The following is a 72,089-nucleotide window of genomic DNA, read 5'->3' on the forward strand; positions in this document are numbered from 1 at the left end:
CTTTTTCATCTGATGGCTCGCCAAGGTTGTTTTCAAGAAGGAGAAGTAGAAGAAGAAGGGAAAAATTGAAAAAAAAACCAACCCAACAAAACAAACCCACAACCAAAAAATCCTTTTGCATGCCAGTCATTCATTGCCTGCCAATTCCCATGGTTCTCCTATGGATTGTAGCCACGTTACCATTCAAAGTACAGTAAACACTGAGGAAAGTGAAAAGAAACTCATGAAGCAGAGAGCGGCAAAGGAAAAGAGTTCAATATGGAATACATGGTAGTAGGAGTCATTTAGTCATTTTAGGATGTCCCATGAATGGTTACCTCATTCCCAGCAGCAGCTGGAACCGCAAGCTCTATGGAGGACCTAATTTCTGCTGGATGGGGAAACCAGCTGATGATACAGAAACATTCATTAGAGGGTAGCAGGGAGGCAGTAACACTGTTCTGGGGTATCAAATATGGAAAAGGGCATCTACAACTGTAAAAGAGCCACACTTGGGAACAGCATGTATAGTCCTGGGACTGGTAGTCCCAGGGGACTTGAGCTGTCACACTGCTATCTTCTTTTCTGCTCTTTCAGCCTCTGGAAGGGAGTAAGTGGTTTGGGTTTGTTTTTTGGTTTTGGTGGTTGATTGGCTGGGTTTTCATTTTTATCATTAATTTTTGTTTGTTTATTTCATAAGTCAGGGAAGAAACAGAAAAGAAGACAGAGAAGTGTTATAGTTTTTCTCCCACATACCTGGTGCACTGACCAGAAATCATTTCTATTTCCTCCAAAGTAATGGAGCTGTAGGTAGAGATGCTCTTTTATGAGACCACTTGGTACAGGGGAGATAGGGATTGCCTTCACTGAATGTAACATATTTAGCTTCTGTGGGAGAAGGGAGATGGTATCTCAGAGGGAACATATTTATCTCATTCAGAACAAACTTTTCATATAGAGAGAGGGATTATCACTATGGATTTCTCTGGGATAGTTAAGTACGGGAAAATTGTTCAGATGGGTCAAAAAACTTCCTACCCTGCAAGTGGTACAGTGTGTTTTCCATAATGGTTCCCCTTTAATGCTTTATTTGAAGAAAAACAAAATAAACCCAAACTATTTTCTTTGACAGGTTGATTGAAATTTTTCTTTTACATTATGAATTTCACAAAACCATACTGGACTGGATCTGAGGATAGCTTTTCACTGACTCTGAAAGAGCATATCCTGATTAAAAGATAATGTGAACTCCCACTGCCTAGGGACAGTTCTGGGATGGTTCATTCCTCTCTTGAGCTACCTGGGCCTCAGCTTGGTACTTAAGAAAGACACCTGGCTCCTTCCTATCTTCCTGATGCCATGCGAGAGTCTCCTCTGCATTCTTCTGCATGACAGGTTGTATCCCCTGTTTGCACTCTTTTGTAAACCAAACATTAAAAAAAAAAAAATTTATGGCAGTAAATTATGTCCTTTGGTGTTCATTTAGAAAAAAAAAACACAACCAACCAACTCCCCCCCCCCCCCCAAAAAAAAAAAATCCAATCAAATCAAATCAAACCAGACATTCCCTGAAGGAAGAGAAACATGCACTCAGAGAAGAGGACTGTGAAGATGAGCAATAGGAGCCTTTAGGTGGCTAGAAATACTGACTTTCATGAAAATTAGAGGAACTGAAAGCCATAGCATAATGTTATACTTCCCTAAAGCCACAGAAAATCTTCATACTTGAACAGAGCATCTTATAAAAGACAGTGATAAACATCTGCAGGTATCTGAGGACTGTTAGAATGCGATGACTGTGGCATTCCCCAGGAAGATGAGACCCTTGTTGCTGAGCAATACTAGTCTGTGGATGCTGGGATGGCCAGGGTCCACTTGGGCTTGCTCAGTGCATGCTCTGTATTGTGTAAATAGAAAAGGGTTCTGGGGAGATAGCAATTGTTGCACCACTTTCCTCACCAACTTCCAGACCCCTCTCTTTGCACAGCTGCAGCCATGATTCATCTCTGTTCCCATGCTCTCCTCAACAGTGAGAGTGCAGCAGGCACCTGGTGTGCTAAATAATCTTCAAGCAGTAAGCTCAGAGATCATTAACTCTTCAGTCACCACATTGGGTGTTTTGCAAAGCAAATGCCTAGCAGGAAAGTGGTGGAAGCCCTGTTTCTTATTGCAGTGGCATAATCAAGGAGCACAAAGTTTCAGATCTAATGTACAGGGCAGCCTATTTCAGAGAATTGGAAGATTAAAATAAAGGCAACCTTAAGTGTGTATAAGTCTCAAAACACCTCAAAACATCTGCAAGTAATATCCCAGAGGACAGATGTGAGATGGAGATATGAAAGGCTGAAAGTTTCTTGGTCCCCATCTCAGCTGTAGGAAGGTAGGGAGCATTGCAGTGTAAGGGGAGTGTCTGAGGGAGGTCAGGCTGAATGCTGATAAGAAGGAGGCTGAGGGGTCCCTTTGAATCACTAAAAGCAGAGATTAGTGTCAGTCTGGTTGCTTCTCGGGTTGCTTCCAGTGCTGCACATCAAAAGGCTGGGATGGGGAGTAGCCAGCTGAGGAGACAAGGAGCCCTGTCCACTGTGTGCATCTTAGCATCTCTGCAACCTTTCCTTCCATCATAAGATTTACAAGGGTTTTAAGACCCTTGCTCTTTCAGCACTCATTTCAGGAACTATATGGCCTTGTACCACTAAAAAAAGGTACACAAGGGGAAGGATAGTTGGCAATGGCTTTCTTTTGGACCTTTCTCTGACTCTTCATGCTCCAGGAGTGGGAGAAATTCACTCGATATGAGTGTGTTCCCCTGTGACTCCATGTTTGTGCAGCAGCTTGTGCATCAGCCCTGCAACATGGAGCTTCCTTCTCTCTCCTGGTCATTCACAGGCGAATTTGTGGCAGGGGTTGCAGCTGAAGAAAATTTCCTATCCTTCAAAAGGAAATGCTGTGTGTGTCTAAGCAGACAGCTCTAGTGTCTACAATTGACATTAAAAAAGAAAGGTAATAAATGCTGAGAAAAGAGACCTCTGGTCATCCAGGACCAAATTCTGATGTTTTTCCTGAGCTGATGAATAATCCAGAGGGCCAAACTGATATCCAGACAGCAGAGTATTGGTGTAGACCTCTTGCTTTGCAATGCACCTACTGCAGATAAGTCATTGCACTGGATGACTGGTGCAATTCCAGGGATACAAAGTGCTGGAGGAAAGACAGGAAATCTGTTTAAATACACACAAAAAAATGATGAGTTAGAGTAAGGTTATTTAAGGCTTAAAACAATTTGGCAGAGTGTCTGTTGCTGTCAGCCACTTCTCCTTCCTTCCCTGGTCCCAGTTTTCTGCCATGTTAACATGCGCAGAACTCATGGCCTTGTCAGGCTTTCAAAGGCAGCATACTGAAAAAGTCAGAGTAGTATAGTATGACAGAGCATGTAAGTCATTATAATTCTAATATTGCCTTTGTAATGAGAATGAGAGCAGAGCAAATTATTGTGAAAAACAGTAAAACTTGGGAAAACATTATAGTTAGATTGCTGCCTAAGTTCTTATCACTAGCTTTAATGATGAGTGGATTCTATGTGTGTCTTTATAAACATGCTCTGTAGCTTGAAGGAGGCTGAAATAAAAAGATTTGTGGCAATTTCCATGGTAACTATTCATTTTCCCCCCCAACCTCATAAGGAAAACACACATAACAGAAAGGTTGGGAGAAACTGAAGCTAACTAAAGAGCTTAGGGATTTTGTTTGATTTTTTCTGTTTGTTTTGTTTGCCTGCTTGTTTGTTTTAATTTAAGGTCTGTCAAAACTTTGGCACTAATTCCTGCCATCTGAGTAACATGAAACTGAGGGTAAGGTATTTTTATTATATCTAAATCCATTTAACTCATAAAAGTCCCATACAGTATAATTTTATTGCTAGCAATGCCAAGTTATTTACCTAGACTATTTCCTAGAGATGCTCTTTTTTGCAAAAATCTGGATGACTGATAACTCAAAAACCCTCATAGATCTCTGAGGATAAAACAGTCAAAAAATTGCATTGTTCCCAGTTTGGAACCCTAGCTGGTAGAAGAGCATGTAGCAAAATAATGACCAGATTAGAGTAACACGAGTACTGTGGAGGTAAATCCCATTTAATTATTTTTGTTTGCGAGTGTTTGCAAGTGATCACCTTGCTAAAATAAAATTCAGACCCACTATCTACCCCTAGAGTGGTCAGCTAGTCCAAGATAGTTCACTATGACTGACGGCAACTGGTAGAGACACGAGTTTGTTTATATCCTGCTCCTGTGTACTGTTTTATGTTGCTTCATTTTACTTTCCTATATTCTCATTAATAAATGAGAATTGCGACCAAGGCAGCCAATAGCATCCTAACTGGTATCACAAACACTATGGTCAGTGGGATGAGGGCAGTGGTTGTCTCCCTGTACTCAGCACTGGTGAGGCTGCACCTTTAGTACTGTGTTGTTTTGGGCCCCTCACTATCAGAAAGACATTAAGGTGCTGGAGCATGTCCAGAGAAGAGCAAGGAAGCTGGTGAAGGGTCTACATAGTGCCCAAGTCCTGTGAGAAGCAGCTGAGGGAACTGGGATTGCTTTTCCTGGAGAAAAGGAGGCTCAGAGGAGACCCTATCACTCTCTACGACTACATGAAAGAAGGTTGTAGTGAGGTGGGTGTAGGTCTCTTTTCCCAAGTAACAAGTGATAGGACAAGAGGAAATGGCCTCAAGCTGTGCCAGGGGAGGTTTAGATGGAATATTAGGAAACAATTCTTCACTGAAAGGGTTGTCAAGTATTGGAGCAGGCTGCCTGGAGATCTGGTGGTGTCCCCATCCTGAGAAGAATTTAAAAGATGTGTAGATGTGCGAAATGGTTTAGTGGTGGACTTGGCAGTGCTGGGTTAACATTTGGACTGGACAATCTTAAAGTTCTTTTCCAACCTAAACGATTCCATGATTCTATGAGACTATCTTGCTTTGACATGTAGGGAGTGCAGGTGATAAGATTTGCATGAAAAAGAGCTTGGGAATGAGTTCTGAGGCCTTGGTGCTTGACAAGCCCTGAGGCAATGAGTTGGAATGTTGAAGGACAGGGAAGGTAAACAAGCAGCCTTGAGAGGATGGGCCAGGATGTAGTTGTGGCGGGAATCTCAGTTGGAGGCCAGAGGATGTGGGTGCTGCGAGAGGTTCTGCAACATTGTGATTTGACTATTTACCTGGAGAGTTTCACAGTGGCCAGTGAGATTGAGTGTTGTATATATGTGCAGGTTGGGAAAGTACCAAACAAGGGGATAAAAAAGGCTTGATGACAATAAATGAGGATTTGAGTCTCTGCGTCAACTTGAGTCTGTGTAGTGAAACGCCACATTGACAAACTGCAACCTTTTATACACTTAGAGATTTAAATAAAGTCTATTATGAGTTGATTTATGTAAACCATTGAAAACTCCACTTCAATGGGTTTACAAGCTGGCTTTTGTCAGCTTGGCTTTCTTTGGTATCCGAGACTGCAAATTAAAATACAAAATAGAATTAAAGTTATACCAAATGTGCAATATGTCATTTATACCAAGGAAGCTGGCATTTCAGAGAAGTGAACTGTATGCAGTTTAGGGCTTTGATCTTCAGGTGGAAGAAGCTGCAGGCAGAAATTGCACATGGTTTTTCAAAAAGACATTGTGATCATAGGAAAAAACCTGTGGTATGTTCTGGCTCAGGTAACTTGGAGAGAGAGGGAAACATGCTTCTTGCCAGGTCATAAGCATGATCCAGGTCAGATAATAATGCTACCATGGCAGTATTAGTTATGGAACATTGTGTCTTTGGGATGGTTTATATGAGTTTTAGACTCTTTAGTGGATTCTGTGGAGCACATGAATCCTTCACATGTGTGTAGATATATGAGCTGGACCAAAGGTCCATGGTGAGTTGGACTGAGGGTCCCTCAATGCCACTGCAGCTTCTGGCAGTGTCCATTAAATCAGGACAAGGGCCATCTCCTTGGATTTCTTTTGAAACACATTTCTGGAAAATAATGTTTCAAGCCGACTTTTGAACTCTAGGTTAGGAACATCTGTGGTTTTGTCTCAGGTTCAGCTCTAGTGAATGTGAGAAAAAGTTAATTTTTATCTTATGAGACAACTTTTAATGGGGATGTTAAAATGTTTAAGAGATTGCACATACATCAGAACTTGTGGCTTCTCTGGTGAATGAACTGCTCTGCCCGCATCATACGCTTGCTTTACATGAAAGGACTGGAGACCTGCAGGGCATCAGAAACCCCTTGATCTCAAGGTTTCGGTCCATTTGGTTTCGACAGTGTTTGCACAGGAATAGAGACCGTGTGAAACTCTGTGGGCTCATTGGTTTTTGGAGGGGAGGCTGAGGGGTCTGAGAAACCCACCCTCACCCTCTGTCTCACCTTGGCAGGTAGCCGAACTCCTCCAGAAAGTCTTTATTCAAAGAACATGAAGCAGTGAACTTGTCTGCTAAGGAGGCTGTGGTCTGTAGAGTAAAATTTTGAACTAAAGAGTCTGCCATACTAGGTAACTATTTCCCCTCATATGAATTTGACTAAGTTCTCAGTACTTCAAAACGTTGGGCTAGAGGTGCATCAAATGTCTAATGAGAAGTGTGTGGCAGTGAAAGAGTTAACTCTAGCATCAAAGAAAGAAAAACTAGCTTTCTGAGAAAGCAGTGGGGGGATGAAATCTGGACCCAAATTCCAAATTCTGGTTCCAGCTAAGCTTCACAGGGTTAGCTTGAATCTTCACTTTAAAAGGCAAAACCAATATGGTTCCCAATTATTCTTTTATTTTGCAAAATGTCAAACTGCATGCGATCCATTTAATTTCTACAAGTGTTCCAAATGGGAGAGCTGTCTAGATGTTCCTTTAATTGAGCAATACCCTGCATAGCAACTGTAGATTCAAACATCCCTAAAAAAGCTGCCATAGAACTAATATACACATGCAGAGCTTCAGTTCAAAACCTGCTCTAGATTCATGTTTGGAGTTAAAACTCTATTTAACCTGTAGTTGTAACACCTTATTGAACTCTCCTAGTCTATTTTTCCTTCAATCTGGCTTGTGAAAATGATGGCTTTTTTTAAAAAAAAAAAGTTGTCTATAAGATCTTCATGTCATGATGGATCTGTGCGACACTTTCACCTCCCAGAGCTGAGAAAAGGTCACTGGCAGTTCACTCTCTCCTTAAAATTTGAGAGAGTGAGTTCTTCTTTAGTGCTAAAGTTACATATAGAAGCTGTGAGACATAAAAACAATATTATGCCAGCTTGTCAGAAATTTGCTAAGCAGCTGTCCCTCAGGTTTCTCCTAGTTGTGTTTATGTATGTATGTGGCATTCCAAACTATAATAGGTCTGAAATGCAGCTAAACTGATGACAAGTTACACACTGAACAGAGAACATGGCTAAAAGTATGAAAATCTGAAAACCTTGCTGGTCTCCCCTCACTCCCTTACCTCCCCCGCTTCTTTTCTTTTTTTTTTTTTTAATTCTCATTGACAAGAATGTGGACTTTGTTTGTCATCTTATGGGCCTACCTATAACAGTCAAAAGGTGAAATGCCTGAATATTAAGCCATAATCCATCATTGTACACACACTAATTACTTTCTGTCCTCCCCTTCTCTTGTCACCGTGGTCCAAAGCAGGTTTTCTGAGACTGAGTACATTCATCTGAGATGTTAGTTGCTACGCTCCACCGCATCCTTGTATGATCTCCCTATTCTAAGTCCCCCAGAGGAAATTTGTGCATGCATACTGTACGTGAACTTTAGATAAATAAATAAACAGGAGAAACAGCTTCCAGATAATTGAAAGCGAGTGAAGGAGGGAGCAAAAAGAAAACAATTTCTCAGGGGAGAAGCAGGCTGAGGTGGCAGGTATGATTAAAATCCATATGATTTATGAGTAGGTGCATTACTAACGTGACAACCCCTTAGTGTTTGTTTGTTTGTTTTGGTGCATTTGACAATAAAGTTTCTTTTTTCACCCTCTTCTCTTCCCCCCTCCCTTTCTTTCCCATCTCCTTGCTGCAGGTTTTGCTCAGGAGTTAGCCACTCAGGAATTCCTAGTGCCTGACTGAGCAGTAATTTAGCAAGCTCTCTTGTGCTCTTTTCCTGTCAGCATTAACATGTCAATTCATTTTAATAGTCTGGGCATGCGCAAAGGGGATGCATTTTCTCAGTAGGTATCCCATGAGCCCACCCCGTGGTGCAGAAATGTGTTATAGCTTGTCTCAGACCACAGAGACTTCAGCAGGTTTATTTTCATTATGGCCAAGTGTATTTGTTAAGACAAAGCATGAACAAGGAAAAAGAATATATGAAACAAGACTTTAAAATATTAAATGGTATCTACATGTCTGATTGGTAATTTATGACCTATACACAGAATAGGTTAGAAAGGCTTTCTTTGCATGATATTATTACATGGCACCGTTTAAAAAAAATGTATGCTGTTACTTCCCCTGTTTTTTTGTTTTGTTTTGTTTTTTTTAAATTAAATGATATCATGCCGCATCAAGAATTATTTGTAATCATGATTAATAGTTGAATTGGTTTTTATATTAAACCAGAATTTACTTACCATCTTTCTTATTAAAGACTGTTCAGATAGATTTGTATCTCATATTTTGCCTCAAGTATATAAAACCAAGGACTACACAGTCCAAGAGCAAGTCCTTTGATTGCAATATTATCTTTCTATGGAAAAAAAAATAACTAATTTTTAGATGCTTTAAAACTTTTGACTAGAAATTGTAGATTTATGAGAAGAGATAAGGTAAAAATAAGAAAGCTACTTCTTGGCATCTTAAATGACATCATTTCAGATGCAAGCCAAATCAAGTCAAGGTATTTTGGTTGTACAACACCTTAGTGTAGCTAAATATTTAAATACACAGAGCTGTGATATCAACATCCGTATGGTACAAACACTTTTTCAGCCCAGCTGGCCTCAGCTACATTATCTAAGTGACCTGAAAACGGTAAGATCATACTTTATTTTTAAAGTATTCCCTTCAACTAGGTAAAACACACTTTTGTGGTAGGTTTTGTCTTTCCCGTTCTCCAGGGTGTGCCGCTCTCTGTAGGCACATGGAAGCTGCAAAGTCCGCAAACTGTGTGGGAACGTGCATGTACTGGGAAAAAACTGCAGTTGAGTAGGTGGAAAATTATGTCAGGAATCTGAAGTTTGGCCTGGGGATTCCCTCTCCTTCCACCGAAAAAGGAACAAACTTATTTCCTCAAAAAAGAAATCCACAAAGTACTTTTTAAAGGAACAGGCTCTGCTCAGTTCTTGTCAGCAGCAAATTTCCCGAGAGTAGCTGGCATGAGACCCCGTGCGACAAAACGTTATGGCACAGCACTATAGAAAAGCAAAACAAAACCATGCTTTGAAACTGAGTTATGTATGACCACTGGTCAGACAGTTTCTCTTTATGGCCTGAATAAGACAGCACAGCTACAAAGGAAATACTGAGTCTAAAGGAGCGCTGCAGCTACTGAGAGCAACAGCACATCTGTTAAAAGTACGAGTTGTGACGTGGTTCATACTCAATGTCTGGAGGATAATACAGGAAACCTAAAATTGGTTTCTGGTGAGCCATTATTATAGCAGCAAGAAGGTAGTTCAGATAAAGTAAACTCTGAGACTGTGCTGACCACCGTGAGAAAAAATTACATTGGTAAAGGGATGTCAAAAGCTATCTGCTTGGTGAAAGTCTAGAACTTTGTCAGTATCACAATAATAGTTGTGGATAGCTGTGTATGTGTGTCATCAAACCACCCATGGCCACAGCCCATAAACCTTGTCCCTCTTATTATTATCATAGCGGGTTATTTTGTTCAGCACAACATTTGTGGTTGGTAGGTCTCAAAAAGGTCCATCTCCTGCTGCTTTTAGAAATTTGGATACCCATAGTGCACAACTGAGTGTTGTCACTGATGCTTAAGGGTAAACTTACTGAAAGTTTCAAGCCCATCCATGCTACCTTTCTGAGTCCCTGTCCTTAAAAGCCTTGTTACTGCTGAAAAATTAGTGATCTGGACAGCTTTGGAGAAAGTATTTTAGTTTTCAGGGTACATTATATATATATAGGCCAAGAGGAGATCGACCTAAGGTGTTGGTTGGCATATATTGGTGGCATTTATTAGTTTTCTAGAAGGTGATGTGCATGAAGTGAGGTTATCCATGCATTTGTGCAGTTTATGGTCCAGTAATTGAATTAATTGTCCCAGTTTTGTTTGACCAATGGCCAGCAAAAACAACCAGTTTCAGTAAATAATAAGGTAATTCAGTAAGATTCAGCAAAAAAAAAAAAAAAAATAGAAAAAGGTAGAAAAAGAGATTTAAATTAACATCCTCATTCACCAGCATTCTGGAATCAGGAGGAAACAGAATGGTTTAGAAACTGACCAACAGTAATGAAATCCTTAATTCAAGCATCTGTGTGGCTTCTCCCAAGTCTAATAAGTTATAGGTCCAAACTTTGCTTCATGTGGGACTTTTCTCCTAGTCACAGTCTAGGGAAGGGTGCATAGTCAGATCTAGATAAATGTGATAAGAAGAGGATTAGGGTTCAGAGCAAATTCACATGTAACTGTCTTTTCCCATAGGGGCTAAGGGTTCATGCAAGGAGGTGCATCCATCTGTGCCAGACTTTACGAACACAGGCTCTCATCCTGCAAGTTTTACTGCCAAGTTGCTCTACCTTAAATCACTTACAAGCCAGATTTGAACCGTAATTTATGTTGGATTCTGGCAAAACCAGGAACAAAGATGTAAGAAGTGTAATGACTTCATTCCTGACAGAAAAAGCAGGGAAATGGAGAAGTGGGGAGGGAGGGCACTTTACAGCCACATAGCAGTTTCACCATGTGGGAAAAATGTCTTCCTAAGTCTAACTAGCAAAATTGAGAAATCCCTGGGCATTTCAGGAAGATCACTCAGCAAAAAGCAACACAGGAGGTAAAGAAGTAAAGGCTGAGGCTGAGACTTCAGGAGCAATACAGGCAAGGGAGCTGCTCAATGGAAAGGCTGCTCAAGGGAAAGGGCAGACGTGAATCCCCAAATTTCCTGATCAGCAGTGAGAGGCTAAAAGCTGCAAGGGAATCTCTCAGCCCAAGCACACAGGAGGACCGCACCATCATTTCCCACCAACCACACAGCCAAGTAATTGCTCTGGATAGGAGGCACAATAAGACATGAAATACAAGCGTGTCTTTCATAGAATTTGTAAGCCATAAAAAAGTATTTTAATAACATCTGGTGTAAGGGCGTGTTGAAGCTTAATTAATTAATCCTTGCAAAGGAGTCAGAAATTCTGGGATCAAAGGTGTTGCAGAAGTGCAAAATGCCATTATTATGCCTATAAATGTACGCTTGTTAACTTAAATGCTGTTTATTTATTGCCGCTATATACTTGTATAGCAGTATATATCAAGTATATTACGAACATTTTAAAAGTACACTTTTTTATCACATAAAGCTGTCCCTGTCTCAGTCCCCTGCACAAGCAGGCAGTTGCACTGCACTGGTGGTTAGCAGGTGCTGCTGATAACGAATCTCAGAAACACATAATTGACTCTGATAACACCTCTGTTTTTTTTTCTTTTGTGATTTTGGTTTTTTTTTTGTGTCTGCAGTGTTTTCCACTCTGTAATATTTCCATGGATGCTGCTACACAAGAAGCAGATAATAGGCACAACATCCCATAGCCATGACTGAAGCCTAAAAATTCAACTTCAGGGTTTGTTTCAGCTTGGTATGTGGTTGCAGTTTTCTGTTTTCTCTTTTTTCTTTTCTATACTAACATACGTCCTTCACCATAAAAATGTATTAAGTTTAAGTGGGTCTATTCTGTGCATATTTTGATGAGATTCATTGAATTGAGATCTCCTGTCTGCCTGGATTTTTTGATTGTTTGTTTGTTCTTTGCTTTGTAGCCATTTATAAATAATAGAAATCATAAACAATGCTCTGTTCCCACTAATTCAAAATTTAGCGTTGGAGGTTGTTTACAAATCAGAGGCATAAAGCACATGCATCTTTAGCAGTCAGTTAGAATGCAGGCTCTTCTTTTCTTCCTGAATTGCAGTATATAGTAAAATTATTCTTTATTTAAAATTTATTTCTGCTTTTGTTATATGTTTGGCTTAATGTTTCCCATAGTTATATGGAATCTTCTTCTGACTTACACTGGAAAAAAAGTTTAGAGATGCACTTGTGATTCATAGCAGCATTATTTAGGCTGAATTTGTAATTTCTGTACAGATGACAATAACATCTTTGTAGATCTTTTTAAATATAAATGAAATATGAGTTTTCTTTCAAGGTACAAAATGTCATTAAGGGCTCAGGTGGTTAAAATCAGCATGAAAAATACATGCTGCATTTTCCCTCCTTAAATGCAATAATGTAATCAGATTTCAAGTCATCTTACCTACCTCACTTACAGCTTTATGGAGATTAATTAGTTTTTAGCCCCCAGTCACATGATCTTTTCTGACTGCCATTTAGCTACATTTGCTATCTGACTTGAACCTGTAAGCTGTCTTCAGCCCCAGAGGACAGATTAAATTTTAGTATTGGTTGCCTTCTTCCTTTGATTTAAAGGTAGATAGTTATTGCCATAGTTCAATTATTCTTTGCTGTTAATTAGCTACGTGTTGTCATCATTTCTTTGGGAAAGGCATGTGTTTGAAGAAGGAGAAAAAGAGTGGCTCAGAAGTAGGAGACAACTTCTTTCCTGTGGCCCAGATAAGAAGATTTTTCCTGTTCAGGTGCAGAGCCATAAAAATGCTTTTAACTCACATCTATATCACCTCTTGCTGCTTTGTGTATGCCTGGCTTTTATGCACTGCTAATCAATACGATTACCTTCTTGCTTCAGTAAAACAAGCTGATCAGAAAGGAGGAGAGGAAATATTTCAGCTTTTCTTTCTCAAGCAGGAGAGATGCAAGTTTGTGTATGGCTGTGACTTGGCTTTTATTTTTAACTGTTCTCCTTAAATTAACTTGAACGGTTACTCTATAATGTGATTTTATGTAAAAGGAATTTTTTATTTCTTGTTGAGAATGATTTCTAAGGCCATTTAATATCTAAATAAATCCCTTTCTCCTCTCCTAAGTGTATTAGAAATGATAAAGTGCACTGGATAAAATAGTGTGTAGACAAAATCCTGTCCTTAATTCTGGGTATCCTGTTTACTTCAGTGAAAACCTCCTTTCTCAAGAAAGGAGAGTACATTTTGGCCCATGCTGTGAAAAGACAAGAGGCAGATAAGCTCTGGGAGAAAAATAGAGCAATTTTTATTTTTATTTTTTTCTTTACTGTTTGTGATTAAAAATAAAGAAGGAAATAAAAAAGGGATTTGACTGGTATTGTTACTTAGGAGGGTGTATAATTGGGCTTTTCAGTAGCATGTAACAAAAGATGAAAAGGGATGACTTATTCACACAGGTAAACCAGTTCTTGGATTAAAGGCACAGACAGTGTGGTCTTTTCCTTAGGTGAGAGCTGAAAGTGAGTTAAGATAATGAAAGTTTTATCTATTACGTGTTGAGAAAGCATTGCAGCCAAAAACATTGAGGGCTTTATACAGACATTACATGTGGCTGCCTGTTTGTCATTTGTTTCCTAAATTTCCCGAATTTGCTCTGCAGCAAACATTCACCTTGGTTAAACAGGACTCCACTCAGCAATATTCAGTAGAACTGCGGCATTTCCTGGCTCCGGCCATGAAGGCTCTGCAGGATTTTCACTGCTCAGGTGTTGCAAAGCCTAATCCTTATTCAGGAACCAAAATGATCCACTTTCCTTGCCTGCGGTGCTTGGATCCCTGCCTTTGGCAGTAGCCCCAGACTCCTGCAGAAGATGAAGACATCCCTCCATGCCTATAGATGGAAAAGCGCCAACATGGATGCCATCAGAAGGACGCAGCTGAGCATATGCTGAGAAAATTGTGGCATCCATACTGTACATGGGGAAGGGCTGACTGAACACACCAGTTTGTTGAAGCTTATGGCCCTGAAAAGGAAACATAGGTTTCCTGTAAATGTCATTCAGGGATATGCTAACTGTTATTTCCTGGCGCTGGATCATGATGCTTTCAACACATTCTGTTCATCTACCTCTGCTGCCTGCCTGCCTGGCTGTGCACAGCGATAGCTCTCCTGTCTTCTCACCTTTCCCTCCTCCCTGCACAACGCTAAGGTAAGACTCAGGCAAATTGAAAAAGGAAAAAAAAAAGGCTTGGGGATGGGGCATCAAGGGGAAAAAATTAGAAAAGGACGGTTCAGAGTTTTAGGCCTTTCCACAGCAGTCACTGTTGCAGGACAAATGCATAACTCGTGTGTTTGGGCTCCATTACTTTGACTCCATTATGAGTGAACTGTTCCCCTGGTGCCATTCTGCTATGGCATTTCATTTGTACAGATTGCTTTCAGCCGTAGTGCCTACACTATGGCTGCTCCACTACATAGTCTTAAAAGGTTCCCTATGTACCTTCTGCAATGAGTTGTCTCTTCAGCTGTCTGCATTCCTCATCTCCCTCCTTTCCTCCATCCTTCAGGTACTGTTTTGGAATGGAGGTGTCAGAAAGTGGGTTTCTGCATCAAGGAGAACTGGAGCCAGGCAACATTCTTATATCTGCTAGAGCGACAGCAGTTCAGTATCATACTGTCCATCTTATCTTGTTACCTGGTCCTTACTGTGCCATCCCTCCAGTACAAGGCAATTAAAGGAAAAGAGGTAACTGCTTACAAATGCATTAGTTTAGGCTGCGGAGGGCATTATTCCAAGGCAGGAGCATAGACCATGAGCTTTTGTTCTCGTAACAGAGGGGATATGTTATCTCTATTCCAATTCTACGCTGTATAATGCACCGATGAATGGCAAGTTTCTCTGGCTAGTGAATAACGATCATTGTTTCTAGGATAATGAGGCTCCACTCGCTTTTGGCTCTCTCTGAAAGACCACAGCACTGGTGAAGTAACAGTGCCGCAGGTCCGCCAAGTGTCTGCTGAATGCAGTGGTGACAGGCACGATTTTCACAGTTATCATTAAATGGCATGTGAGTGGTTTTATGCGCCATGTTATACTGTATCAACCCACGGTAAACAAGCCACTGGCTGCAGGACTGCAACCTCCTACCATCTACATTTTGCCATAATGCTATTGTGTTTGCTTGATTAGATTCCTCCTCCTACCCCCCTCAAAGTTAAGATAATAAATGGTATATTATACATACAAGTAAAAACAGAGCAAAAAGTAGATTACAATTGGGTACCGGTATGCTATTTATTTTGGGCAATTGGGATATGTAAGGCTTTTATTAACATGATAAGAAAGTCACTATAGCATAAAACTAAGCAGGTGTTCGAATCACATCAGGGCAGTCTGGAAAGTGCTGGTCAAAGATTCAGATGAAATCCAGTGAAGTTCTAGTGCCTTTGGAAATCTGACATCTCTTTTTACATGCCTAAGATTGAACCTAATCACTACTGTTTGGGGCTACCTGTGTTTAGGAAGTTCAGACCTAAGTGCTGATGTGTCACATTTGGTAATAAAAAGGAACCAATAGAGGTCTTTTTATCATGATTATTTTCACAAGGTATTTTCCTTAGCAAAAAAGAACATGATTTCTATGAAAGAAAACCATTCCGATTCAAAATAGTGTGGCTTCCTGAGATGCTGCAGAAAGACCCCCGCAGTGGAGGAGGCAGGGAGCAATGTGAATGCCTGATTTCAGACAGTAGTTCTGTGGACCTGCTAAACAGAAAATATTGGAAAGGCATGAAAAAGATACAGTTAAAGAAAGCAATAGCAGTATTGAATTCTGTGGGGAACATAAGCCCAGGAGATGTTAGGGGTCTGCTGGAGTCTGGTGACCCATGGGGGCTCATCAGTAGCTAGTGCAAAAGGTGCATGACTCACCAGGGACAAAACACAGTACGTGTATTCCCTGACTTGCTGTGGAGTTTGGGGTGACCAGTTTTGGGTTTCTTTAGCCACCCTTCTTCTCCTTTGAGGTTAGATGCTTGGCATTTTTTGCACATTTGGCCTCTTTGAATTATTCCCTTTCTCCCATTGTGAGGAATGCAAAAAAAAAAAAAAAATCAACAAAAGTCAGAAAGTCAAAGAAAGCAAGATTTACACCAAATGGATCTACTTTACAACTGACTCTGAGTGTGACCAAGTTTATTTGAGTAGTGTTCTGGGTTCAGCAGTAGCAGTCATGTTCCTCCTTCGTGGTAGCTGGTGCAGTGCTGTGTTTTGACTTCCAGCCTGGGAGCAGTGCTGGTGACACCGATGTTTTTGGTTGTTGCTAAGTGATGTTTACCCTGACCAAGGACTTTGTGAGGCTCATGCTCTGCCAGGGAGGAGGGGAAGCTGGGAGGAAGCAGAGACAGGGCACCTGACCCAGGCTAGCCGAAGAGGTATTCCATACCACAGCACGTCATGCCCGGGGTGGGGGGTAACTGGGAGTTACCCAGAAGGACACGGGCTGCTGGGTGGGACTCGTTTCTTGGCCGGTGGTATTGTATTCTCTTCCCTTGTTGTTTTCTCTTATCATTGTTGTCATTGGTGGTAGTGGTGGTGATTTGTGTTGTACATTGGTTGCTGGACTGTTCTTGTCTCAACCCGTAGGAGTTGCACTCTTTCGATCCTCCTCCCCATCCCTCATGGGAGCGGGGAAGGGGAGAGCCCCAGGGGAGGGGGCCTCAATTGCTCTCAGTCCAGCACCACTCACAGGGAGTGAGTGAACAAGCTGTCTGACTAGGGTTTAAACCACAACAGTTCTTTTGGCGCCCAACATGGGGCACGAGGGGTTGAGATAACGACAGATCTGACTGGATTAATGGTCACTCGTCACAATGCTGATTTATTGGCTCTCAAGGTTGTTCCTCTTGATCTCACAGTTTCAGTATATCGTATCTTACTTCCATCTGATATTTGCTGTATTAATGTTTTTCAAGTGTGGGGCTTGGTCTAAGGTTCTTGTCTCTTTGTACTTTATGGTAGTGACTTGTAATATAATAGAATCATGAAACTGATCTGGCTTATGTTCCCAGTGTGGTCACCACCTTTATACTTTGGGAGGTATATAATAGAAGTGCTTAGCAATTACACATCTTTTTTCTCCTTCTCAGGTGCTCAACCTGTGAAGGAGACATCCTTTTACCCTCCCAGTCCTCCCCCCAGACCATTTACATTTGAGAGTTTTGAAGTTTTTGAATGGCCTTTTAATGCTGTTGAGACCTGTTTGCTGATCGTGATGGGGATCACCATGTTGGCACGCATACAGAGTGTGTTTTGCCCACGACTGAATTGAAGAGTTGAGCAGAGTCAGGTTTGGGTCTTGTTTGGGATCAAACGACGATGTAGGAGGACAAAGAGATTTTCCCTGAGGCTGGACAGCCATGAGGGGCAGGGTGTGTGGGATAGTATGGGCAAGTATCTAGGTCAGTGGGCCCCTCCAGTACTTTGGAATTTCACTACCGAACAACTGTAAAATCCAGAAGAATTAGTAAAACACTTAAATGAGGTGTGTGGTCATTCTGGTCATACCAGAGATGGACAAATCATGGCAACGTGCTGGGGCTTGGCCTATGCTTACAGGGCCTTGTTCAACACTATCCAGCACCTTCAAAAGGAAAAGAATGTCAGTGGATCTGAGGGCAAAGCAACAGTCAGTGCAGCTACTTCAGCTCCAAGAACAGCAGCTTCACCACACCCAGCAACAAGTACAGTCACTACTCAAACATCTCTGAGGCAAATAGCAATGCTTAATGCAAGGAGCCAAAAGAATTGTTGCTTCTTCCAGCCATTTCTAGAAGTGGAAAAAGCACGACATTCCCTGCATCACCTGTTAGGAATGATTGGTCATGTAGGACACATTATTTGATACCTCTTATTTACTGATACAGTTGAACTAAAGACCTAGGCATTACGAGACCCAGTTCACAAATATTTATTGCACCATACCCAATCTATAATATAGTGTCAGCCTTGTACCAAAGCAGGAGACAGTAGTATTTATGATTATTAGTACAATATTGAATCATCCTGAACCAATTACTGGTCCAATTACTGTGTCATTATTATCTTCTGAATAGGGCTTGATTTGTCTGTGATAAATATGATGCAATTAAACTACCTTTTTACATAATAAAACACTGCAGGTGTTTATTCTTAAGGGTTTACGGATACCAACAACCAATAGATTTAATTAAAAAAATCCTTGAAATAAATGTGAATTTCATTAAATTGTTCTAGCACTGGTGAATATTTTAAGACTATCTACTGAAAGATTCTCTCTCTATAATCTGTCTTAAAAGCTATGCTAAGTGCACAAAAACAATGACTTCAGCTTTTTAATGTTTCAATAATTAATAATGTTTCTTTAAAGAATGTGTAATTGGTCTGTAATAATACAACTTAAGAAACAAAAATTTATGTGGGTCAAATTGCTGTTACAGTTGTGTCAGTGTGAGGGATAAATGTACACTGGCTTAACAAAAAATCTTATTAAATTAAAAATTTTCTGCTTAATAATTTTAAATTTTATTTTACATTTTTTATTATTACAGCCATAAACATAATATTGACTTAACTCCAGTTTGGTACTAGCAATAGATACAGAACTATGTTGTGCTGGCTTTATATTATAAAAAGAAAAGATCATTAATGTGAAACCCTACCTGGAACTATTCTGTCTCACAATACTGTGGATAAATAGCCATAGCTTTAGTTATAAACCAGCTAAAGTCAATACAGTATAAATGTGTATGAAACCCATCACTGGGCTGGTTTATGCTGGTTTCCACAGAAAGGTGAGTTCCCTTCCCCAGCTTTGCTGCTGGACTGCCCTGTTTTGCAGGGTTCAAAAGAATGGTGATGCCAGCATTGCTTTTCTCCATCCTCACTCCAACAGCTGTATTCAGTTCTGTCTCATCAGTGCTGGGTATACATTGTAGGTGTTAAGTTTGTCTTTTCTTTTTTCTGCATGGATTGCAGTATCATACCATGTCAGGAGAAATAGCAGGGTTTCTGAAAACAGGCCAGATGTTTGGTTCAGGAAGGTTTTCTGATCTTGGGGCAGAAAAGGCTCAAGGTTCCTTTTAACAGCACATACAGCTAAGTCCAGTACAAAGACCTCATAATCCAGTTTCACAAACACATTTATGCAAGGATGAAACAGAGTTAGGCAGGAGCTCCAGAGGCATGCTGATGCTGACCCCAACCACAATGGGTTCATGAACCCATGGCTCTGAGGCAGTGGAGCTATCAGGTCCAAGCTCATAAACTGCTCCAAAATAATGCATGCATTTATAGAGGATTTACTTTTATATCTAAATCATAGTTGGTAATTATCAAAAACGTTACAAGCAAAACAAACATAAACACAATCTCAGCCTTAGCTTGAACAACTGGATTCCTTTTCAGTTACTTAGTCTGGTTTCTCAGATCCTGAAGACATACTGCAGATTTTGGGATTTGAAGCATCCTAACTTCTGTCCTAAATCCTGATCCTATAGTCAGGTACAGGAGCTGATAGCTTGGCTCCCCTCCTCCTTCTCTGGCCATAGCTCTTAAGAAATGTTTACACTCTTTTGGGCTGTCAAAGATCTATTCTTTTGTGAAGTGAAGCTGCTGTAGAGTAGAAACAGCACGTAGGCAGTGCGTCTTTCCTTCTCCTGCCCCTCACCTCTTTGATCTGCTTTGCTGTTTTTCCCCAGTTCAACAGCAGATCTATATGCTCACATCTTGCCTTTGAGATGCTCATAAAGGCATTGAGGGATGCTGATGCTTTCAGTCCCACTTCTGTTCTTCATTCCTGTCTCAGAGGTTGCACACTGACCATTCTCACCCATCTTTGCTTCCTAACATCCAAGCATGGAATAACTCATACAGCATCACTATTGTTGGCTGTGAGGGACCCAACCAGAGGTACTACCACCACTCAAGAAGCAATGCACTGCCACTCTCCCCGCTTAGGGTCTTGGAACCAAAACCAGGAAAAAAAGATGAAATTTACAAGCATTTTTTACTTGTTTGTAAACTAAAATCAAGTTTGATTGGGCCAGAAACTTCTGATGATAGGAGTGATTAAATAGCAAAGGTCAGCTTTGTGCCTAGTGAACATCAGGGATGGTGCACTCCCTTTGATGATGGTGCTCTGATTTATATTCGTTGTGGTCCTACACTGGAGCATGGATCAATAAACACTGAAACAGAACCACATTGAGAAAAAGGGTTAAATTATGGACTTGTGAGGGATAAATAAACCCCCAATGAAATGCTAACCTAATAGAAGCATCCTGGATAGCTAATTCTGATAATTATTTCAAAACATCCACCACATTTGGGTCTCTCTGCCTTCAGGAACAGGGACCTGTATTGATAGTCAGCAAGAGTTTCTGTGGACTTTATCCCTGAGATGCGTTGTGTCTGCCATACAGCACTGGGTGGCATAGCAGGTCCCAAAGAAGAAAGTATTTAATAGATGGATAATTGCCCACCTTGTAAGAATTTGTTAGGAACCACGTACTTTTAGCATTTGTCACAAACAACTCCACAATGTAATAATGTAGGAAGTATCACTGATGCAATAAGAAAGAGATGGTGCACATTACACTTCTTTTTGCTGAATGGTGCTAAATAGCAGGGAGTTCCCATTTTTTGTATTGCCAGAATTTCAATAATTGTAGATGTACATATGCAGGGATCAATTGATAATTTGGAACACATGCCACCAATATCTCATTTTTTTTCTATATTTTTAAATGAACTAAAGAAGCCCTATTTCACAGTGCTAAGATTAAAAAAAACCCTCATTTTGTTTTCCTGTCTACTGTTAAGGAAGAAAGCTCATTTCTTGCAGCATAAAGGGATATTAATGAATGCAAAGAGCATTTTCCATATTGCAGGATAAAATTTACTGTTCTAACCAAAGATATTTTATATAAATTAGGAGTTTTTTTTAAAAAATAGAAAATGGGAACTCAATTCTAGACAATGCTTAATTTAAATTAAGTGTTAAAATAAAAGCAATAACACTGAGAATAAATTAATGAACTACAATTAACTATATTTACAATAAGTGGTTTGGTTGGAAACACCTATTCCCTACACTGATAAAATAAAACCTGCATTCTGCAAAAGCTGAAATAAGTTAAATGAAGATGCTTTTAACAAGGTTATTACTTAAGCAGTGACAGGTTTACAGATTTTAGCACCATTGGGTTTTCACAGGAGCTATAGCAAGTGCTAAAATAACACACACCTTCAGGTTCATTAAATTCACCAGTGTGATGAAATAACTGATATTTTTCTATATTACTATAGTGCCTCAAAGAACTGACTATAAATAAGATACACTAATAACAACTGTTTGCAGTGCTAAAACAATAAAATAATTCTTTCAGGCTAATATACAAAGGAAGAAATAAGCGTAAGGCAGACTGTTAACATAGTTGTATCTGGTGGCTTTTATTCTACTGGTATCATGGCTTCAATCATTTACTCATCTGAGAAATGCCCTATAAAATGTTTTGTCAGTCAATGTGTCAGAAAGAAACTTGTTTAAAGGCTACATGAAGAGGGGACTCCCACACCAAAATACTTTCTAATCTGATGTTTACTGAAGCATTTCTGAAGACTATCTTATGCGAAAAACTGATTTTTAAAAAGGAGTGTTTCAGATGATAGTAAATCTCACATTATACTCTGTTTTGGAAAGAACTAATGCTGCAAAAAAACAGATTTCTAATAAATCAGTGGAGTATGGCCTTTGGAGACCTGGGAGACATATGGACAGTAAAAGAGTATCTCAGGTTGTTCTGTGAATGATTCCATCTGGATGAGGGCTCGGTGTTATTCGCAGCCTCCTTCTCTCCTAAAACACCTTCAATCTTACCCGGAGCCCCTATCTCAAATGTCAGACCACCTGGGATCCGCAGCTGTCGGGCTGAAAGAAGAGCTGCTGGGGCGGCCCCGTGCCATGAGCCGCCAGCAGCCCTAGCCCGCTGCCATTGGGTGAAAATCAAGGGAGTCTGCACTTGCATGCAGCTTGGTCTGCAGGGTTTGCACCCAGTGGGGTACTTAATGCTTCATTCCCATTTATGTAAATGCATGTATAATTAATATATATTTAATATAAATATATAGGAGAGAGTGTGTGTTTGTGTGTGTGTGTGTGTGTGTGTATACGCACACATGTCTGGACAAACCTATCAGTGTGTACCTAAAAGAGCTGGAATAACTATTTCCAATGCCTAGTTTCAGTGTTCACAGGGGGACTTGGGGCTCCCCATGCTGGCATAGGGGAAAAGCAGGAGTCACTCTACTGCAGTCAGAGGGTGCAAAGCCCATGCAAATGTAGAAAATCAACCCCAGGATACCGCAGGCCTGCTTAAATTTTGCAACACTGGGTGATTTACAATTTTGTTTTATAGTAGAAGTATACTGTATTTCAGCTATTTCTGTAGTACTAAAGCATGTTTAAAGTGAATGAAGATTTCATTTTAGGTGTTGTAAGCAAGGTTTGGGTGACAGTAATTTTGCTGCAAAGTGTGAAATCCAGCCACAGGGTTTGATCTTTCCCACCGCAAACCTGGCACATTGTGTTGGGAGTCTAGGAGCACAAGGTAGAGAAGCACTAAAGTTGCCAACTTCTCAATACCTTGTGCGACAGGCTTTTGGAGAATAGTCCCCATCCAGCCATATTTCCTAGCCTTCTAATTGTGCATGCACAGGAGGTGTGTTAAGCCTCTGTCAGCTGCCATATGATCTCTCCACAGCACCCAGTACCCAGTACCTAAAATCAGGAGAAAAACTCCCATTTAAGTCCAGCTTGTGGATTTTCTAACAGTGATTTCATCTTTTCTTGCTGGCTCACGACAATCTGATTTCATGAAAAAAAACCAAACCCAAACCCACAACAAAACCAACAATCAAAAAAAATATCTGTAAGCTACTAGTTTTGTTCACACTATAGGGATGAGTGTGCAGCCCACCATGCTCCGGAGGCAATATTAAGTGAACAAATAGCAATCTTTAATACCTCAAGGGGGCCTACAAGAAATCTGGAGAGGGACTTTTTAAAAGGGTGATAGGGCTGGGGGAATGCCTTTAAACTGAAAGAGGGTAGATTCAGATATTAGGATGAAGTTCTTCATTATGAGGGTGCTGAGGCACTGACACAGGTTGCCCAGAGAAGCTGTGGCTGCCCCATCCCTGGCAGTGTTCAAGGCTAGGTTGGATGGGGCTTTGAGCAACCTGGTCTGTGGAAGGTGTCCCTGCCCGTGGCACGGGGATTGGAAGTGGATGGTCTTTAAGGTCCCTTCCAATCCAAACCATTCTATGATTCTAGTATGAGTCTGTAACTTCTGGGTGCACGTCTCAGACGAGTGGGATGTGTATGGTGAATTGCACCTGGGAAAAAAACTTTATTTTTTCACATACTTCATAACCCCCTTGTAACATCTCTCTGAGAAGATCCATATGACTACTATATTGGTTAATAAACAGTGTCACAGTGATATTAAATTAATTGTTTCTCCTTAGGCACATAATAGCTGTGACTGGCCTGTGAATTAAATACGTTTTAGAAGTTCTTTATCTTAGGAGTTCCCCTCACCTTGATTTTACACAGCCCACACTTAGCAATATTGAGGAAAATGTTGGAGTTATTAATTTATTTAGATTTTTTTGTAAATGGTGGAAAACTTTGGAATTGAGTTGGTTTTGAGTGGCTGCTGGTTGTTAATAATTCATGCTTCATGTGAAAAGAAAATTGATCAGAAGCATCCTGGAGAGACCAATCCATGCCGTTTCTGTGATCAGCTGAGACACAGACTAAATATGAGGCATGAACTGAAAGATATTGCTGAGAAAAACAGACCTATCACAAGCCAAGTGGTGTGGCTGGCAAGGGATGTCAAAGGGAAGAGCATTGTGCTATCCTTTGAAGCTCAGTCATGGAGACAACGAGGTAGGAAAAGATCCTGCAGCAAAATGTGGTCAAACATTCTCACAAGGAGAACGAGAGCAGCTTCTTTTCCTGAAGGCAGCACTCCAGATCAAACAGTCCTTTGTGGAAATGTTCAAAAAAATCCCCCACACCTCATCCTGGGATGAGAATGAGCTCCAGCACCTGGGGCTGGATGGACAGTCAAAGGAGGAACACTGGGGGACATCTGTAGATGCTGAGGCTGAGGTTGTGCTGGAGCAGATGAGATGGACCTGTTCTGTAAAATGTAAGAGTTTATATTTTCTGATAAAAAAAGAAGTTCAGATATTATTCTCAAATGGAATTTGGAAAGTGTTTGCTGAGCTTTAATCTTACCCTGGATCCACTAACTCTTCCTTTGTTTCTCTATGCTGTTCTTCCATCTAAAGTAACTTCTGTTAAATCAGAAATCACACATATCCGACCCAGAATTTCACAGTCTCTAAGGAAATGTTCTGAAGGGAGGTTTTCTGGAGCCTAAGCCTTCACTCAGCTTTTCAGCTGTGAATGGGTTCTCCTTTCCATGTGCTCCCTACAGAAGGAGCCTGGGCGAAGGATGAAGGACTGGTGTGAAGGAGGGTGCACAGAGCTTGTGACAGGTACCTGCTATTTGTGGAAGAGTTTCTGTTTAGAGGCATGTGCTCAGCTTGGATAGGTAAGCCATCGTGTACTGTTAGAATTTTTTTTCTCAGTCTTTCTTTACTTGTTTTAATTGCCACATAAATTAATCTTAGATGTACTTCTTGTCTGTGTAAGTATGAGCTATATAGATATATGCATGTACATATTTATGTGTAGTTATCAGTCTCAGTATCCTACTTGTTAAGGTAATTGTGTCATCTAAATTCTGTCATACTTGGTTCAGGACAGATTCATTAACTGTTCCTATTACCTTGGCATCTGAACACCTATTTCATTGAGGTAAATCCAGAATAAATCCACTAATTTCCCATGTTCGTTCACCATTATTGCTTGGAAATAATGAGAGATGCTTATACTCGAAGAAAAATGAGACATCTGACACTGAAAATTACAGTTAATTTTTATGGTATATAGAGGTAAAATAATTGAATTAGTATGGTTATACAAAGTATGTTCTGTATCTTGGAAAAATAACTGATGATGACCATATTCCATGAATATTGTTATTATTATAATCTCTTGCATGTTACATATATATATATATATATATATATACACACACACATATTTTATATGTATATATCCTTCCAGCATATCAGTCTATCTGTGGGAGGACCTTGCTAGTAGCAATATCATGCTGCATTTTGCTCTCCTTCACAGCCAGGTAGAGTGGGAGGAGAGCAAGGATCTATGGATACTCTGACTAACAATCTCGCCATCTACTTATTTATGCATTCAAATTAACAAAAGGAAAATAAAAATTGTAATAAGGTTTCTCTATACGTAGCTGAACATCATGAGATGTTTGACAGCCTTTGTGATGGGTGTAAGGGAGTTGCCATTTTGTTACCTAAGCAAACGGACTATGTTGTATATAGTTTGTCTTCTTCTTAATATTACCCAGTTTATACAACCTAGTTTTTCTTACCCTGCCATTTGGCTGTTTGTAAATAATGAGCTATGATATCCAAAAATTAGGCCAAAAATGGATTTTAAATTTTCTCGCCTCAAGAGAGAAGTCCACTGGCACCCTGAATCAACTAGGGTAGTCTTCATCTGTGGAAAGCACTTTTCCTCTGCCCATGTTCTGGATTCAGTCCAGAGACCAATTTTCTTCTGCACTGAGGTGGGGCATATCTTTAAGGGCACATCAGTGCTGAGCAAACCACTGTGCCATCAGGGAGAATCCCATGGTGACACATTGTTCTCCAAAAACTACTGCTCTGGTCCATAATAGACAACAGCCTGGTGCAAAACCAAGCTGTTTACATCCTAGAAGCACTATATACTAACCATGAAAAATTGTTTTACTCTTAACCCACCTGAGTGAAATGCTGATTTGAGTTACTGCACCCCATGTCTATGTCTCTGTCCCTGAGATGGCAGGCCATGAGAAGCATACACAACCTGGGTGCAAGTAACTTGTCAGAGCAATAAACTGCCACCACAGTTTGTCAGTCCTTGGCCAGTCTGTTGAGAAGCTAGACAAGGTGCCAAGTTTAAAGCTGTTTGTAATGATTTTCCACTTTGTTGCTGAAAACTGAAGTAGGAGTGGGAACATGCCTGCTTTGGCCAACCAGTAATCAGTGCTTGAAGGCTATAAGCACCAAAGTACTTTTTGGCCACTGCTGATTCATTTTCTGTAAATTTAACAGGGGATTTGTTATTCTTTTTTCTCTCTTTTTTTTTCCTTGCAGATGCAGCACTTTCTGCAGCTTCTGCGAAGTGCCACATCCACAGGCTGGTTTAGCAAAGGCCACTGCTCTGCGTCACTCTCCCATTGAGCCCACATGAAAGGCAGGAGTCTGGGCAGAAGCAGAGACAAGGTTTGTAAAGTATTGCTCCTTTACAACATCAGGGTGATAGGGCTGCTGGCATTTTCAGACACCTTTGAATCATGCATCATTGAGTCCTGGAAAAGCATGCAGAAATATTCTCCATTCCCCAGTTTGAATTATTTCCATGAAGGTTTGTCCTATCTCCGTACACCTGATGTGCAAATATCCATCAGGAAGGGAACCCCTGTCCCTGGTTGAGAGTCTGGCAGTCTCTGCAGTGGTTTTACACAGGTTATCTAAAGGGGACAAAGTTTCACAGGCGAGGATTCATGTCAGGATGAATTCCTGGGTGAGAAGAGCTGTACTTTCTGTTACGTTACTCTGCCTCGTATTTCAGCTGGGAGCTTTCGCACATCTCATAAGCTGCTTCGAGCCTGTGCCTTTGCAAAGTGGAAAAAGGAATTGAAGAATGAAAAAATAAATATTAAAGCACGTAAGAATTAAATATCACCTATTCAAATAGCAATTATGCCGTTGAAAACAAGATCACCACACCTGTACAAGAAAAGACAACCAAGCCCACAACATCTGTTTGGATCCACCTGCCAAGCACCTGTTTTGCTGTTTCAATGCCATTTGATTGCTGGAGATGTAGAGGCTCTTGTGAGGTAATGAGTGATTTTACATTATGCATGATTGAAAACAGGTGTTCTAATGCTCTACAATTCTATGCATGAATAATTCAGTTTGTTTAGAGCAAGATCTTTAAAAGAAGTATGGTCTTTATTTTTTTTTATAAATATTAAGGTTATTCTCTGCAGTGTATGGTGGCTGGTCTTTTCAGCAAGCTCACTGATGACCATTTTTGTATAATTTTATGGGTAGGAAATAACACTGTGAAAGGTAAAAAAAAAAAAAAATAATTATACCTAAAGCACATAAGCAATGAAATTGAAAGGTTTCTTTAGCAAGGAGGGGAAAAAAAAAACTGTCACTGTTTTAAGGGAGAAAGCCAGATGACTTTTGGCAAAGCCTGCTTCTCAACACTAACAAAACAGCCCAAGAGCTTAATTATATAGAGGGGTGAATGTGCCTCAGGGATAAGTAAGAGCCAGTCTATCTCTTGGTCCGAATTCCAGCTGAGTCTGAATATGTTTAAGAATTTGGGTTGCTTTTTTCTCTCATTTTCCTCATGGTTATGAAAAGGTTTCTTGCGCAGTTGTATGCTTTGTGCTGGTTGAAGATGGCTACAGACTCAGGTCCTTATCTGAAGGGCAGTTTTCCACCTTGAGAACTGTAGTATAAAACAGCCCATGCTTCTCACCATGGAGAATTCAGTGGCTGCTTGGGATCATCTCCCAAAGATGAGAAAGTTGTGGTAGTCCAAACTGAGAGAAGCAGATGAGCTTGTAGCATTCTCTCTGTTTCTTCCAAGGTAAGCAACACAGCTATACTGCCTCATGGTTTCTGACAGGATTGTTTTGAGACGGGGTGAGACAAGCCTTCAGCCTAAGTTTTTCTTACCATAGCTTATATGTCTGTTCACTCCTTGCTCCCTCAGCTAGAGCTGTAATTTAGTTTAGGAATAAGGTTTGTAGTGTCAGTTTTGGTGTTAGGTTTTGTTATGGGAATCTTCTGCGAGGAGCGGCACTGAGATCGCCTATGAATTTCCCAGGGAAGGTCTGTCATGTTTGCCAGTTTCCTAGCTTCCATTGTAGCTGCTCCAGCAGCTTTTGGGGTCCACAGTCAGTTTGAATTCTGTCTTGAAACAAAGTGCTTAGATGCTGCTAGAGGGTATTTTGTACCTGGAAGGACAGATTCTGCACCTCTCAGGATGGGCAAGGTTCAAAAGCAAACGAAGGGAAAGGGAATGCCGGCCCTGTCAAAATATTTTGACGAGCAATGTGAAACCTTGATGAGGGAAACAGAGTAGAGAAAATGAGAACAGAAGCTTTCAGATCTTCCAAATGGTCATGTCCTGACCACTCCTGTTGCTGAGACAATGAAGTGGGAAAAGAGTAAAAGAGAAGGGCATGAAATTACTCATTTGAAAGGAGGAATGAACAATGGAAAGAGGCTAAAAGCAATTATTAAAGTATGATACAGTGCCATGTACTAATTTAAAAAAATGTACCTGGGCTCTGGAACACCAGTATTTAGAGCTGCTGATACATAAAATCTGAACAGGTTTGGATCCAGTGACTGTAGAGTTTGGTTAAATAACTTCAATGTGTGATGTCAGGCAATAGAAGAAGGAAAATTCAAGAATCCAAAATATCCAGCTGTGATGCAGGACCTCACTCAAACTCTGTGGCCCACACTGTTTGGGAGATGTCAGGTCAGGATTCCTGCAGGACTAAAGCAAAGACTGTGACCAAAGCTGGCTAAGCATGCAGCCATTTAAAGGTTTTACTGACGTGGATAGTAACCTTTCAGTATGTTTTTATACAGTAAGTTACAGGAGACTGCAAATTAGAGTTTATGATATCTTACCCATTCAGCAACTGACAAAGTATCTAAGGAAACCTGACCTGCTTCACAGACCATGAAAAAAATCTTCATGTAAAGTGAAAAAGATGAATTACAGTATTTTACAGAGAGGTAGGGGAATTTCTCTCAACTCAGATCTTGGGTTAATTCCCACAACAGGTGAAAGAATATTTCACCAGGCTTTACTGAAATAAAAGTTCAGAAAATTTAATAGATGAAACCCTACACGCCAAGGGATAAACTCTACTCCCTTTAATGCATTGGAGCCAATGTCCATGCCATCAGTAACATGGGTAGTAATCAAAGTGAAGAAAATAAGGGAAGAGATCTCTGAGGGAAGACAGACATCAAGGACAAAATATTGTAAAATATCTGAAGTGTGGAGAAAAGGTGTTTTTTTTTTGCTGAGATGATTAGAAAGAAGAATACATCCTGGTACTCTAAGTCTCTGCAATAAGGAGAGCATTTTGTTTTCACTGGGAATTGTTGTTCATAAGAAGAAAATAAATCAAATTTCATAATTATAGCATGCTGGATAGGAGAGAAAAAAATAAAAAGGATGATGTGGCATTTCTTGGAGATGCTGCTGCCTGGTTTCCTGAGGGGTTATCTGTCCTGGTGCAGATGTTGGAAAATCACTGTTTCCACTGAGCATCTGGGAGAAAGGCAACAAAAGCAGCATATTTCTGCTCCTTCCTGACTTCTTCCCTCTAGTTCATAACCCATAACAGCAACTGAAGGCTTCCTTCATGTTGGTAGAAGAATTTTCTATGGCTCTAAACCTCTCTTTTTTTTCTCCTTCCCCTCCCTCCCCCCCTCCTCCTCTGCCTTTTCCCAGTAACAGCTGTTTTATAAAACTCCTTATCTGACTGGTTTAAATTAATGTTAGGGATTACTTTCTGGTTTGTACTTTAGGTCAAGCACATGACTCTCCCAGAGACACATCTTCTCTTACCTCTGCAGAGGCTTCTCAGTAGCAGTGAGTGACAGAAGGTGTCAGGATCTCCTCTACCACTTTCCTATTTCCATTTCAGTTCTAAATACTGAGGAGACACATGCAGCTAAATCCTGCAAGAAGAAAGTGTATTCCTTACTTATACTATGTGGGGTAATGATCTGTGGACCAGGTCAGGTGCCCGCAGAAGGAGAGGTTTGTGTTTCTACCTTCATTCTTTTGTGGCAAACCTTTGCTATATAGTGTCAGAAAAAAATAGAGTTTTCCAGAAAAAAAAAAGCCCAAAGAAAATTTTCAGCATTTCACCCGTATGATCCAGATCTTTTAGGAGGTTTCCAGATGATGCACTGGAAAGATGAATGTTGAGCTCCCTGGTAGCTGTGTTGCATATGAAAACATTTAGTTTCTGAAATATTTCAAGGGACTCAGGTGCTAGCTGTTCCACAAATTGAAAGTATGTATTTGCCTTTTTATATATATATATATATATATATATATATATATATATATATATATATATAAACCTCCTGTGATTATTGGGTAACTATTTCTTGTCATATTTACTCTCCCAACTTAGTTGTCTTTGGTTTCTTTTCAAGAATAAGACAGGATCTGGTGAACTTAAAAGAAATTTTCCATTGTCCACTGGGAGATCTAATTCCCTGGTATCTCTGTTGTTACAGTATAGGGGACATAAGAAGGTACTTTGTCTAGGAACCAGTTTAGGTACCATTTCCTAACCAGTAGGGCACTCCTTCTTATTCACAGTTATAATCATGTTGAAACTGTCAAGTGTTGTTTCCACCTCTTTAATTTGTTCTCAAACGAAATCCTTTACTTCTTTCTATGCAGAGGCTGCTGTGGCCTGGATCTCATCTTGTCTTTTAGTAACATCTTCCAGATTTGTTTTAAACTGATTAGACACTGCTGAAGAATCAGCTTCTCTCCCCCGGACAGTACAAAGCCAAGTGTTGACAGAGCTGGCTCCTGGCCATCAGCTATGTGGTGACGCAGCACTGCATCTTTTGACAGCCCCAGTTTCCTTTGGGGCACTCTGAAACATTCACACACCCTGATGAATTAAAATAAAATAAATTACAGGGTGTCAGAAAGCTGCAATTAAAAAAGAAGTGTCGGCTTGACCAGAGCGTTGTTTTAATTAAAGGACTTTTCCTATACACTCGAGCAAAGAATCTCAAAGTTATTTCTGCCCTTCTAATGTGGCTGCATTTTCCCTCTGAATTTTGATTGTGAAAACCAGAAAATTATCCTTTTTATTTGGTTACTGAGAGGAATTATAGGGAATGAGCTCAGTGAATTCAAAATTCTCTTACTAAGAGTAGGAAATGATGGTTATTGTTGTCCTTCCATAACTAAATAAATAGCTTCCAGTGCAGTTTAGACGTAGAGACACTAGTTTCTGGTACCTACCTAAGCACAGGGATGCATCTATGTCACAAGGATCACATGTATTGCCACCACCTGGATTCTTTGCTGGATGGACATCATCCTCTCTTTAAGCATAAGGAAGAAATGCAGAGGGTCACAGTACCAAATACTATTTCTGAGGTTCATTTGTCCCTAAAGGTTAACAGAGGTCATCAACAAATATATTGAAATAAATTAAAGTTAGCTCTTGTATTCGAGTCTTCCCATCACAGTGTCCTAAGAGAGGTTCTGTGGTTTGACACGTAATTAATATGTTTATCTTAGCTTGCCTTTTTTTTTTTCTCAACAACCATCACCATAATAGGCAAATATAAACATTTCATCAAAGAGGCTATGTTCTATTTTGCTGCAACAATGTTACTTTCCCAGCTTTCACCAGTGACATGAAGTAAATGCCTGAAAAAAAACCCTCCGAAATTTTCTCATCACTTTTGCTTGAAGCTGTGTTATGTTTACAGACTTGTGGAACATGTGCTCTCTTGCCTCCTTTGAGTGTCATGGGAACACAAACTGAGGTCTGATCCGGTAGCACTGCTCGGCTCTGCCTGGTGCTTCTCGGGGGTCCCATAATCCACCCACAAGGTTGTTTCAGTGCAGGGCGTAAAGTTACATGCTCTTTGCCAGCGTCCAAGATCTCAAACACATGGACAATCAGGCTGGCTCAAGTATTAAAAGCTGACGGATTTTCAGACAAACATAGCTAATACTTTTGTTGTTTGTTCATGTTAAAACATTAAAATGTCCTCATTACTCTAAATTACATTGTTTTTAACTTATGGGATACTTAAGGAATATTTGTAGGAATTACTGGCTTTAGCTTATGCTGTTTGTAACTCCCTTTTTACAGACTTAACTGGTCAGGTAATTTCCACAGTATTGTTTTTTGGCTCCTTAACTGGATCTTAACCAAGATCACAAAGTGCTTCTGCAGAGATAATGGAGCACATTCCTGTATCCTGTGAAATGTCAGTTATATATCTAGTGTTAGATGTGTAGTGATAACCTGGGTAGAGCTGCCAGATGCTGTAATTTCTTGCTCAGGACTACCAAATACCCTGAAGATACCAAGACATCTTCCAAAAGAAGGAAAGAAAAAGAAAACAAAAAAAAGAAAAAAAGAAGAAAAAAAAGAGAGTGAGCAAGACAGAGAAAGTGTTCAAGCATTCCAGTTTGATGATTAAACAATGTGGCCTTTACCTCTATTTCCTTATAGGAAAAGTAAATATAACACTGTTAATTAGCACCAAAAAATGGTAAGTTAGTTGATGTCAGTAACAAACTTTTGCTGTAAAAACTATTAATTTTTGGTTTAGCCAATATATAAATCCAGGAAAAAAAAAATACAGACATCTGAGTCCAACCAGCTGAGTAAAGCATGATGATTTAGCAGAAGCATAAATTGAAAATGGCGAGTAATACAAACAATAGCCTTTCTTAAAGGGGCCTACTGGAATAAGTAGGTCTCACAGGTATTTGATTTGGAGCATGTAATCTTCTCCTTTGAGGATACTTGTGAAAGTTATTCCTGAACGTTCACAGGTTTCTCTGCTTTTCATTATAGGTTGTTTTTTTTTTTGGTTTTGGTTTGGTTTTGTTGTGTTTTTTGTTGTTGTTGTTGTTGTTTTTTGTTGTTTTTTATTTATTTATTTTTTTTTTTTTTAACAAGGGCCAGAACTGCATGCATGATTTTCTGCGATATACTCACATGGGAGGTGTTCTTGAACTGGCCAAGGACACATTGTTTGCAAGAAGGTCCTGTCAAGTATCCAAACTCTTTGTTGAAGCTTCCATTTTAGATGACCCCACAGAATGTGAGAAAACTTTCTTTTAGGGGAATGGCTTCTTCTGGCCAGAGTTATGTCCAGAAAGTCTGCTGTGCTTGACCTGTCACTGAAATGCCCATTGCAAATGAATTTAAGGGTGGAGGCAGGAATGACTTATTCATGTTTTCTCAAGAAAGATGCCAGGATAGGACTCAAGCCCTTGCTCTGATTTTTTCCTATGCACAGAACTACCTCTCTGGTAAATAGGATTTCTGAGAAGGTTGGTTGGATTTCTGGGCCCTGCATCCTGGAGAAATCAAAAGAATTTGGGTCATCTTCCTCTTTTGACTTAAAAATAGCTCCAGTTAATGGCATTTGGAAAATGAATATCTTTGAACGCAGTCTTCCATTTGCGAAGGGGCAAAGTTTATAGTTTTGGGTAGAAACCAAGTGAAAGTTAGCTGGTTCATTGGGGGATTGTTTTGAATTTCTTGGATTTGCTAAAACTCAAAAGTCGAAGTGAAACTCAGGGGATGTGAACCCGCTTGAGCTGAAACCAAAAAAGCAATGTGCCAGATCTCCCATGAACCAAAAACCACTGGGTTCTCACAGTTCTCATCCAAACAAAAATGTACAAATATAAATCAAATATCCTCTTTTGCTCCTTGTAGCTTTCATGGAAACAACACAGAATATTAAAAAGATCTGCTCAGTTTTTGCAGCAGCAACTACCAAAATATCCTGTGATCATTTGATAGCTGGCAGTTAATATCCTGATCTATTCTCTTTAGTCAGTAATCCAGTCCTTTCCAACTAACACTCTAAGTTGGCATGCACAGCACAACCCCTTAAAATCTTCCTCGGTTGTACAATTTCACAGGGAAGACTCTGCGTACAGTTCACAGTCCTTTACATTTTTGCTCAAGGAGCCAAAGAGGGAGATGGATTTGCAATTATATGAAAACTGCAAGCAGTGTGATCAGTACAAAGACAGGACACTTAGCCAGTATATGACAAGCTGAAGTACTAGGAAAATATTTAATGATATTTTTTGCCTGTGGTTTACCTTGTTTGAGAACATATCATGGCTCAGAAACGAGAGAAAAAAAAAAAAAAAATCAATGTTTTGCAGTGCCATCACTCATCATGTACCAAACAGTTTCTAAAGCCATAAAAAAGTGCTAGTCATGGAAGAACAGCAAAGGTTTCATTTGTAACTTAGACACACTTGTTTGTAATAACATCAGTGCTTTTAAATGTTGCCAAGTTGCTAAGGCTATCTCTTATATACAATCTTTTAATATTCAAGTGTTAAGAAAACCAAGGTAATAATGTTAAAGAAATGTTAAAAGAAAAAAGTTTGATCAGATGGTTAAAATCCAGTCAAATCAAAGACAACCTGTTTATGACCTTTCTATGCTAAAAGCTAAAAATGTCTTTTTTTTTTTCCACAAGATTAATTACCATCACTTTGGGAGTAGTGAGCTGGACATTATTATATGATGTCAATTAATGATTAAAAAAAAGGTGGTTTGCAAATGTAGCACCATAGTCCCTGGTGCATTACATCATTTCTGAAAGATCTTAACACGTGATAAGCAAAGAACATTTTAACCTAAAAGTCTGAGTGTTACAACCTCCTTTTTTTTTTAATACCCTATGCACAACCTTTTGGCCTTGAAGTCACTTGCAATAAAATTAAGAAGTCAGAAAGAAAAGGAAAAAATAACCTCTTTTTGTTCAAATATATCTGCCTGTTCTGCTGTCTAACTGTTAATGAAACAAAATGAGTCACTATATATGTTGGAGAATTTGTTGTTGATCTTAGTATGCGCACTGTTCTCAGTGAGATTCATCATAAAAGTCTCCTGCTTAGAGTCATAAGGTTGCTGTGATTCAGGTATTATAAACTGTATAATGCAGTTTTCTCTGGGAGAGTGCCTTGAAAATTTCATATGCTGAACGAAATTACTACCGCACTTGCCTAGGCTCTGCTTTCCCAGATGGGGTGACAATGATCATTTATGTGCCTTGTTGAATTCACTGAAATACTTAGGAAAGGGTTTACCTGTATTTTATATCTCCTTCTGTTATAACCTTTTCTGCAGCAAGTTTTATTTCTTTGTCAGTAACATACTTACCCTGATCCATTTTCCTAAGGGCTCTTCTCCAAAATACTGTAGAGCTTCCTTTGCAAATGAATGATATGCATTTAAAATACCTTTGTAATAATAAATACCACATGAACATATGTATCAAGCAAAGGATTTCAATTTTGATGACACTTGCTTCTCAAGAACAGACATTCTGGAAGAAAAAAATGTTGCCAGCCCCAAATTGATTGACATTTGTTTACTTAACTCTCTCTTCTTGAAAGTCTGCACACCTATTTCAACCTTGAACAGTTTCCAACTGTGGTATACTGGAACATTTTTTCATTTATTAAGTTCAGTGTTGCCAACCCAAACAAAGAGTAATCAGTGATGATCCAAGCAGACCAAGCTGTCTAGCACCATACAATGTATCTGCATGCTAATTTTCAAATTCCCTCACATTTCCAGAGAACTAATGGGATCATTTTCATTCTGTTACAGCAACTCAACAGTTACTGAATCACCATCTGTGTTTTCGTTAACCTGAATCAGATATAAATTCTGTTATTGCAAGGTAGAGCAGCTTGTTTAATGATTCTTAATCTTTTCTTTAATTAAATCATGCAGCCAACCTGAAAAATCTATCTTAATGCAAATTAGGAGCTTTTTTGGCATTCGCTTACAGTAATGCACTAATAAGGTTAATTTATGAAGGTTCTCTTCCAGTCTGTACAGATGATATTTGTTCGCTGCATATTTTTAGCATATTGTCCCTTTTTGTAATATTTAAAAAATAACAATTAAGAAATAGTTATTTTTATTCGCACAAAGGAGGGAGGCTGTGATCTGCTTATTGTTTATTTGAAAGTTAGAGCACAGAAAATGAAAATCAGTCTCTTCCTTCTGTAAGCATCAGGCCATGCAGATGCAAAGGCACAATTCAAGGGCCTATTGAATTAAAGGGCCTCAGACAAGCACTCTTCTGTCTTTGGCTTCTGGAGAAAATCAGGCCTCAGTTGAGGTAATCATCTTTAAGATATCAGGGGAGATAAAGAGTTTCTCTGAGCCCCTTTTATTTCTTATTTTTTATCTATAGGTGTGAATTTAAAGAGTAAATGATTTTTGTGAAATAAGCCTGAATACATTTTTCAGTTGCACAATTGCTTCAGCTCTGGGCTCTGATGATCTCAGTCAAAAAAACCTCTGCCTTTGTGAGCATTCCTCCTAACTACAAAATTAGTTGAAATCTGTTCAAGTTGCTGAGTAAAGAGTAAACTTTTTTTTTTTTAAGTTATTTTTCAACACCCACAAGTAAATGGGGACAGAAACTGAATTTCTACACATGGTCTTTGCTATTTAATTAAAATTACAGAGACTGAAAAGTTTACAGCAAAGTTATTTTTGCATAGGAAGACTACAGATTCCTGAAATCAGGAGTTCTTTTCATAGAAATTTTCCTGTTCAGACCAGGAATGACTTTTTTTTTTGTCCCAGTTCTAGGAAAGGGCTTCTCAGCTAGAAACTGGAGAAGATCGTTCCTCTTTTGCAAGAGGATTGCCCAATCACAGAAGCAGTGAGGGCAGGCTCATGGAAAGGGGGAGACCTAGCTCAGCCCCTTCCTTAAATACACTCAGTGGCAGCTGAGCCCTGTCCTACCTTTTTCTTTTCCCTTTCTGTCTTTCCAGTCAGACTTACTCCATGGCTGACTCTATTAACTATTTGCATGGCCCAAGACTGAAGCTTTTGCCCAAGGAGAAGGGAATTTACCGGAGTTGTGAGTCTGTGTTTAATTAAAGCAAATAGCAGGATGGAACGGGTTCAGGATGGCTGCTTGAGAAAAACCTTCGTTCAAGTTCCCTGTAGCTGGGGACTGGAAACCATATCTCACACAATTCGTGCAATGTCTCCTGGGTTCTTAAGTATTCTGGAGTGGCTTTTTTTCTCCGGCTTTAGGAATTTTGCTTTGCCCACTTTTATGTTTTCTTGCACCCACAGAAATGGGAATGTGAGAGTTTTTCATCTTCCTTTTTCCCCCCATAGAATTTGGAAAATTGTTTTCCAGCCATTGGTAGTCCTTCCTGTGTAATATTAAGACAACAAGAATAAAAAGTAACTGTTTCCATTGCCATTTAATTATACCTATGTGTTCTTAAATGTATTACATGCTTCACTTCATGCTTCACCCACTTTTAAAATATGCAGATAAATGAGTATCAGCATATAAGACTCTTTTAATGCAGACTTATGGTTTTGTACACTATTTTCTCTAAAAGGAAAAAAAACAACAACAAATCACCCAATAAAAAAACAACCAAACCCAACCCTAAACAAGCCTCAAACCTACTAAAATCTAAAAGAAAATTACTGATACCAAATTTTGGATGATTTCCTGGGAAAAAAATATAGACAGATTATTTCCCACCCCCTTCAAAAACACTTAAAAAATGCCTGACACATCCCTTGGTTCTTTTCAGCCGCGAGAGAAAATGAGTATTTGACAGTTTCATTCTAAAAAGCAATATTGGGGACATCTTCAGTTATTTTTCTTGTTCTGTTTTTTCTTGTTCTGCCTGCATTTTATGGAAGGGTGACCAGCCTCCAAGGGACAGCTCAATACTTGACAGTGACAGTATCTTCCTTACATCAGAGCATTTTCTCAGATATTAGAATAACCCTGTGCTCAAGTAACAAGTGTTATGAGATTACTTCTTAATGAAGGTACTCCATGAGGAACCCCAAAAATCAGAAACTGAGCTTCTGAATCACGAAGACCTTTGCTGTTAGGCCACCATGAGAAAAACAGGAATGAAGACTGCAGCAGACGTTGGAGACCTGTCTACCACACAGGAAGAAAGGGAAAGAACATGATCACATTTGACACTAAAAATTTTCCTGGGTTAATTGCCACCTCACTAAGCAGAGAAATTAAGGTAGGGAGAGCATTCTTATGATGACAACCTTTACCCAGTGGCAACCATTGCATTTTCCCAAGGCTGAAGACTATTTAGCCCTTACAAACCCTATCAGTGATATGCAGGCATAGCCTCCAGAGATAAGCCCACATTTTTGGGATACACAGGGCAAAGGATGGACTGCAGTAGGTCACTATTGAAATACTTATAGTTGAGCATGGACAGTGCTGAAATGGCATAGCTGGCCTGAAGTCACATCAAGGTCTCCTGACATTTGCATGTTTCCCCAATGGCTTTGTGCAGTAAAGTGTTAAGTTCTCCTGAGCGTTTTATGTATTTAAGGCAGGAGTTTTAAAATAAAGAATTGCAACCTTAGAGCAAAGCTGCTATTTTGAGAATTTTAAACCATTATTGACTCCTGTCAGATCAGTTTCTAGACTTATTGACTCAAGAAGTAAATATAGACTGAGAGAAAGCGAGGTCAAGTCAATATTTATCTTGCAGATCAATACATTTTGATACTAACCAAAAATTAAGCTCAATAAATGCATATATTATATGCAACAAGGTTAGGAGAGATCCATTCAGAAAATTTGTCAATCTGAAATTTCCCCATGGATTCCAACCTTTCGGATTCAATTTACATTAGAACGTCTGTCCCTTTAAGAATGCTTAAGTGGGAGTGATCACAGTCCCGGTCCCCCAATCAGGTTTTCATGCCCTAGCTGAGTAGCAGCAAAAGAAAAAGGGAGGGAAAATGAATTGAAAAGAAGGTGTTCATGGGAGTTTGGTTATGGTATTGGGAGGAGGCAGTTAAATTTTGAAGGTGGTACTGGGACTAAAGTAAATATGTAATGTAATATATGTAATCTAATATTTTAATGCAAATATGAAATAAAAATGGAAAGATGTGGAGGTAGGCTTGCAGGAAGATGTAGTACCCCCTTCTGAAAAGAGGGCTCAGGAGTTTTTGAATTGCAGCAAGTGGGATGCAGCAGTGGTGCACATTATCACATACTGGTTCTCAAGCACCGTAGCAGGTGCTTCATGGCCTCCTGGCTGGGCTGACCAGTGCTATGTGGTTCTTCTGACCCAGGAAGCTGGACACATCCAGTGCTGCATATTGCAGGGTGGTGGTATGAGCACATGTTTGTCCTTTGTCCTCCTACACAGCCATAGCTGCCCCATGTGGGGGCAGACAGCATGGTAAAGGAATAGGCTCTGGGCTACACTTTGATCTACTCACCTGCCTGCAGTCAGCCACAATCTGCCCCCACTCCATCCTTCTGACACACTTCCTCTTTGGAGGACATTTTCCTGAGCATCTTTAAAGCTATGAATCTACCCTTTAGGGAAGACACATGCTCTAGCAAAATGAATTTCAAATGTGTCGGGATATACATGAAACATTTTTAAAAGACCTTTCTCATTTTTCTTTTCCCTTCCTTTATTTTTTTGTCTTTTCCTTTTCTTTTTTTTTTTTTTAATGTATTTTTCTTATTCTCTTTTTTTCCTTTCTGTTTTTTTTTTCTTTTTTTTTCCTTTTATTTTTCTTATCTCCCTAAGCTTCTGAGCACAGCACTGGATACATTTGCACCCTAGATAGCAGCAGTGACCTTACATTTACATAGCGCCTCTCACCCCAAAGGATCTCTGAACGCTTTGCAAATTTAGCACAAGATGCTCTCCACACTCGGAAATTGCTTCACCTACTGCTGGAGCCCAGCCAGCTCCTGGTGAGAGGAGCACAGCACCTGATTAACAACACTCACAACACTGCACAACAACTCAGGGCAGGGAGTGGAGAATACCTTCTCCAAATGAAACTCCATGAAGAGTTTAGGCAGGCAAATGTAATTACCCAAACTGGAATTTGGCCAGAGCAATGAAGGTATGGTGGATACTTTCCCTGGAAAAGCTGAGAGCACATAATCAGAAGGAAAGGGCATAAAATTGATTGAATGTTTCTTGCCTTCTCAGAAAACTTCCTTTGGTTCATCTGGAGGAAATACATTGGTAAAAATAAAACTTATGCATCTATGCAAAGGCCTTACAGATAATTTCACCGTGAATGAAGATGATAAAATGATATACTAATCGGTAAAATATGATTTCATTTGAAATAAAGTGGAGAATCTCACCAAATTTAGCTTTGCCAATGTAGCGAAGTATATTTCTCATCCAGCATAAAAAGGTGCCATTTGTTTGATATCAGTTTGATGAATTATTAATTTTATCACAGCTAAGATGACAGTTAATATTAGAACATTGAATTATTACTTTTCAAATGTGGCAATAAAAAAGCAGAACAAACACAAACTGAGACACATTTTAGGTGTGAGTTGACTTGCTTACATAATCTGTTTGAGGAAACAAAATAGCAGAGACAGGGATTTAATCCTTGCCAAGTAACTGCTTTTACCTTCAACCTCAGGTATGATTTTTAGCCTTAGTCTAGAAATAGTATTCCCTGACTACTCTACCAAACTATGCTATACCCCCCTCTGTCTGCCAGCCAAAACTATATCTCTATCAATTTTCTTGGCAATAGATAAAGCTTTTGGGGTGCTCGGGCCAAGGAATAATAAGGAAGCAAATGCAACCTAGGTAGAGGATTCACCATTTTTTAGTATGAGCAGGTTGAAAAATGCAAGTTATTTGTAGGGTATAGTATTTGGTGTAATCTTTTGCTTCTCTTTTTTCCTACTATTTTCTTCACAACTGCTTGTAATGTGGCACAGGGTAAACAAACACTTCAGGGTTTGTTTCCTTAAAACTGTTTCTGTGAGGTGTGAGGTTTCAGCCTTAAGAGCCAGCACAGGATTTATCTGGCTCCACTATTGCCTTACAGGCTAATACTGATTTTCCTGTCAACTGTCTCCTTTGCAAATGTTCTTCCTTCCCAATTCTCCAAATGAAGATGGGAGCTTTGAAGTCTTTCTTATTCTATGGCAAAATAGTCAACATTTCTAAATGTCGTGCAATGCTGACCCTGAATGTGAACAAGGGTCTTGAAATGAGCACAACTTATGCTGTCAGGGATGCTGACTGGTACAGGCGGAATTCTGAGGTCAATATTCTCAGGCAAAAGAAGAGAAACAACTGTCTGTCCCCAAGCCTCACTGGGAATAAATACAGCTCAGAGCTGGAGTAACTGCTATTAGGAAAAAAAAAAAAAAAAAAGAAAAAAAGAAAAAAAAAAAAAAGGCCACAAATTTGTATTCCACTGCCATATATGGTGATTATTTTGACTACAAATATTAGGCAGGGCTAGCTGGTTGAGTGAAAACCACTTATTTTTATCCTGCTGACAAAAGGGAGTGGGGGAGAAAAAGCATCTGTCACCCATCTGAATTTGGAGAGGGACTGTGTTACACTGAGAAGTTCAGGAGGGTGTAAGAACTTGCTAATGAGTTACACTGTTGTGCAGAGCCAGAGACAAAAGACAGTGGGTAAAATGCTGCCAGCCAGTATAGCAGCACTGAGGGCACCACAGAGCAGTGGTGGTCAGGAGGGATCTGTTCATGACCCTGTGGCAAGGCATGGGCACACCTCGCTACCTGGAAAAGGGATGAAAGATGAGCTGAAATGGAAAAGAAAGGGGTGCTGTGCACTGAAGGCCACATTCACCCTCTCTGCTGATGCCAGTTTGATTATCGTTGCGCTTAAAGTTAAGAAACTGGTTTAAGTCGAAGGTGAGGACTCGGAGCTAGATCACAGGTAGACTTTAAAACACAGCTTGCATGGGACGGCCAAAATGCACAAAATAAATCCCACTCCCACTGCAAAAACTTATTGTGTGCTTTGATGAATATTGACTGACTGTGAGTTAGTCTGAGAGCTAGTTACTGCAGGGACTAAGTAAACTGTAGGTATTCTTTGGGACGGCAGGTACAGTTAATACCTACAGTACAGGTGTGATGTGAGTTAAAAGAGAGTGTCTGCTACAGATGTGTGAAAGCTCATGGCAAAATCCAAAACATTGCCTGAAGCTTTTGTTGCACACAGCTCATTTCAGTGGGGCATTTAGTGACCATGCATCTGATATAGGAAGAAAAGTATGGTCGTGCTTCATTCATTCTTGGTTTAACAGCTTAGGTACAAGAAAACCTTTTTCTTCCCCATGCAAGATCAGTAGAGTTTGTAATAAGTTAAAAAAAAAAACAAAACCCATTTGGTCATATCAGACTGATATGACCAAATAGATCTGTCTGTGCCCAGCCAAAACCCCAGGCATCTACACTCTGGGTTTGAACACTCTGCTAAGCATTACATTACTCAAAATACTAGTATCTGCCATAAAGCAACTGTTTCGCTAATGGACCCCAAAGTCTTTTTGAGGGTTCTCCTCTCACTGACCTACCCTAATAGGAAAAGCTGGAAAAGAATTAAAAGCTAACCCACTCTTGCCACCTTTTAAAGGTGATTCGTAGTATGCGGTTTTGAATTTCTCTTGTTTCACACATTGCTGGTTATGTTGCTTATTATAAAGGATTCAGTAAGACACACTTTCTCCCAGCGGTATTTTATTTTGACACATCTCAAATGAAAATACAGCTCATTATTTTATACAGAATTCAAATATGTCACCTGTTCTTCATGCATTGAAATATGACTAATTTTTGTTGTAAGTATATGATAAAGCAGAATGAGTCTGTAATAAGCCTATTTAGTAATGTATTCATGGGTTTTTTGGTCATCCAAAGATGGGGCAAGTGTCAGGATTTGTTTTCTTTTAAAATGTCTTTGTGTTCAGAATGCAAGTGCTCTCTTGTCTGGTCCTGTTGTATTCTTTATCTTTGTGGTTTGTCTCTCAAGAGGCATATTTAAATTGACATAAATGTAGTAAAACTTTTCTCTGAATAAAACTCAGAGACTTTATTTATTTGAGTTTTAAAAATATTATTTATTATGCCCTGTAAAATCTCATGTATCAACCCTCTAGGGACAGGGTAGTCTTTTCAAATAATTTATAAGATGAAACCTTGTTCAGGATACAAATTAGGAGCTTGATTAAAAAAAAAAATAGTGTTAAGACTGTTTCTGGTGAAGTTTCTGTAGGCACAGCAGCAATTAATGTGGGACCAGCTAAGTAAATCTGTTGTGAACATTTTTGCTGTTTCAGTTTATTCAATATATATATATATATGTATATATAAAAAGCATGAATTTTTGGGCCAGGTGGGTGTGCCAGTCTGTTGAGCTTACCTGATCCAGGAGGTGTTTTAAATTATGGAAACCACAAGAGACTGATACTCCTGAAAATGTCTCTGGCACATTGAAAAGATGATTTTTTTTTTTTTCAAAGAATATGTTTTTTGCACGGTTTCTACATTATCCAATCCACATCTGAAAAGGGGTCCATTTAACCTTTTGATTAACCAGATCCAACAACAGAGAGGTGGCCTCTGATCAGCACACTTAAATTTCAGTATTGGAACAGGCTGCAGAGGCTGGATTTAAAGTTCGAATTTTGTTTCATTTGCAGTAGAATGGAAGGGCTGGCAAGCTCAGACACTACCAGTGCTTTGTGGAAGCCAACATATGAATTTGTTCTACAAATGTGCCAGGGACACACTGATCCAAGAGTTAGATCACTTCCAGAAGACACAGAGTTAGATGTGTGAGCTTACTTCCAATTTTTTTTTTATTACTACCCATTAAAAGAAAAATTCTGTAGAAAGCAAACCAGGTAATTAATTCCAGCACTGAGTCATGTTCCCATCTTAGATGTATAAAATTAAATAAACAAATTATCCAAAATATCCGAATCCTTCAAACAAAGAAGGTCACAATTTTTCTTGTTGGCTTTGGGGACTTGAGGTTGCAAGTGGGTTTTGCATTTGTATGCTTATCAAAGGTAGGACAGAAGTTACTGAGATGAGCTTTGGTTGCACAACTGTCTCTTGGAAGGATGGAAAGGACAAGAGGAGGAAAGTGCTGAGTATGTTAACTTCATCTGAGAACAGGTAAGGCAGAAAATCTCTTGAGCCTTGTGGTGTGTAACCTGTGCAGATTTATTGCATGAAAGAACATTTTTAGGGTTTGTTTTGGGGTTTGTTTTTTTTTCGTATTTTTTAAAAGGCTTAATCCCCATGTGTCATGACACATAGATCCTTTTCTGCACTTCTACTAAAAATGGCTAGCTTTAAGGTCTTGTGTCTAACTATGTTTCTATTCCTGAATCAAACCTGTTGACAGAAGAACATGTTGCTGGAAAAAGAGGTCCCCAAGTTAAAAACTGCGATAGATATATCAGTAATATATTAGTAATAAGGAAATATACCAGTAAGAATGATGTGATAGCATTTATTCTTTCTTTCTGAATGAATAAGAGGAAGCCTGCCTGTCACTGTGAAAGGCAAAAGGTACAAGAATGAACACTGCCAGAAAAAATTACATTAAATTTTTTTTTTCCTTCTCTGGGATGAATACAGCAGAGTAAAAGTGTTCCTACAAAAAATGAATGGTGTGGTGATTTTAAATACAGTGTGAGAATGAAGGAAATACGAGCTGCAGAGAGAGACAAAAAGGAATAGTATCGTGTTCAGGCTGGGATGCTTCTTCACACGGCAATGGTTAGAGAAGAAAGGTGGACAAAAAAATAGGGAGCTGCTGTATTCTGAGTTTTTAACATTAGCCGTGTAGTAAGTTTTCCTACGGTGCCTTTTTTTTTTCACTGCCCTATGAAGAACTGAATGAAGAGTATCTTTGGACACAAAGGGATAACACTCCTGGCTTCATTCTTGTTCATCAGTTCCTTCATCTTCCCCATAATTCTTCTGTAGTCCAGTCCATTTTCTACTTTCCTCTTTTTCTTCTTTATGAACCACATGACACTGCAAATTGTAGTATTTTGCTTATTACTGGTTGTCCAACTACACAATGCGGACTTTTTATAAAAAACTGTAGTGTTCCTCAGATCTACAACCATACTTCCTTTGCTTTCGGAATGGAAGTTGCAGAGCAGATGAATAAATTTTCTTTTCCTTCATGTAATTTTTTTTTTTTTTTCCTTTCTTTTGCAGTTGCAAATGTTTTGAGAATTCATCATCATCCCAGGTTGATGGCAGGACCCTTATGACCCAGCTGTGAGTCATGGTTCCCAGCTGGGTGCCTCTGAAGAGAGAAAAGAAGCTCAGTTGTGCCCCTGAACTCCCACCAGCACGAGCCAGGAACATCTGTCTGCTCCTTTCCTTTCTTGAGATGTTCTCGAGGAGGAGGGAGGCAGGCAAGTAGGAATATGAAAGGCAAAGGATCAACTGGCCACATTATATTAGCCAACTTAAATAATTCTTCTTGGCTGTGGAAACAATTTTCCCATCCAAACCTGCTTTTTTTTTCCTCTCCATTCCTTTAATTTTTCTTCTTTTCATTTTTTTTTTCTTTTTCTTTCTCCAAACAGGAACAATTTATTTCCACTTTTGGGCAGGTTTCTTTGCCAAGGGTGATCTCTCCCCATTGCCTCTCATACGCCATTTCCCAGTGCCCCCCAGCTGACCTTATAAAGTGCCTCAGGGATCCAACTTTACTGAACAGCAAAATCAAAATATGCAAATAGAGCTTGGATTATTACATTTATAATTATGAAAACATTTTTCCTGCACTATTGCCTGTGCCCAGCTTCCTGCCCTACTGCTCTCAAGTGCTTCAGCGCTGCCTATAGCTGTTGTGCTGAAGCACCCGAGAATGGCTCTGAAGCAGGAAGAATTCAATCTGCAGGCTGGTTTTCCAGACACTTTCTTTCTCATTCTCTGCAAGATAGTTGATATTCCTCTGGATTTCACTGTTATTATTTGGGTGTCTCCACTTCAGAGCGAAGGGTAGATGAATGCCTCATTCAGCCTCTTCAGTCCACTCTAGTTCTATTCTAGTTTGAGAAGCCTGTGCTACTTGGATAGATGGGAGCAATTCATGCTAATAACTCAATCTTTCTGTAAAGTTAAATTAGGTATCTCAGGCTGAAAAGTAAGTAAAAGGTAAAGCTGCATAACGCAGTACAGGAAGACGAGTCCTTTGTTAGGTATAGTAGATAAATAGTACACATCCTGATGGAGAAGCGGTTAGGTTCACTTAGGCATTTTAATGAATAAAAGAACATAAAATGAGTCAGGATATTCTACCCACCATCTGTAGGGAAAAAAAAAAACTTAACTTTTGCAATTCAGTTTTGCACAATTTTTGATATGGTGTTGCAAAATTTTTCATCTAGTCTTGATGAATGATTGATTTACACCACAAGTCTTCTGTCTAAGCCAGTGCAAAGACACTCCCTGCGCTGTCCCTGCACGGCACAAGGCGGAAGCTTGCTGTGAAGCTAGTTGAGAGGAAGTGTCATCTACAATATCTGAACAATGAACAGAGCACCTCACCACAAAGTCAATTATGCTTTCAAAGCAGCCATCATACATGCTCAGGAGCCAGATGTTAGCATTGTGATATTGTGATACTAATCTAAAGGGAAGGATGATTTTTCTAATTTTTTTTTTAATGTTGGCTTTCTGAGGATTAAGTAGGATATTTTCAATGTAGTTGAAAAAAGAGAGCTATATCCCCAAAATCCAAATGCTCTTGTTTCTGGTTTGGTTCAAACTCAATCATTTCTCTCTGGACAAAGCATGAAAAGGAAGGACCGTTGTGAACCTCAAAATATATTATTTCAGGTGAAATGACATTTCTGCTGATCTTTCAAACAATCTACATGCATCTTTTCAGCTGTTTCAGCCCCAAAGCCTATGTCTATTTTTTTTTTTGATAATGACCTGCTAGTAATAAAATAATCAAATTTGTTAATTAAAGTTCAGGTAACTGTGGTTTAGAAAATTCAGAACAGGCTCTGTTTTTTTATTTTCAGAACAGGTTCTTTTTTTTCCTATATCAAACATTTAAACCTAGTTCTGGTCTCTAATGACAAAAGCTCCTGCTGACTCCTTGTTAGTTTATGCATATTGAACTGCAACTCTCAACTCCACTCCTACCTGGTGTGTTGCCTCACCCCCCATGCCAAAACAAACCCTTCCCCTCCGAGTTTTCCTGTTGGCAATACTAGTACAGAGGTCAAGGACTGAGAACCCTTCTCTTCTTCACCTTAAAACCCTCTGCTTCATCAGGGATGAAGGAAAATCACTGAGGAAACTTTTGTTCAGTTGTTTAATCATATGGGAAAATGGACTGCAAAGCAAGCATGTCAACAGCCTTAATTCTCTGTGTAAACATGGGCAGAAAAAGGAAGACATATATAATATTAAGCAAGAAAAATAATAATATTAATAATAATTTAAATTAGAAATATTATGTTCCTTAATAATGTGTTTCACTTTTAAACTAACGTTTTATATCTGTATCAGCCCCTGCACTCACCCAGTAACATTTCTTATTTATCCAGTTGGACATACTAATTTACTTTTATCATAATACTTGAGAAATAACTGTCTTACCTCTCTTAGGACATGCTACAGGGCTTATTCTCCCCTTGATAGCTAAGTAGTTATACTCATAAATCTTCGTGCATTGAAAGCAGAATAGATTATATATGCCTAGCAATTTTTTATGATTTCTAAGCTATTATCCCCAAATCCTAGTTAACCATTATTAAAAATAATGTGGCCTTTCTAGAGTGTGAGACACAGCAACATGATAAGATGTGAAAATACCAAATATTATATAATGCAATTTTGCTGCTTTACTTTTCCTCTTTTATTAGAGATTTCTAACATAATACTGAATTTTCATTCAAAGTGACAGGATTCTGTAGCATATATTTTGCAAACTCCAAAACAGAGTCATTGGATGTAGTTTTCTAATAATCAAACAACTGTATAACATGCCTGTGCATGTCAGAAACTGAAGAAATCAAATTTATACAAAACAAAGTGTATTTTGTGGGTAGTGATAACCCACCCAAATCTAATTTAATCAAATATTTAAAGAGGTAATAATTAATTTTTAAAGAATTGAAGTGAACCGTAACTAGGAAGAAATGTTATTGTTTATTTTTAATGCCAGAACAGTATTCATGATGCATTTTTAATATTTCATTAAGGAAGTAACTTTCATACTATATTTTTTCAAGTTTTTATATCTCACTGATAACTTCTTTTCTGAACAAAGGTGAAATATTGTAGGCAAACTTGAACCTTGAACAGTTTTTGAAGATCTTTTGTCATAACTAATTAAACATAGCCAGAAGTATCCTTAAACAAGTTAAGACACAGCACCTGGTTAGGAGCTAAGCAAGTGCTTCTACTTTTAGCATGTGAATGCGTCTTTCCCATCAGATATTACTTTCTGTCATCTCTTTTGAACTATTATTCATCATTCTTACTTTTTAGGAGAGGTATTTGCAAGAAAGGTCTTAAAGCTCACCACTCCCCATGCATTTCCAACCTACAAACTACTCTGTCTTGGTCTTTTGTTTTTTTGATGAAGTGTCTCTCACATTTTGAGCCTTTTATACTCAAAACTGTGGAAGGTTGTTTATTGCACTCTGGCTCCAGCCCTAGTTAAAGGTGTGAACTACCAAAGTGGAAGAGGGCACATGCACATTAACACTGCTGTGGAAAACATTGCTTGACAGATGGATGCATGTTAAATGGATGTTTGAAGAAAGGTGTTTGCAATAAAAATCTTGAGTATGGCATCAGAGGAAGACCACACACAATTTTCCAGCTTTATGTCTGTAATATATGAGTCAAGCTTGTTACGCACCCTGTGCTTTTTGCTGTCACATACTTTCCTCTGTTATTCTCAACAGCTTTGATGACAGGAATATAAAGTATCAGGGTTCAACTGCCATACATAAATAGGTATATACGAATACATACATACATACATACACATACGTTCATATTTGATATTTCATTGTAATATTTCATATATTAATGTTTTTGCATTTGTTTTAAAGACTGCCTATAGCCAAGGGTTTACTCTGGACCATGGGGATCAGAAAAACCGTGGTATAAATTCTCAGTTCATTCAGTGAATCAGTATCTAAATGGTCCAAGGCTAAGTTGAGTTTCTTAAGTTTCAGTTAGCAGTTCTTGATCTTTGTAGGATAAAAGAGATGCTCTCAACATCACCCAGTTAATAGAAGTGGGAATTTGATGTGCAGCTCTTCCCTTTTTTTGTGAAAATCTGCCTCTGAAAGACTGTAAGAGCTGAAGTGTTTAAATCCTTGAGAATATGTATCCAGGATTAAGTACAGCCAAGTTCCATGGAAATAGTTATCTGTGATTTCCTTGGCACTCTGCAGGTTAGAAACCATGTTGCCAAAACTTTTTCTTTCTATTTTCCCCTTCCTCTCCCACAGTGTATTATTGTAAACCACTTGATACCTGTATATTATTCTCTCCCATTTCTAGACGGCTCCTAGCCTAGTGTGCAAGGAACCAAACTAGTGTGCATGGCAGGAAAGAGGAGCCTTAGGAAAAATCTTTCCTTATTTGATATTAAGCTGATGGAGCCCTTAGCTGTTTCCTGGAAAGACAATAGGACTTTCCAGGCAGAGCACTGTATTATTTGCATTTTTGCTCTTTTCCTGAAATAATTTTTGCCCAACCATATCTTTCCTACACGGAAATCTTGTACCCCCTCCCTTAGCTGAATTGTTATTTTTACTTTGTTTATGTAGGTTTTAGTTTGCCGATGACACCAAGCTGTGTGGTTCGGTTGATACGCTGGAGGGAAGGAATGCCATCCAGAGGGACCTCGACACGCTTGTAAAGTGGGCCAATGCCAACCTTATGAAGTTTAAGCATGCCAAGTGCAAGGTCCTACACCTGGGTCGGAGCAATCCCAGGCACAGCTACAGGTTGGGCAGAGAAGAGGTTCAGAGCAGGCCTGCAGAGAAGGACTTGGGGGTGTTGGTTGATGAGAAAATGAACATGAGCCAGCTTCAGTGTGCGCTCGCAGCCAAGAAAGCCAACTGTATCCTAGGCTGCACCAAAAGGAGCGTGACCAGCAGGTCAAAGGAAGTGATCCTGCCCCTCTACTCTGCTCTTGTGAGACCTCACCTGGAGTATTGTGTGCAGTTCTGGTGTCCTCAACATAAAAAGGACATGGAACTGTTGGAACAAGTCCAGAGGAGGGCCACGAGGATGATCAGGGGACTGGAGCACCTCCCATATGAAGACAGGCTGAGGAAGTTGGGGCTGTTCAGCCTGGAGAAGAGAAGGCTGTGTGGAGACCTCATAGCAGCCTTCCAGTATCTGAAGAGGGCCTATAGGGATGCTGGGGAGGGACTCTTCATTAGGGACTGTAGTGACAGGACAAGGGGTAACGGGTTAAAACTTAAACAGGGGAAGTTTAGGTTGGATATAAGGAGGGAATTCTTTCCTGTTAGGGTGGTGAGGCACTGGAATAGGTTGCCCAGGGAAGTTGTGAATTCTCCATCCCTGGCAATGTTCAAGACCAGGTTGGACAGAGCCTTGGGTGACATGGTTTAGTGGGAGATGTCCCTGCCCATGGCAGGGGGATTGGAACTTGATGATCTTAAGGTCCTTTCCAACCCTAACTATTCTATGATTCTATGATTCTATGTATTTTTTTTTTCCTGAGTTCATAAGAGCTATTTCTATTTGCTTCTTTGCGTTTTCATATATCTAAGCCAGGAATCCTTCCACTTGAGATTAGCAAGAATAAAACACTGAATAATAACCACATACAGTTTACAACTTGTAGATTCAAATTTGTTTACATAAATTTGCAAATATGAAGGGATATGTGAGAAGACTTTGCAGGCAGAGAATGCTCCAGAATTGTCAGGTAATTCATATGCTGTAACTAGTTTGCTCAACTTTATGAAGAACTTCTTATAAGTGGTTCTTGCGCTATGACAATAGATTGTTTATAGATTCTTAAAATGTCCTGGCTTGATGGAAAAGAGGGGAAATTCTTCCTTCATAAATACCATTTGACATTGAAAGAAGCATCTGAAGCCACAAAACTGGAATATGAACATTCACACTGACTGTACAAATGGTTCAAAACTCCTGACTTCTCCCTCAGGCCCAGCTCCAGAAGCACTTACACACATGCTTAACTTTCTGCACACGAGTAATCCCATTGATTTAATGGGATTATTCCCATATGTGTAGTTACAAACACGTAAGTGTTTGCAGGATTGGGGTCTATTTCTCTCACAGTGATTTGAAACCTATGGAAGAAAATACTGTATGCAAGTTAGACATTATTTAATGGCTGCACATTAAGCCTGAATATGTCTGCTGAAATCAATGGGGCTGTGCCAGTTTGTACTGGCTGAGAAACTTCTGTCTTCTATGTAAGTGTACACTCTGTAGATGCAACACATTTGTGGCTATCACAGAATAGAAAGGGGAATGGAAAGATAATTGTAAAAATATCGAAAGAGAAAATTCTCCATGACTAGAGTATTACAAATCTTGATTTAGAACTTGAATTGCATTTAGAAAATGCTCAAGATATAATCCTTAATAATGCAATAATTTGTAGCTATTTCAGCTTTTTGAGCCTGAAATAGCTACAAATGGTTTTCTTTTAAAATGTGTAAATATAGAAATGTGTACACACATGTATATAGATGTATGTAGATGTAAGAAGAGTATTTCCAACCATCAAAAGCTATATATAAACATGTATGCTTGCATGCAATGCAAACTTGAACTGAGAGGATAAGCACTTAGAAAACCTGAATCAACTTTTGTAAAAGTAACTGAACTTGAAGTTGCCTCTAACTTGGATAGTGTACTTTTAATGTGGAATTCTGCAGCCAAAATATTTTCTAAAAATTTAAGGCAAGTAACCATCTGCCATAAATGATAGAAATGGAATATAAATAAAATAGTACTTGTAGTGTTTTGATGGAAATCATATGCCAAATATATCCACAGTCTAGGCAGCTGGAACACTTCCAGATGTCAGGAACAAAAGCAGAGAAAAGAGTTGGTTTGGCCAGGACATGAGTTGCTGTGTTTGGTGTATCTTGCTGGCTGTCCTGAATAACAACATTATTAAGCAATTTGAGCTGGAGCATCATTATGCCCCATGAAGAATTTAAGGAAGATCTTGACTTGAGCATGTTGCAAGAGGAGTCATGCTGTGCCACTTGGTACAAAACTATAATCAGTTTTATGCCACTGGCACGTTCAAACATGTAGTGGGATATGCTGGGCATCAATGCTCAAGGTTTTATATAAGGTAACAGCTGCTTTGGTCAGGCAGTTAATTAAATGTGTTAATTTTCCATACAACCAACACTAGTGACAACAGATCAGAGTGGGATTTTATGACATTTCAGGGTTCCCTTATGTGATCACAACGATGGATTGCACCCACATCATCCTTCACATGCCTTCACTGAATGATGCTGCCTTTCTCCTTTGGAAACAGCTTCGGTATTTCACTCTACAAACACTGCAGTGTTAATGCTATGGCACTACTGAATATTGCCAGTTGCCCCAACTGCAGTCTTGAAGAGCTGTTTGGGCTTATTCCCGCACTGATATTGGTTTAGTCAGAGATGCAGCAATTCATTTACAAGGCAAAGGTACTTTTTATTTTCTTTCTCCTATCTTAAATTACTTATTAGAAGTCTTTAATAAGCAAAGATGTAGAGTGGAAATAAAACGCTAGGATATTTTTGAATAGATAGTGTGTTCTTCAGATGTAGAATTATAGAAAATAATTTCCTTGTTCTCGATAGTTTGGCTTGTGGTACAACATTGCATGACAAATTCAACCTTTTCTGTATGTTGTTACTTGAATAATATGATACTAGCTCAAATGGATCCAGCAATAGAAGGTAAATGGAGACTATTCATGAAAGGGACTGGAAGAACATGCTTAGAAGTAATGGACTGACAAATGCGCAGAATGAATAATATAAAAGAATTGAACAAGTTTTCTTCCCACCAAATGGATAGTACAGTGTGAAGAAATGTGGAAGAAATGTAAAATGCCAAGTTAGGCATGTAAGGACTGACCAAAAATGAGTCACACTCCTACACATTTGGCTCACAATTTGAAATATTTGTTTTTAGTTGATTGGGTAGCCACTAAAAGTATGGTAAGCTTTGTTTGAATTTGATCTGTCACTTCTTTTAATGGATGACTGATTTTATGACATATGTCACATTGTGTCACATCATTCAAAACACATTAAATCATGCTCTAGCTCATCATTTCTGAAGGCAATAATGCTATTCAACATGACGTGACATGACGAGATATAACGCAACTCAACAGCTGAAAAAATAACGGAAAGTTTTGTAGGTGTGACATGGATTCCAGAAATTATATTTTAATGAATGTTATGAAGATCCCAGTAGCTAAGTTTTCAAAATGGGTCAGTTGAATGAGCTGTGTCTTCATGAAGATGGGATCTGAGCTACTTGGTGTAGAGAGGGAATGAGTCTGTCAATAGGCTTGGTGAAAAACATGATTTCTTAAAGAAAACCTTGCTGGAAAGCTGAGTCTTATGCCTGGAATACTGGAACTCTCTCTGGACTTAAAGCTTTTATGTATGTAAGTGTTTTATAGCATTTAAAATTTCTGAAACCTCAGGAGATGTCCTAAACATAAACATTAGTAGATGCCAGGATTTAGTTCGATGTGGTATTCTAACATATTTAAAATAAAGATGGCTGCAATCTTTGTGAGCTCTGCTCTTGTTTCCTAATGGTTATCTCTTTTTCTGCATTTTTACTATCAGGAGCAGAGTGTTTGTGTTGTATATAATGTGACAATGTTATTTATTCTTATTGACAGCAGTGATGATATGTCTATTTGCACACAAAAAGGACCTTCAGCTAAATCAGCAACAGGATATCTCCATTAAGAGGCAGTACCTAAGCACGAAAAATTAAGTCCTCTCATCATCTGAAGCTTTCACTGGAAGAACAAAATTCTTTAGCCACCAGGATTGTACCATAGATTTTTTTTTTTTCAGGTAAATGAAACATCTTTAGTCATATGCATAACCAAATATTGTATGCTTTCTAATGTTATGCACTTCCATAGCTACGCTTGGCTAATGATTAATCATTAGTTTCTTACACCATTTTACCATTTACGCCAGTTTATCAGAGAGCTCTGGATATTGCAGAACCAGAGATGGAAACTGCATACTAGCAATCCCGAAATCCTTCCTTACTTGTATGATTGATATTACTGATACCACTGACCTGAATTTAAGTCTATGTTATCCTAAGATAACTCCTGAAAGTGTACTCTATTGGTCATTTCTCCTTTCTTGACGTTGATTCTTTTTTAATCTTTTAAAATATTAGCTGGAAGTCATACCGCAGTCAATATGATACGGCTTCAGTAGGAGAAGATGTGTGAGGATACCCCCAAGAGCAGGTTGGGGGAATTAAGACTCTTCTGCATGTGAGAAAGAGGTAAGCAGGCTCATGGAATTCAGCCACCATCTTTTAGATGGCCTTCTAACCACTGGACATTGTAAATAAGTCCACCAGGTTGACACTCTTACACTAGGGAGTCCTGATACAATGTCCAAAAGACTGCTTGTGGCTCTGAAGCCAGACAGAAAGACGGACTTAGTTACACACCATTCTCTTTTTCCAAATTTCCTGTTTACAAGTTTCTTTTGAATCCTCTACTATTCTTTAGGCCTGACTTTTCCTGTTAATTGTCTTGGAAGACACCCTTGATGTCTGGAGTTTTCATTATGCTCTAGGGCAGGTGAGAACTGAGCTGAGTAATACCCATCTCCCTTTCTTTGGTGACACTTTCCTATCAGAAAATAAACCCTGCAGTTCTCTGCCTTTTATTTCAAAATGTTAATTTACAGACTGAATATCTTGAGATTCTTCCACCCTGCCAGCATATATGAAAGAGAAACTTGTGCAAACCCTCACTTTATTACCACACCTGTTAGAAATCACTGTTGCACCTTAGATGTGAAAAATGTGGCTGTACTATACCTAGTAAGAAATACATACACCCCAGCCTCAGTGTAAGTGCACCACCACTGCTATAAACCAGACACAACTACTTTGGTGACATTCACTGTAACTGTACGTTGACAAGTTCCCATTTAATTTACTACATATGGTTCCATGTCTCCATAGCTACTCTCGTGAATTCATTATTCATTAAATAAGTGATGAATTTACTTAAATATTGCAGCCACATGGCCGACACAAATGCATTCTAATATTATTAACACGTTGCCAACTTGCAACTCTTCGAAGTCTGAGTAAATGTTTTGACAAGAAGAGGCAGCAAGAACAAATAAGTAGTAGCAGCCTAGATGAAGTTCAGCCATAGTTCTAACAGCTTTAAAGTCTTAACAGTGTTTTCACTGGGGCAGTACCAGATAAATTGCTCTTATGTGTGCATACAAGAGACTAAAATTCCTTTGAAAGTTTATAATTTCTCATGGGAAAACACAACATAAAAGTTACTTTTACTCATAGAAAAACAACACCATATTTTCCTGTCAACCTTTGCTGTTGGGAATTTCAAACTTTTTGCATTTTTTCCCTGTGATTCTTTGTCGACCCAAGGGACCAGCATTTACAACATAATTTACTTTCAGCATGTCTCCGTAAATCATTGTAATACTTTCTATGGCTAGTGAAAAAAAAAGAAAAAGCAGCACTCTCAAAATGGACTGACAAACCACTTTTCCTAGACTTCAACAGTGAAGCAAACCCACCACCCTTAATCTCTACCCCCTCCTGTTTCAGGAGGGTGACACTGATGTGGAGAGATGCACAAAAGTAATGTATTTTGCAAGGGTTTGTGCGAATGTTTGTGTTTAGAAGTTGTAATTTTTATAGGGAAATATTTATTGAATAGTATTTACTTGCAGTAAAATATACAGAATGTGTGGAGCATAAAATGTGCTGTGGTGGCAGGCTTCTGGGCGCAAAGGGAAAACCACTGACGTTTAAGTTTTGGACACAGCAGTATTTTTTTTCTCACTCTTCTTAAGGCCTGTTGTTGTCACTGTTGTTGTAGAGACTTAACAGTGTAGTCTCCGATTAGATGCCTTACGCATAGCCAGCCATAAAAAAGCTGGAAACCTGTAGAGCCTTTCAGCCTCACTTTTTGAGACTGCTGCTAATATCAAGGCTCATTCAGTTTTACATTAGAACTTGATGACTTGCACATTGGTTGAACCTTCACCTTTTACAACCTTAATGGGGATTTATTAGCTATTTCACAGTGTGTAAATTTGAATCTAGGTCAGATGAAGAAGAAAAATAGGGCAAATCTGGGCCTTAAGTATAACCTGCATATAATACATCAGAATAAAAAAAAAGAGGTGCAAAATTAAACAGATGATTAAAAGTGTCTAGAGCAGTCAGAGTCTGAAAAAAAAGCTTGATAAATTAGGGGTGTATGTAGGATTTTTTTTTTTTTTTCTGAGTTCAAACTTAGGTGACTGGTGAAAGTCTGGTTTCCACACAAAATCAGCAGATTAAGGAGTTAAAATATCTTGTTAACTTGTTTCTGCTAAGTGCTCACAAGAGGAAATGTAACACAGGTGTGTTTGATATTCACAAGATTAAAGCTTTTGTCTACCATCAAATGTTCACCACATTAAAGCCGTTTTAATGAGGTACTGGAAGATAATGAATGTAAGCCTCTAATTCACTGCAGAAGAGACAGCCTGACCCTGCTTTGACCTCACTGCAGCCAGGTATCTAAACCAGCATATTAGTAACACTTAGACCAAAAGGTGTGTGTGTAATGAAATAGCCACTACTCGCTGCCGTTCTCATCTGCTAAAAATGTATCTGGTTCAGGTGCCTCAGCTTTTCTGCTTGGTACCCTGGAAGTCTCACGTCCGATTACTCCCAAGTGATGATACTAGCTCTTTAGGGAAGACCATCCAGAGGGTAAAAACAGAGGCTGCTGTGATAAGGCAGCCTGTGATCATGGGGAATGGGGAGGTGAAAAGTGGATACGAACGAATATTATTGCTTACTTATTACCCATCCTGATACTTAGCAATGTTCAGAAAGCCAATAGCTGGAGTGAATAAAGGCTGGAAAGGTCCTTCTGGTTCATCTAGTTTTGTACTACTGTTTGATGGATCCACCTTACTGTTAAACTAAGGTATGCTGCCTGTTTAGTTATTAGAATAAGCTCCAAATAAAAATAAAATAAAGATCCTGAAAGGTTCTCCAAACCAGATTTATTTTGGCATGCACATACAGGAAACTATGTACTGTAGCAAGTTTTAAATACTGTATTTGGACACTAATTCTCAACTGCCGTCATCAGTTTGCTGACAGCCATCTGCTTGGACCCTGCTCCTTCCTCCCATTCAGCACCGTTAAAGTAAAATATTGACAGAAACAACTTCTGCAGCAAAAGTGGAAAAGTTAATAACATAACTGAAGTCGCACAGGATTTTTCTCTAATGTTCTGGAGTTCTCTTACAATTTTGTTTTACTCATGCCTTAATTTAGAAGTGTCCCACCCAGCTTAAAAATAGGAGGTTGTGTAGCCAGCTATCTTTAGATGACACAAGTTACCGAGGAGAAATCTATAGCTGTAAGTGCCTATCAGATAGTTCATACTACTTAATATGAATGAACAATATACATATTCCTGGAGAAGCTGACACACCGGCAGATATGTTGTCAGTTAGAGCCAGAAAAAGAAGTCATCACAGTAAGGTTGCCACTGTGGCTGCTGAGCGCTGCATTGGCACATGCAGCAGATGATTGATATAATTCAAATTTACCTGCAGAAACATTTTGAACAGTAATATAGAGAGCCCATGCAATCCCTTATGTCACGCTCACTGGATACTGCTACCTCAGTGCACTCAGGGGTGCCTTGGCACTTCCAGAAAGACCCTGAGCCTCCTTGGACTGTGATTTTCTTTTCAGTACATAGATTGTGATGTTCCCCATCTTAATGAAGCTGAGCTACCCCAGTTCAGCACAGAGCAAGCTCGACCTTCGGCTCTCTGAATGAAACGTCATTAAAGCTCTTGCACAGGTCAGAGGGCAATGAACAGTAGAAGACTTTGCCACTAATTATTTCAAAAACAAAAGTGAGCTCATGTATATACACACATACATATCCAGATATACATTAGTATAAATAATTTATTTATCATACCTATTTATAATACATGAATCTTTTATATTTTACTGTGATACCATTGCTGTTTGCAGATTTACATCTCTTATTAAATTCCCCACAAAACAAAACACAATACTATGGAAATATATAGCCCTACAAACAGATTCAAGACTTCTAATCCAAGTGGCCTCACTGTCTGCAATATTCCTTTCTAAATAGTGCCATTACATCCCACAAATTGACTTGCAATGAAAGGTAATTTCTTTTTATTCCCTTAAAGCTTTGATGAAGAAAAGATGAAACAATCTATCCCATAAAGAACAACACGACAGTTTTCAAGATGAACTCTCTAACATATACAACTGTGTCTGCCATTCTACAGATCCATACACACCGAAACTTAAGTCAGCCCTGTGAAAAGATGGGCACATTTACTATGTTGCAGAGATCAGCAGTAGATTTAGTGGAGAAAGCAAAGCCTTTGGGCAGATGAAAAAAATTCTAGAAAGTCTAGATTCCAAGGAGAAAATTTGACTAGTGATGCAGAGAGTGTAGCAGAAGCTAAAACATGTTTGTGAGTGAAGACAACGCCTCATTGTCAAACCCAACACCTGAAAATATGAACATTTTTTTGAGAAATGTTTTCAATATTTGACTTTTTTATTCTTCCTGTAGAAAACAAAAAAAAACCACAAAGATAATCTGTGCCATCACCCTCAGAATGCATCGAATCCTGTTTCTTACCTGACTCATCCCTGCAGGTCAGTGTGCAGGTGAGGGAGGAGAGCACTGAGCACCCCCCATGTCTTCCCTTCATATAATAATTATAAAATCATATAAAAGATAATTCTTCCTCCTTCATTGTGGGCTCATATTCCCAACCTTGTTTGAAATCCTCTGTGACAAGTCACCCATGTGATCAGCAACCCTGCCCCTCTTCAAAGACTCTGCAGTTGTGGCACTGAACCACGAGACACATCCACGGTCAGCTACGAGTCCCCACTCTACACTGCCTTAAGGACAAAATCAATGGTTTTCTTCCTTATGTAATCCTTAGAGTGAAAGATAAGGCTTCACTGAGATAACAAAAGTGATTTTTAACAGCCTGACACGTGTGGTGAGGATGGCTTACCAGCCTTATCGGTTTACCTTGCAGGTTCTCTTTTATGGTCTGTAGCTGGAGGTGCTGAGGCAGCCTCAGAAAGCCACATGAAAGCAGAAACCACATGAAGAGATTAAAGATATGACTGGGAAATGTAGGAGGAAGCACTCCTGTTAATTTTATTGTGTGTTTTTCTGAAGGTACAGCCAGTGAAACGTCCAGCAAAGGTCCATGAGTTTCTAGGAGTTTTAAAAGTTTCTGGGTATCTTCCAAGAGAAAAAGAATCAGCATCCCAAATCATGGAAAAATATTCAAAAAAACAAAATCAAGCATGACAGAAAAACTATGCAAAGGCATTGCCGTTGCTTTAGTCAACCATTTTCCTATTCTTCATCTACAGGGGATGTACATGAGACCCAGTGCAGCTTTGCTGCCTCTTTGCACATCTGTGGAAAGCTGTAATATTTTTCTCAAGGCTTTCTCAACTAAAATCCCTGTTAAAAGCTATAGCATATAGCTCCGCATGTTAGAGAAGGTATTTTTTTTGCCTAGCTGCTGCTCTCTCTAGCTTTGCCAATTTCAGTGCTGCGCAGCTCCATGTGACTATAGAGCCAGGAGGTGATTTTATTTTAAAGTCCAGAGATTGAGAACATTCAGAGATTTTAGAAGTCACAACAATTTCTGAGACACTTTGGGTTGAAGACGGCATTTTTTGGTTTGAACTAAACACTGTATTCTAACTTGCATGAAATGTATAACAGGAGTCTAGTGATCAAAAAAGTCATAGAAGTGATGAATGCCACATTGCAAATTTTCCTTTTGCAACATCTTGAATGCAAAGGATGAACTACAAGGTTCCCTAATTCTTGACATAAGATAATGTCTTCATTAAAGTAATTTATAGGACACAAACAAGCTTTCAGAATGGGGTTAGAAACCTGATTTAAGTCTTGCAGATAAATAACACAATAAAATGATTTTGGATGCATTTTGGAGAGTAAAAAAGGAAAAATCTATTAAGCATCTTATACACACATCATACTACAGAACACTTGGCTGCCTGTTGTGATACAGTGAAATCAGTGAGATTTGGACACTTCTCCACCACTAAGAGCTGGTCACCAGCGTTGCAGAGCACAGATCTCCATGTGCTCTCACGAGCATGGCATGACACTGGTTCCGTGTCCATCAGAGCCATTGCCATGTGGCAAAAGGCATTTGTCAATGATTGCAACCAACACCTGCCAGAACAATTTCCCGCTCTAAAGTTCTGGTCGTGAGTCCAATCAAAAAGCTGCAAAAGAAGAGAAAAACTGGCAAAGGTCTTTTCTATATATACTTCCCACTGAAGAGAAATACCATAATACAAACTGTGTCTTGGTTTAGTGTCTTCGATGCCAGCATTTCTGTCAGCTGAGTCTTCAAAGCTGACAGTTGACGTCACTGCAGAATCTACAAGATTTTTACTAGTGAAGTTTCACAAAAGAGAGCATCTATTTTCCCAACAAACCTTCTTCTCCCTGGCTAGCTTATGATATAAAAGTAAGCCATTCTGCATAGCCGTATCTAATTTTAGGTCACACCTTTCTTTAATGAGTTTCCTAAAAGTTTACGGCAAGTTTCCTTAGAGACACAGGTAGAGTTTCATTGATCTCAAGCTGGGGCTGTCATTATAAGAGGATGGGGTTTCAGTTTCTTTTTAATGAAAATTATAATTATGTAGAGATAATGGAGAGAGAGAAAGAGAGATATGTTTCCATGTTACTTTAAACAAAGAAGTGTTAAGGCCTTATCTTAACTATGCATTGGCACTGCAATGCGAAATGGTCATGCAAAATTAATTTTTAATGTGTTCAATTTATATTAAAAATTTCTGCAAGTGTGTGAATTTTTTTCTAAGACTGAAGTGCTACTTCATTTACAATATTCCCTGAAGGTGTTTTTTTTTTTTTTTTAAAGAGACTCTTAAACTGAAGCCATTTTAAGGGTTTTATGAGACATTATGTGAGCTTTCATATGCAAGTTAGTCGTTAAGTACCAGATATTATATTCTGTAATATGCTTAAGTGATATTAGAGGCTGTATATAGCCTGCAGTAATGGCTATTGCTGCTTTTTTAATTTATCAAGAAAATGTTGCTTAAATAAGGAGCAAATCAGTGCTTGGTTGTAGAAAATACAAATGCAAAGGAAATAATGATATTGTGGTGACACACTGACTCTCAGCTTCACTGGGGAGCAAATCCAGGGTCTACTTTCACCTACTCTATTGACAGACATGGCAAATCCCATTTACACAGTCCTCAACATACATAAAATGAGAAATTTTACCAAGTCTCACAAAAGAGTATGCCCATTGCTCCTCAAGACTTCATAAGAATTAATATTATGCCTCTGGTAACTGGATATTTTTGTATGACTTGTGGCATTCAAAAAAAGTAGCATCTCACATTTGGACTTAAACTACTGAAGTCTTTAAATACTCAGCCTACAAAGGGAAAGGTTACACTGGATTTGCTGGGCAAGCTATCAAAGCTAGTATAAAAAAAAATAATCAAAAAAACCCCAAACAAAACAAGGAAAACCCCAAAACCAAAAAACCCACCCCCCAAAAAACCCAACCACCACACCACCCCCAAAAAAGAAGAAAACCAAACCAAATCCCACAAAAGAACCCCCCTCCCCCAAAACTTAACTCTTACGTGGAGAACAAACTTTGCTGATTTTTACTCTCCCCCCTCTACCTGCCACTTCAGAGTTAGTGGAAGAAAAAATAAACCTTTAAGCTGACAAGCTTGTAGATATATATAAAAGTCACTTGACTTCCCTTTCAAATGTGCCTCTTGCTTCGTGTCTAGGCACAGAAATAAGGTACTTCTGTAATCGTGCTGCAGAGAAGGGGGACACAGGCTCATTTTACAGTGACAGCCCTTGGCAATGACACCTTGTTTTGTCCACAGTCTTCCACCTGCCCTGACCTCTGTGTGGAGCCCCAGCTGACTGCAGAGCTTGTTCTGGTTAACACATTCCTCCTCTAACCACAGACCACTCTTCTGTGCCTAGCTGCAAACTCCCACTTACACACATCCCACTTCTGATTGAAAAAATGTATTTTAAATGAAAAATCATCTTTTCAATGTTCTTTTCCTCTCCCAGGTGCTGATTCCCACCCTAATGCCTGCTCTGGGGCTGTGATTAATACTTAAAAATAAAATAAAATAAAAAAATAAAATAAAATCACATCATCCTTCTCTCTCTGTCCCTGCCTCTCCTCCCCCTCCTCTTACCAGTTCTCCTCACAGCTGTGGACCCTCGATCCTCACTCCTCCTTCCAGTCACCATTGCTGTCATCCCTGCTCTCCTCCCTCCCCTGGCTCACTTAAATATTTCAGAGAAAAGTAATCCAGCTTTATCCAAACTTTATGGCACTGCCTCTGCTCCTGTCTGCACTTATCCTCACTTGCTGCCTTTGGGAGGAATGAGGCCCTTGATACCCTGGAATTTGCCTCTTTAATGAAACCACTTGCAAATGAGCATCAAGTTAGCACCAAATCAGTAATATGGACCTCAGTAAGCCCTAGCAGAGGAATCTGAGGACCCTCTGTTGAAGAGTAATTTTGTAGGGAACGCATGGGCATTTCAAAGCGACGCAGCAAAAGCCCAGGATAATATCTTCAGGCTCCCTCTGTCTGGTCTCCGCCTGCTCAGTGACCTCACACACAGTGCCTGAAATCTGGTTAATGCAAAAAGTCAGTGGTCCAGGGGGACCTTCCTGGCAAGGAGGAGTTGGCCAGTGAGCAGTGGGCCTGTGCTCCAGGGAAGAGGAGGTCAGGACAGGGTTAGTTGCTCTCCCCTGTGGGATAAAGGCTGCCTTGCATATTTTTTCACAGTTTATGGCTACTAGGAGTTCTCTTCATGGACTAAGAAACTTGGCCTTAGCCTCCCAAGTCTACAGTAGCTATCAGGAGAGCTATATATTCACCAGCTGACAAAATGTTCCTCCTTTCATCAGGAAATTCCCATTGATGTCTTCCTAGTCTAAGGATGAGGAAAATACAGTGGTCTCCAAGGGCAATATGGTAGTTTTCAGTGTCTACCATCCACGCATGGTGTTTTTCTGTGATTACAGGACAAGCTGCGGCTGTGATCTGCCCATAATCCCTTTGCTGAGGTGGCTTTTGCTTTTCTCTGGAGCTGCTCCTGCCATGCATTCCCATCTTGTCTGGCTGAGCAAGTCACAGTGCACCAGGGAATTTGGACTGAAAACTAACAAAAGAAAATGAAACAAAACAAAACAAACAGATATAAAGCAGTAATAAATATAATAAACCTATCAATGCCTAAATAAATTACTGTCCTGTTCTGCACTGTGCTTCCCCACTGTGGTAGACCCCCAGCATCAGCCTGCTCTGCTGCAGACCCTCTTCCTCAGCCACTGCCAGGCTGTGATTTCAGGAGCTGACTTTTATACAGTTTAAAGCTCTTTCATACGGTCCTAACAATTTTGCCGTTTTCCTCAGGGCCATCTGTAGAAGTCTCTGTATGGAGGTTTCCTGTTAGTGTCCATGAGGGTCAATAGGTAATTAGGCTTTTCTATGGTCACCAGCTTTGGTCCTGCAATTTGAAGTTTGAATTGGCTTAATCCTTGATAGGCAACACAAGCATCTGCTTCACTTTTTTCTCCCACCCTCTCTGCATTCATACAAAAAAGCCTCACTATATTAATAAAATATCTTCCCGTTCTTCACCTGATCAGTCTGTGTGCATGTATTTTTGAGTGTATTTTGTATATACTGTCTATGAGTATGTACGTACGTACATGCGTATGTGCTCTTCATGCATGCCAATGTACTTCCCCCTGATTATATACAAACAGACGTTTATATATAGAATGCGTATTAGAAATTTAAATTGATACAGGAACATAAATCTGAATAAATCACAGCTAAGCTGCAGTTTAAAATAAACATTCTGGAAAAAATAAGCAAATAAACTTTTTTTTTTGGCAGAATGTTTATTTATTTAACAACAGAGATGCAGTTGCTTACACTTTCTACAAATGTTTTATCTCTTCTTCCTCCGCACCTGTCCCTGAGTGAATAGAGCCACATCTGTCTCATCTTGGCATAACAAGTACACATCTACATCTGTGAAAGATGATTCCACTTTTGAAGGAAACACTGTCTACTTTTACACTCCTGCAGTCTGCTAAAAATTATTACACAATGGATTTTGTGTCTTGCAGGAAAGCTGCTAAATAGTGAATAACGTGTTTGGAAATGATACAACAAAAATAATGCCCTACTTTAACAAATAGACGTAGTTAGACAAATAGACAGCTAGATATAAATATATATTTATTTTAAACTTTATGGATAAGATGGATGCACTGATTAATGCTATCTTTAATTTACTGTTTCTAGCATAGTGGACTCCCACTTAAAAAGCTCAGGGAATGGGAACTGCAGAAAACAGGGTTAGTAATGGGATATAGATGCTTTCAGCCATCAGCTGTTGAGTCAAATCTAGATGAACTTGGTATTGACAAAAAACAGTTGATGGTTGTTTGGGAGCATATATGAAATAAGATAAGGAACTCTCTGGACAACAGAAGGTGGGGTTTGGATCATTTTCCAGAGGTCTTATCCTGCAATATCCTTGGTTTGAACCTTCCAAACAAAGGTCATGTGTGGTGAGGAAACATAGCTCCCAGCCTGAGCCAGGACATGGGAGGATGTCCTAGAAGTGACCATGGACAGGGAAATTGCAGTAGTGGTATATGCCGTGTGAAAACCCTTGGTCCCCCTGGAAAATCATGCCTGGGCTTAGGGTCCAGTCATGGAGTCTGTATTGACAATGGGTTCTTAGTTGACAGCAGCCACATGCCATCCATGGTTATGTTGTTAATGATATTTAGTAGCTCATTAAACAAACGAAGAGGTGAGTTTTGGCTGATATAGTTAAGGGTTTAATGAGATAAAATACTGAAATAGCCTAAAGCTTCCTACTGGCCAGTGATACTGAACTGATGAGCAGCAGTTGCCATGCACTGCTTTTATGGGCTCAAGTATCAAAGCTGAAGTAAAAATAAAGGAAAGGTGAAGTGTCCTGAAGCTCCTCTTTCACTGTTGCATTTTCCTCACCACTGCTACCTCTGCTGTACACAGCAGCTTCTGTAGTAATGTACTGGAAGATGTAAAAGCAGTACATGAGGGTGATTCATCCAGGTGGGTTTGGTCAGGTTCTCACCTGGACAGAATAGCCCAGGGAGAGCATTAATCCAACACATTTGCAGAACCTCTGCTATCTGTTATGAACTGAGTCGTGCCTTGTGCCAAAACATCTGTGTCTGCTGACCAACCAGACAATGCAGTATTTTCAGTCTGTATGAACAGCAGAGAAATTTCACTGAAAAATGAGGCCTGGCCAGGAAATAGGAACTTCGTCTATGGAAAAAATCTGCCTGTAGTAAAATTTTCATTCACCACTTTCTATCACTTCCTGGCCATTTTTCATCTTTTGTCAACCTGGAGTTCTGTGCAAAGTACAAGAAACCTTCTCTGCTTTCTAAAGCACTGATAGCTTTTGAACTTTAAAAAAAAAAAAGTAAATACAGAAGTGACAGCATTGCTTTCAAAGATGAATGCTATTTCTCTCTCAGACTTTCTGCTGTTTTTCCTGCACCACGCTGCACGACAGAGAGAGTGAGCAAGGCAGATTCACTCCCCCATGATTTCAAAGGTCTGAAATATGTATAAATCAAAAGAGTAAGTAATCGTGAATTTGATTTCAGAAATGAACTATTTTAAAGAGGAAAAGAATCCCAATCAGAATACATCATTAATTGTAATTAATTTAATGGTTTAAAATACATGTGAAGATTTCATGAAAAATCATCCTGGTTGCTGTATAATTCTTAGAAAAGTCTTAGAATTTTAGTCATTTTATAAAAGCATTGTAGAAAGGGTTGGTGTTTAAAACTTCAACAAATGGGACTGCTGATTTTCTTTTAAAGCAAGTTTGGGAGGAAGAGCACAATTTGTACTCAGCTGGGCAGTCCTTCTGTATAATACACTGAAGTATTGATACACGGGTCTCAGATGCCATCACGCCAACCTGCTTTACTCTTTCTTTCTCAGCTGTGTTTTGTGTACTATCTTTAGGCTTTCTCAAAATTAACTGCTTGATTTACCCATCCTTCCTGGGAATCTATGATTCATATCTTCCCTTTTTCTTCCCCCCTCTCTTATGTCAAACCCTTCCAACTCCCAAATGCTGTTCTATCTTCTATATTAAGCACCCCAGGCTCTGGTGGACTTGACAGTGCCCTGTACTTTGTGTTTGCACACGCATGCATACAAAAGCACATTAGTGACCTAAGATACTTTCTACATGATATACATACACCAATTTCAGACTCCAGACCTTTCACAATCTTAATAAATAACCTTATATTTAATTTTTTTAATCTTCTTTGCATTTGTTTTTTATATTATCTTTTAAAGAATTTAAAAACAAAAAGAAAAGACAGTTATATAATGTGTATTATTTACTTAATAGCTGCTCTGGTCTATTGGGTAAATATATACTCAGGCAGTTTTTAAAAACACGTATTACGTATCCAAGAGACCAGAGACTCTGAAGCAGCTGTTCCAGTCTATTGGGTAAATATGTATTTAGGCAATTTTTCAAAATATGTTAAAACTCCTTCAGTGCCATTCTGGTCAATTGGTTAAATATGTATTTAGGGTTCTTTTTTAAATGCCTCTTATGCAGCAGATAGACTGAAGAAACTGTAACTGCTGAATATGTTTTCATAATTTTTACCTATGGGTATAACTTATAGTTGCTTCTTATATTTCAGCTTCATCCCCTGCTGCTGCATCTGTCGCATCACCAAGGAAGAGCTTGGTGTGTCACAGGTGTCGTCATTGAGAGCAGTGACATGAGCAAGAGCTAATACAAATACTTTTATATGTGAGCAACGCTACGAAAATATGCTCACATATTTTTTGTGTGAGCAATGTTAAGAGATGTTCTACATACATTTTTCCTGCATTTTGCTGTCAGTGGGCTTATGTACTTTGCATTGTGCTGTGCTGGTTATACTGATGGATGTTTCTAAACCAGTCACATTTTTTGATATTCAGAGGCAAAAAATGGCATTCAGAAGCTCTGCTGCCAAACCTGGGGTTGTTTATATGAGTGGAGTTTAGCCCATGCTTAAGTATGAGCTAGATCAAGGCTCCACCAACAGGACTTACATCACTTTAAATTTAAATGCATGGTTTTCTCTTTTTTAAAATAAAATATATGTATGCTTCCAAAATCTTTTAGGTGTTCAAGGTGATAGGAAAATCAAATCTGATGGCTGAGCTGTAACTCAAGTTTCTGAAAATCTTAATGTAAAGTAGCTGTGACAGATGTTAGCTTGCTGGGGTTTGTACAACTTCTGCTGCATTTCGGCTGAAGATATATATTTACATCTAGTTCTTTCTGAGTGAGCTCTGGTGAGACTTTTATACAGTGATAGAAGTGACAGAAGGAGGTGCTGGGCTTAACGCAGTGGCTCAAGGAAGGCAGACAAGGAAGGTCTTTCAGCCTTGTTCCTATTAAGCCAGAAGCTTTCAAGACAATTATATTTGCTCCATGGCTCCCTCTTCGCCTTGCCTCCCTTTATGGATCAGGTATCTCAAGTGAACTGCTATTGTAAATTAACTTGAATTTTACTGTAGTAAAAACAGGATGAAACAATTATCTCCTCCTTTTATACCCACTGCATGAACCGACAGTATAAATTCCTTTTTAGTTTATTCCTTAATGATAAATTATTAACTCTCCACATAGAATTGATCATGTTCAGCCTGCAATGTTCTGTTCACTCACACAGTATCTTCATTTGCCTGTGCTGATAATTATTGTAGCAAGGAAACGTCTTTGCCTGCTTTCTCCAGGTGGGTCCTCAGCTTTCCTTGTGGTCTAAATTCCTACTGCTACTAGGTGACTGGTGTTGACCTATTGTAGTGCAAATGCTGATGTTTGAAACTCACCTCTTTTTCAGGACAGGTTTTCATTCTCCTTTCACTGCAAAAGTACATTACTCACGCAACCAAGTATTAAAAAACTTGTTCTATTTGCAGAAATTTCAAGATAGGTTATTACAATTCCTAATAATTTTAATTTCCATGTATTGCTCTTTTACGTTTTCCTTGAATCACATTTTTCATTAATAAGAAAGCTATTGCAAATATTTTCCTCAAATGTGTTTAGAAAGCTTTAATTACATTAGCTAACTAGTACCTAATGTAGAAATGGCAAAGACAAAGAGGCAGAAATGAACATGGGAAAATAAGGAATACACATATATACTCACACATGCCAAGGACAGACATATGTACATGTGGACATGAAGATAAAAAATTGTATTTTAAAGAGGCACATGATAAGTGAGAAATATTCTTGTTGGAGTCAGTGGGGACACTGAAATTTAAGTAGTGTAAACCTTTACAGATTGGAGTTAAATGATGTCACCATTTCAAATAAATCAACTACTTTGTTTTGCATTAATACAAGCGTAATGCAAGTTTAATTCAGAGGATTTTTAAAAGAAAAACAAATGTGGAAAAATATTGATAAGAATTCTGACAAGGAGTATTAATAAATGAAAATGTTGATAAGAACGCTGGATAAATTTGATGAGCTATTGCCAAAATAACTAGCTTTATTATCCAAATTATTAGACCAGCTGTAATGATAGGATAAAAATAACAGTACATTTGAAGTGATGCTATGTCACTCACATCATTTCATAAACAATGATCAAATCCCATCAGAATAAGAAACATCTTGTCTGTCAAACATTATGAGATGCTTTCCAGATCCACCAGTATATTCAGGCCTTTCCATTAATCAGCACTACATAGGCTTTTTTCTTTTTAAATGACTAAGCTGGATGCCGGGAGATGCTCTCAACAGGATCTGTTGCTGTGTAACATACTCAAGACTGAAATGTGATTCTATTTTCATAATACAAGGATCCCTTCTGGCTTAGGGGAGTGCATGTTGGTCCTGTGTCCAGACCCGGATGTTGAGCTTATTCTCTAGAAAGGCAAAATTCCATTTTTATTAATATTCCAGTTTGTTGGGTTTGGCAGAAGCCAAGGGATTTTTTTTTTCACCAACTTACTTCATAAGTTATTGTTGAGGTTTTCTTTTTCAAAGGATACTCACGCCTTGCCAGGCGAAATGCGTGTAAACTGTAACTGGAGCTTCTGAAACAGCTCTGCCAAACTGCTTCAGTTCTGCCTCTTTAACCATGTCCATGGTCTTCTCCTACCTAAAAAATGAACTTAACCATTTTTGTACCAAAACCCAATACTGAATCTAAGTGCTTTAAAATTAAATAAATGAAAAAAGAAAGATTACGTATTTTAACTATCTTTACAATACACAAAAGATATAAAGTAGAAATAGTCCTCTTGCTCCATAGCCAGATTTCTCTGCTTATATGTGGCAGCAACTATAACAGAGGGGAGGATGCTGGGTTAACCTACTATTGCCATAATTTGATTTGGCAACTTTAGTGATCATAAGAATATTCTTATTGTAACAAAATGTGTGACAGCCTTGTGATGGGAACAAATGGGGGATGAGATCAGACCCAGTTGCATTAGATTAAATGGAAATGTGATGTTTTCAACAGTCAAAAAATGCTAGAGACATCATCAAAGCTATCAGTGCCCATCTCTTCGCAATCTCTACTATGATCATTTTGTTCCTTTACCATTGATCTACTACAAAACTGAAAATTAATTTAAAGGAGGAAAGATCTTCAAATATTTATATCTGAATATGTGTGGGCAAATACAGACTGAGAGTTAAAAGCTTATTATGATAGCCTGGATGAACACTAACCCTAGGGCCGGGGGCAAATCTCAGAAAGATTAAAAACACAACCTTGCACTGACTGCAGTGGACATCAGGTTCAGCCCAGAATTTGCGTCCTCTTCCCGGATCTGTGCTCAAACACATTTTTTCATGTTCCTTTTCCTGCTGCAAAACTTGTTGCCTCTATCACCAGGGAAGATCACACATGCAACATTTGATCTGTGAAGGCGGCCCTTGGACAAAGCAACTGGAGCCAAGAAGGGAAGCTAAAATATTAGTAGACGTAGCGGTGCAGGTAAATACCCACGGGCACAGAGGGGATATAGCAGACCAGGCAGCACATCTGATAGCTTAGCGGTAACCCAGACTTTTCTAGCAAGCATTTACTTTTTTTCATGTGGTATTAAGTAAACTCGGTATCATGAAACTGATAAAAGGAGTGGACCTATCAAAACTGTCTGGGCTCAGGCCATTTCTATACTCTGTCACCACCTGCAAGAAAGAATAAAGGTGCTACAAAATACCTAAATCTACTAGACATGATGAACTGACTTTCCCCTCACAAGCACACACCAGCATATCCAGGGTCTTCTTTGCCTTTGAAATATGAGTCTGTCTTTCCTTAATCTTTTCTGGATACGACTCACAAACCTAAATGGATATTTTAGAGTTTTACTGTTTTCCTCTGACCTCTGCAATGCAGCAGTGGTAGCAGAGACTCCTCCTCAGGATTTCTCCCCCCTGGAAAAAAAAAAAAAAGTCTTTCTCATTAATAAGTATGGAAGTGTACACTGTCAGCACCGTCACTGCCTCTAGGAAGACTGAGAGGAGACCAGTAGTGAATTATCCCCTGGATACGGAGACACATTTTAAGTTATGAAGGGACCCTGTTGAGAACAATGCAGATCCACCATAGCCAGTGGGAGCAATTCAAAAGGGGATTGAAAGAGAAAAGCCCTTCTATTGCCAAAAGCTACTCTCACACTCATATCTGTGGCACACATGGATGGACTGAGCTCCAGCACATCTGAGCACAAGGTTTCTGCCTTCAGGAGCTGGCAAGCCCTATGCTGGGGTAACAATTCAACACCTCCCTGTCAGGGAGCAGAGAAGCCATCCAGCTTTGTGGGATGCTCTTACGCATATCTGAGAACACAGATGTGGTTCTTGCAGTATTTTTATTTTTCTAATTTTAGTAAAATATATAGAAAAGAGAGGTACTTCCTTACAGTGCGTCATGCACTACCCACTGATAAGAGGTAAAAATAAAATCTGGTTTTTAATATTGTACTATATCATTCTGAAACTAACTGAATATGCAATGAGAATTGTACATTATAACACTAACTTAAAAAAAAAACAAACAGCTCTTAGAATTGTTATTGAACATATATTTATTGGAAATGGACTATCAGACTCATCATGTTGCTTGGCTTAAAATCAGATGACATTGTCTAAAAATACCTTCGGAGTCCTTCATTTGATTTTTAGCTACAGTTAAAGCACTTGAAAAACCTAGGATAGGCATATTTGCATGATATATAAGAATTTAAGTATTTATCTCTCTAAAAGGAGAGTTTCCTTGTTTGTGAGAAATTTCTTACTGGGAAGGTTTCCAAAGCCCTCTCATGTAGCTTCATGGAATTTTCTCAGCTCTTGTGTGTGCTCCTTCTCCAGCACAGAGAGGCACATCTGTCTGTTTTCTGCCTTATCAAGCAGACATCTACATCTGTGAGGAAAACTCCACTTCCTTAGCTAAAAACCTGTATCTGATTGTGGTAATAAAGCACTACTTCCTCAGTTCAAAACATACATCAGACAGGACCAATTACTTCAAATGACTCATAGTAACAGGCAAAGCAATAGTTGTCTATTCAAAGCCTTTGAACTTCTACCGCTTCAAAGGTGTACTAAAATGTGGCTATGAGGCGATTGTCTAAAATTGCCAA

General features: G+C 39.1%; 2 long non-coding RNA genes across 2 annotated transcripts; both read left to right on the forward strand.

Moving 5' to 3' along the window:
• The first annotated feature begins 26,044 nt into the window (after positions 1-26,044).
• LOC133278024 (uncharacterized) lies at positions 26,045-30,828 on the forward strand. The gene is made up of 5 exons (XR_009746488.1): positions 26,045-26,153; positions 26,361-26,489; positions 26,839-27,109; positions 27,648-27,876; positions 30,739-30,828. It is a non-coding gene; the product is annotated as an uncharacterized LOC133278024 (long non-coding RNA).
• Positions 30,829-33,225: 2,397 nt separating this feature from the next.
• On the forward strand, positions 33,226-54,014 carry LOC133278456 (uncharacterized). Its single transcript, XR_009746617.1, has 3 exons — positions 33,226-33,357; positions 45,132-45,338; positions 53,851-54,014. It is a non-coding gene; the product is annotated as an uncharacterized LOC133278456 (long non-coding RNA).
• Positions 54,015-72,089: the final 18,075 nt, after the last annotated feature.

The sequence above is a fragment of the Pezoporus flaviventris genome, unplaced genomic scaffold (genome assembly GCF_033815535.1).
Source record: "Pezoporus flaviventris isolate CSIRO_AGI_PZ_B2104156 unplaced genomic scaffold, CSIRO_AGI_Pfla_v1 ptg000001l, whole genome shotgun sequence".
Classification (NCBI taxonomy): domain Eukaryota; kingdom Metazoa; phylum Chordata; class Aves; order Psittaciformes; family Psittacidae; genus Pezoporus; species Pezoporus flaviventris.